The sequence below is a fragment of the Uloborus diversus genome, chromosome 1 (assembly GCF_026930045.1).
Source record: "Uloborus diversus isolate 005 chromosome 1, Udiv.v.3.1, whole genome shotgun sequence".
NCBI lineage: Eukaryota > Metazoa > Arthropoda > Arachnida > Araneae > Uloboridae > Uloborus > Uloborus diversus.
Window position 1 is genome coordinate 245,479,298 of NC_072731.1, and position 72,089 is coordinate 245,551,386.

The window sequence follows — 72,089 nt, forward strand, 5'->3', positions numbered from 1 at the left end:
TGCTGTATGTAAATCAGCGAAAGATAATAATTTTCGAAAAGTGAATATAATTAATCAGGATCAACCTCCAGAACTCTACATTGATAGCGTGTCCAGAAAAGAATCGCCAAAGCCAGGTGTACTAAAAGTAAATGCGTTAGATAATGTATGGTTAAAAAAAATCAATGTATCAGGTAATGTTATTGAATTTAAATTAGATACTGGGGGGGGGGGGGTGCAGAAACCAATATTTTGCCTTTATCTGTGTATAAAATGATGAAATTATCACCAGCTGAAACATTAGTTAAAACTGATGTGACTTTGGTCTCGTATGGTAATTTTCAATTAAAACCGGAAGGAGAAGTATCTTTAAAATGTAATGTAAATAATTATTTTAATGCATGTTTAAATTTTATGGTTGTAAATGTGTCTTCAAAGCCTATATTGGGGTTAAAAGCTTGCCAAAAGCTAGATTTAGTAAGGAAAATTGACAATGTCAATTCAAATTGTAAAGAAGACATCATAAATGCCAACAAAGAAATTTTCACAGGGTTAGGTAAATTTCCAGGTCAGCCCTATCATATCGAAGTTGATCCCACAGTAAAGCCAGTCATAGATTCTCCTAGGCGAGTACCTCTTTCATTGAATAGAAACTTAAAATCAACATTAACTAAATTAGAAGTTGAAAAGGCATTATAAGACGAGTAAACAAGCCAACAGATTGGGTTAATAGTCTTGTGGTAGTAGAAAAACCTAATGGGGAGCTGAGAATTTGTTTAGATCCCAGAAATTTAAACAAAGCTATAAAGCGTGAACATCATATCATACCCATGAGTGAAGAATTAATTAGCCGGTTAGAGGGGAAACAAATATTTTCTGTTCTTGACCTAAAGGATGGGTTTTGGCAAGTGCCAATAGATGACCATAGTCTGACTTGTGCACTTTTAATACGCCCTTTGGCAGATATCAGTTTCTGAGGATGCCCTTTGGGATAGCTTCTGCCCCAGAAGTTTTTCAGAAAAGAAATTTAAATATTTTTGATGATATAGAAAATGTAGAAGCATATTTTGATGATGTCATTGTTGCAGGTTGCACAGACCAAGAACATGATGAAGCTCTTTCAAAAGTTTTTAACAGAGCTCGTGAATGTAACATTAAATTTAATCCTCAGAAATTTCAGTATAAAGTCCCAGAAGTCAAATATGTTGGGCAAATCATCTCAAAAGATGGGATTAAGGCTGACCCCTCACATATCAAAGCGATAACTGAAATGACTACCCCCAGTGATAAGGCAGGTGTTAGAAGACTCTTGGGAATGGTAAATTATGTTTCCAAATTCATACCAAATGTTTCAATTATAACTTCCCCCTTGAGGAGCCTCTTAAAAGATAATGTAGAATTTGGGTGGAATGAGGAACACCAGAAGGCATTTAGGGAAATAAAATGTCATATAAGTTCTCAAACTGTCTTAAAGGTTTATAATACTTCAAAGCAAGCTGTGATACAGTGTGACAGCTCTAAAGATGGCATTGGAGCTTGTCTTATTCAAGAAGGTCACCCCTGTATCACATGCTTCTAGAAGTCTGACTGCCACCGAGCAAAACTATGCTCAAATAGAAAAGGAAATGTTAGCAATCGTGTTTGCTCTACAAAAGTTCCATAACTTTGTGTATGGAAGTAAGATAATTATAGAAAGTGATCATAAACCTCTGACAAGTATTGTTCATAAACCTATGGGTAATATATCTTCTCGGTTGCAAAGAATGTTATTGAAAGTAATAAAATATCAATTTGAAATTAAGTATGTAAAAGGGTGTGAAATGTACCTTGCGGATACACTTTCTAGAGCATATCTTAAGGATCCAGTATATGATGATCCTGACATGCTGAGTGTTGTGCATGCAGTACGCAAACTACCTATTAGTGACAGAAGGATAACTCAGTTTAAAGAGGCAATTCAATTGGACCCTGAATTAAAATTAGTGTATGAATACTGTGACAAGGGGTGGCCAGAGCAAGTTAAAAATGTTCCTAATAACATGAAACAGTATTTCAAAATTAAAACTGAATTATATATTGAATTTGGTTTAATTTTTAAAGATTCTGAAATTGTCGTACCCTCTGCACTCAGAAATGAAATGTTATGTTTAATACATGAGGAGCATTTTGGGATGGAAAAATGCAAAAATAGGGCAAGAGAAATAATGTTTTGGCCAGGGATGGGTAAAAGCATCGAATCCATGGTATTAAAATGTGAAGTGTGTCAAAAATTTCAAAAATCAAATGTCAAAGAACAGCTAGAATCTCATCCAACACCATCTAGGCCTTTCGAAAGAATAGGTGTAGATATTATGGAGTTTGGGAACGTAAGTTATTTAGTAATTGTGTGTTATTATTTTAAATGGATAGAGATTGAGAGAATAAGTAACAAAACCATGGGAGAGATAAATAAAAAGTTAAAGATGTGCTTTTCAAGGTATGGAGTTCCTTCAATGGTCATTTCAGATAATGTACCATTTAACAGCCAAGAATATAGGACATTTGCAAAAGAATGGGATTTTGACTATAGCTTTTCTAGTCCTTTATCCGAAAAGTAATGGGATGGCAGAGAGAGCTGTAGGGATCGCTAAAGCTATACTCAGGAAAGCATTGGAAGAGGGAAAAGATTGGGTAAGTGGTATCATGGAGTATAGAAATACTCCCATCTCGGGATTCAATCTATCTCCAGCTCAGTTAATGTTTAGTCGTAGACTAAAAACAAAAATCCCAATTCATGGCAAATTATTGAACTCTGAAATATTTAAAAATCTTGAAGGTAGGATTTCAAAACGAAAAGAAAAACAAAAATACTACTATGACAGAGGGGCCAAAAATTTAAAACCTTTTGAGGCAGGTGCCCAAGTAACACTGAAACGTTACGTCATCGTTACATCACGTTGCAATTAGTTGAAACATCGTTACCGTTTCCCACACAACGTGATATCACGTTGCTTTATCGATTCGTTACAAAAAGCGTGACTTTGAAACGTTACATCACGTTGCAAATTTCTTAAATTTGTAACGTTGACAAACAGTTGCAAAAGAAACGTTACTTATCGTTACTTTTTCGTTGCACCTTGCCTCGTCTTCGGCAACCTCCGAATCCTAGTGGCCATTTTCAGTAAACAACTTCTGGCTTGCTATGCCGCCATTGTTTGCAGCTTCGCAATCGCGATCTCTCATCACTTTTGGCGGTAAGTACTTTGTATTATTGTTAGTGTATTATTGTTGATATACTTATTTAATTAAAAAAAAGTGTTATTACATATTTTTATGATGTTAATGAACTGCCGTTGGTCGGAGTTTGAGTATTTTTCCCACCGTACTTTTATTTATAATATTGTTTGAAAGAATAATGTTAGATGTTTTTATTTGAGTATTTATTCATTGATTTCTTAAAAAGGCTGAAGCTTGGGGATATGTTCCATTAATAAGCTATAAAAGCGATAAATGATACCATTTTTTACTCATTTAATCGACTTTTTGCAGAATGATTTTGACGAAATAATTGTAGCAATTTTTGGAAAAATTTTTGTCATGTAACTGAAATTATCTTTAATACTTCAAATTTTAGTTAAAGCACTGATATAAGAGGATTTTTTCAAAACTTTCATGCCTTTAGAAAAATATTTCTGGAGTTCTTTAATAATAATTATAATTATTTTTTCAAGGATTTATTTATGAAAAAAGTTTTTATTTAATTTGCAGTAATATCGTTAATTTTGATTATTAATAGAACTCTTATTGATGTAAATTCGGCTATGCTATGTTATGCTCTGTTTATTTTTAAATGTCAGGAGTGCTCTTACAAAATATTGTGAATGAACCAACAGTGTGAGAATACTCGAACGCCTTTAAACGGAATGAGACATTTTATAAATTAAAAAAAAAAGAAAAGAAAACAAAGTTTTTATAAAAGTATATTAACACTAATTGCATTAACAAAAAATACAGAATACTTACTGTATCAAAAATTAAGGGTTCAATGAACCCACCTCCATTCTTACCAAGAAAAAAAAAACTTTATTCAAGCTTTGAAAAAAAAAAATCTTAATACAACGCTTAAAAGCAACGTGATAAATAAAGGTTGATGTAACGCTTCAAAAATCGTTGATGTAACTTTATTGAAACCGTTGATGTAACGTTACTAAAACCGTTGCTTTTGCGTTTTGCAACGAGACATATTTTCGCTCTATCAACGTTACCAGTAACGTGATGTCAACGATTCAGAGCAACGTGATGTAACGTGATTTATGTTACTTGGGAAGTACTTGGAAAACCAGGAAGTTTACCTTTGTAACAGTGTGGTTCCTGCACAAGTGCAATATCAATATTATCATTTTCAAGATACAAAATAAGCTGCTGCGTAGCCTTTTTAGATTTATGCAAATTCAATTGAACAAAAACAAGACGATTAGAAGAAAACTTAGCCATAGTCAATTCGACTAGCTATTTGACCTCTTATAAAATTATGGCAGGAGCAGCTTTGCGAAAAAGGTTTGTGCATGACATCCACTTTTTTAGCTTCACTATTGAGTTTTTTGTTGTATCCAATGCAGTTAACACATACCTGAACTTCACGATTCGGGCAGACATCGCTTTTGTGTTCCCCGGCGCAGCAATAGCAAGACAGTTTATTGGTACAATCACCAGACTTGTGATTATAGCCGAGACAAGAGAAGCACCGATTTATCACAACAAAATCTTCAGTACGGCACATGTTCCACATTATTTTCAAGGATCCAACAGCAATAATTTCTTTCCGTATCGGATGTAGCTCAACCATTACACTTCTCACATGCTGAAATTTCTTAAAAACAAAACGAAATCTAGACTCCTTCCAACACTCATCCGAGACAACGATTTCAGGATTTTGCTCCCGAATGATATCTAGAATTTCCAAATCTGTAACGTCTTTTGGCACATTTTTAATTAACATCGCTTATTTTAAGCTTAGGAACCATTGGCTTCAGGAACTTCGGATTTTCATCAATAATTGACATCAATTTATTTCTATCTTTTTCAAAAGCACAATTGACTATTATCCGATTTTCACTAATTCCTTTTACAAATCGAATCCCTATTTTTTCTCTTCTAGGATCGACTTGAGTCTTAAATAGTTTTCTGACATCGTCAGAATTACAGTTTTCAGCCGAAATCAGAACAGAACAACATTATAAGATAAATAAATACCTTTGTGCTGAATAGTAAAGTCAGACCAAACAACGTAAGTAGAAGTACAAATTTGTAAATTACAGCAGACACGTGTTTCGGCGTTACAGGGAACGCCTTTTTCAATGCAAAAAATAATGAGCTTATGGATGAAAAGACATCCTGTAACGCCGAAACACGTGTCTGCTGTAATTTACAAATTTGTGCTTCTACTTACGTTGTTTGGTCTGACTTTACAGAACAACATTGTTTATTACTTGGCAGTTCGTTTTGATTATTGCTAACAGGTGGCGCCACAACGTTGCTGTACGAATTCTTCGGAAATGAAATAGCTTCTTTCAGACTTTCTTTACAAGCTTCGACAAATTTATCACACTTAATTTTAGCAAAATTGCTATAAATGGAAGATTTTAACTCACTTAGAGCCTGGCCCATACGCATCGTTCGGGGTGATGTCGCTTTCGTTACTTTGATTTAATGCTCGCAGTTGGTTAAGTTGTGGGCTGCCGTTAAAATGGCCTAAAGAATTATTCTTAAAGCGCTGTCGCTATTTCATAGAAAAGGAACACTTTTTTCTTATACAGTGAAAGCTGCGTAAGTTGACCACTCGCGGTGCAGTACTTTGGTGGTCAACTTAGACAGGTGGTCAACTTATAAAGGGCGGTAATGATTTTTTTTTATTTTTTGTCATTTTTGCACCATATATTCATTTTTTGAGTAATTCACCCTTACTCTTTCTGTTCAACTCACTTTGATTATTTAACATTATTGAAACTGAAACAATAATTAAAAATACTATTCAAATAATTTTGTTATTTTTTCCTTGTTTTTAATTATATTGGACACTGTAGTTTTAGAAATTCCATATGAGCCGGCTAATTTTCTCTGGCTTTCTTCATTTTCAATTAATTTTAATATAATATTTCATACTTTTTATTAATCCTAAGTTCAACTAACGTTCTTTTTCATTTCTTTTTTGTACAACTTATAGCACAAAAAGCAATAAGCGTAACTCTCCCAGTTCATAAAGGCAAAATTAAAATGTCATATCTCTTAATCCCTTGCACCAGAAACATGTAACTTTACTCATTAGCAGGCCCAGATCTGCGTACCCGCAGTGCGAGGGTTCTGCGTCCTTAAAGGGGCTAACGGCCCTAGAAATTGAAGAAAAAATAGAAAAAAACTAGCACTAAGACTTATTCACTTTACAAATAGACACTGCTGGCCACATAGATCCGGGCCTGCTCTTTTTAGCTCAATTCCTGTGTTGCCACAACATATTGCAACTGAAAGAAAAGACTTTGAACTTTTCTACTGACACCTATTTTCATTGAACAGAGTACAAAAAGCTATCTCAAATAGAACAACAAATGAAAAACAAGTTTGAAGAATTAAGAGCATCATAAGCTGCTTTATGCTGCTGTTTAGTTAGTAAAATGCCAGTCTGTCATCAAAGCATTAAAGACATTTTTGGAAATTTATCAAAAAAAAAAAAAAAAAAAAAAAAAAGAAAAAGAAAGAAATAATAATTATTATTATAATAATTAAATAAATAATAAAGTAAAATAATTTGATGATGAAAGTTTTAAAAAATAAACCAAGTGGTCAACTTACAAAGGGTTTTTTGCAATACTCCAAACCAAATTTAGCGTACATTAATGGTCAAGATAGACAGGTGGTCAAGATAGAGAGGTGGTCAAGTTACAGAGGTTTTCCTTCATTATATGAGATAGGACTAATTCCGTTCCTGACAAAAGCGGTCAACATAGACAGGTGGTCAACTTACAAGGGTGGTCAACTTTACAGGTTTTACCAGTGAAACCTGTGTAAGTTGACCACTCGCGGTGCAGTACTTTGGTGGTCAACTTAGACAGGTAGTCAACTTATAAAGGGTGGTAGTACTGATTTTTTTTTTTTTTTTTTTTTTGTCATTTCTTGCATCATGTATTCATTTTTTGACTAATTCACACTTACTCTTTCTGTTCAACTCATTTTCATTGTTTAACCTTATTTTGAAACAATAATTAAAAATGTTATTCAAATATTTTTGTTTTTTCCTATGCAATGTAGCTTTAGAAATTTCATATGTGTCACCTAATTTTCTCTTGCTTTCCCCCCTTTCAGTTAATTTTAATATTTCATGGTTTTTTATCAACCTTTAGTTCAACTAGTTTTCTTTTTGAAGACATTTTACGTAATACTTATAATACAAAGAGCAACAAATTCCTAGTTTATAAAGGCAGTTGAAAATGAAAATGTTCTATCTCTTAATTCCTTGCACCAGAAATAAATAACTTTACTCTTAAGTACAATTCCAGTGTTGCCACAAAATATTGTAACTGAAAGAAAAGACTTAGCTCTTTTCTACTGACACCTGTTTTCATTGAACAAAGTATAAAAGGCTATATCTCAAATAGAATAACAAAAGAAAAACAGCTTTAATCACTATGTCCTGCTTGAAAATATTCGACTGAGAAACGCGGAGCAAGATGACTTTTTTGCGAAGCTGCGGAGTTTAGCTATTTTTGCGGAGCAGTTGGCAACCCTACATCAAAGCATTAAAGTTATTCATTTAAAGCTATGAAAAATAATAAAACAAAATAATTTGCTTGATTAAGTTTTTAAAAAATACCAAGTGATCAACTTACAAAGGGTTTTTCACAATACTCCAAACCAAATTTGGTGTACATTAGTGGTCAAGATAGACAGGTGGTCAATATAGAGAGGTGGTCAAGTAACAGAGGTTTTCCTTCATTATATAAGATAGGACTAATTCCGTTCTTGACAATAGTGGTCAACATAGGCAGGTGGTCAACTTACAAGGGAGGTCAACTTTACAGGTTTTACTGTATCTGCAATCTCATTATTCTCTATTTCCACATGGGAAGGGATCCACTGCATGTGAATTTGATGAGAGACGAAAAGTTGTTTTAGTTTGTTGAGTATTGAAACTCCTACACTATCTCTCACACTTTGCCATCTGGTCAGGTGCTAAAATTTGCCAATTACTATGGCAAACCCTCAGCTATTACAGATTTCACTGAAAGATCAGATTCAGGTTGCTCATGCACGCCCTTGCACTGCAGGTCACCCCCCCCCCCCCCAGAATTCTTGATTTTAACACATATTGCCAATTCCAATGTGGTGTTTTGTTTACATATAAGGTTGGTTATGACCTAAACTCCCACCTTGAAGCTGATTTTTGGCTGCTCTACTGACTGCTTACCTTTTTAATGTTTACAAACAAACTGCTTAGTGTTGATGCCTGTTCAAATTTATTTTGTGGGATTACCTCCAATGCTTACTGTTATATTTTTATTAGTAATGCCATCAAAATAACATCCTTTCAACTTAATTTTGTTTTCAAAAAAAAAAAGTCTGGTGGGGCTAGGTCACCTGAAACGATTTGAGACATGTTTTTTTTTCTTTTTTTTTTTAAAGAAGTTGTAACTGGGTGCATTTGCATACCACTTTTTTTCATCCTGATGGTCTGGACAACGAGACATGCAAACTGTTTTAAATAATATATCCCTACTAGCAAAATTTCTTGCATCAATCTTGACAGATCTTGATATTATACTGACGGCGTCAATATTGACGTGTTTCATACTGCATAAAGCTTGTATAAAGATTAAAAAGCAATATTACAATAACAACACGTATGCAACATTGCATTCATCTTAAAATATCAATATTGATATTACCTTACAATAACAACATTGCATACATGTTGACGCCGTCAAGATGTATTGATTTCATGCTGTCGCCGTCAAGGTAATTAGTACACAATAGAACAGGTAAACCTTCGTTGATATTTGCGCATGCGCACAGTTCTTTTTACCCAGCGTCCCTCGCATTGCTGGCACATCTTCCTGCTTCGACCTTCGATTCAGTCGGTTCGTTCAGAAGCGAGTTGCACGTGGCGTTGCATTCTTTAGGCTTCGTTAAGTTGGTTGCTTAGTTATTAGTGTGGAATAGTATTGTTTTAGGAAAAACTTATGAATGACTGATAACTGCATTTGTTTATCAATATAGTATTAAACAAGTCATATCGCAGACGATGTGCGATCAATGTTAGAAATGGCCGAAAATAACTTTTTTCGTCCCTAGACTTTGAAACAAAGGACACGAAGCCCAGAATTTCGTATTATCACTTCAATCTCACGTAAGATTAATTTTATTCAATGGTTATTTATGTTATTCTTTAAGATAAATTCATGTGTTTTGTTCATGGGATATTTTCAGTGCTGACCTCCATTTGGAAATGTACTTTATTGTATTTATTTACTTATTTATTATTTTGCTTTCTTTACTCTTAAATGTGTTATAAAAACTTCCGCAATTATTCCTAACTAGGCATTTTATGTCTTTATAATACAATTAGAAGCATGAATTTAAAAAATAAGTCAAGTATTACGCAAAACGAAGAAACTTTCATTTTTTAAATTAAATTGCAAGTACTATTAATACCTTTTTATGAATTTCCGATCAGATGTCAGCTTTAAGGAAATATTCTTAGGCTAGAAAACTATCTTGAAGAATAACAGAAATAATTAAAGAATGAAATTTAATTCTCGAGTTTAAAGTGAAAATAATACAAATAAATAAGTAGATAAAACACCTTGCAAACGTGCTGATTTCATACTGTCCTGTCAATGTATCCTGACATTTTCCTGTCATATCAATACGTATGCAATATTACAAAAGCAAGATCATCTTGCCTAGACCTTGATTTCATGCTGTCATGACAACATCTTGATATTATCCTGTCATATCAATACGTATGCAAGATTACAAAAGCAAGATCATCTTGCCTAGATCTTGATTTCATGCTGTCATGACAACATCTTGATATTATCCTGTCATATCAATACGTATGCAATATTACAAAAGCAGCCTACCTTGATATTTTCCTGATATTATGCCACATACACCTTGTCAGTCAATATTGTGGCAGCCTGCTGACAGCATAAATGGAGTAACATAACAACATTGAGGCAGCATTAATGCAAGATGATTTTTCTTGCATGTCAACCTTTATGCAATACTGAGGCAAGATATTTTGCTTACTGGGATAACACCTATTAACTCTTTCCTCCAAATTCAATGTGAAAAATTACTTCTCTACTGAACGTGTACCATTTAGGATAACGAACAAATGCCTTGAGATTTTGCTATGATCCTCCACCCGTAGCTAGGTAGGGATGAGGGGGGGGGGGGGTCATTACACCCTTTATGAAGCAACAAAATTATATGTATAAACACTCATGCAAAGACCAAAAATTGCAATTTTTGACCTTTAATTTCGAAAAATTTCATATCCCCCCTCCCCCGAAAAAATTCTTGCTCTGCCACTGCAGCTGCCTGTTATGATCATTCACTGGAATCGCAGATGGCCTACTGTGGGATGAAATATAGCGGTAGTCTCTAAAAAGTTCTTTGACATGCTGTGTATATTGTAAATTGCCAGTGTTCAAGCAAAAGCCCCTTGCTCATTATGTTTTGAGATGCATAGACTTTGGTGCAATGCTTCTGCAAGATTTTTCTGTGCCCTACGCCCCTCCCAAAAGAACAATAATAATAAAAAATAGTGTTATTTTCCTGAATATGCCCCTTGAGACTTCTAGCGCCTCCCCCTTGCGCCATGGATATGATGCACACCACTGGATGCAGCTCTTTAAAATGGTTTTAAAAAGACCGTGTCAGACCGTTTATATGTGTGTGCATTTGATGCCTACTGCACTTTTGCATTTACAGTGATAAATTTTGTAATTTGCTGAGTGGCTTAATGAACCTGAACAACAGAATTTTATAGACTAATGCAGATCATTTAAGAATTATTTTTGCTTTTTTGATTGCATTTAAGCATAGCTTCTAGTGGCTTTTGGGGAAAAAAAAAAAAAAAAAACTTTGGGATTGCTTAAATAAAACATCACAAAGGAATTTTTATTCTTCAAAAAAAAAAAAAAAGTTACTATTATTTTTTTTAGGTTTTAATGTAAGTTATCAAATATAAAGAAATTTTCGAACAAAAATAACTTTTCTCTAAAATTTTTAAAAATTTAGTTAAAATTTCTGCCTGCAAGGTTTTCTCAATTTTTTTTTGTGAAAACTTTTGAGGTTATGATTTAAACTTTTCCCATCTTATTTTAACCAAGAATGATTTTCGGATTCTTTGATTCGAGCAATTTTTGAGCAATTCCACGGCGACAGACGTATCAATAGTTACACCAAACACCTTACAAAAGACTCCAAATGTGATATCTTCTTGTTCTATTGCATGAACATTATGACGAACATGGACTCTACTACTTCTATATAATGCAGTTAAAGAATGAATATATATAAAGAATGATATATATATATATATATATATATATATATATATATATATATATATATATATATATATATATATATATATATATATATATATATATATATATATATATATATATATATATATATATATATATAAATTGTAGTAAAGGGCTCGTCATGTGCAGAATGTAGTTTTTGGATACCCATCTGCTGACTGGCAGTCAAATTATTATTTTTTTTCCATTAAATAGGTTGGCGCACGAAAAAATGATTTTCAGAGAAATTGCTTTTTCTCCATCTCCTCTAATACATAAATATTGGTTAGAAAAAAGATTAGCTGTTTAAAATTGTTCTAGAGAAATATATTTGCATTTTTTTCAAAGGTTTTTATGATTGTGTATATTCATAGAACATGAAGAATGTTAGTTTAAAGTTAGTCCTGAACCACTTACAATTAATTACATTTACAATTGTAAAAGTAGAAACTTTTTTTTTACAATAGAAATCAACAGTTAGTAAAAACATGTTTTATTATACACTTCACATAAATCAGCATGGTTTATTCATTTAAAAAGAATTGCATCAATAAACAAAAAGAATAAAAATAGTGAAGAATGCATTTGAACATGCTTCTCGTTTTACGCTTTTTAGCACCAATACGATGTTGTTCTGAAGTTGTATATTTAGTCGTCAATTCGGTTTAACAAATGGTTTCAGTTTCATCAACTGGTAGAAGACAGGATCCTAAAAAGGTGACAAAAGTTCCATGTTATGAACGTATTGAAATTATTAAGAACAAAACTAAAGAAACAAAACATTTACATTTGCGCGGAAATATTACATGGTAAAACCATCGTTTAAAGCACAGATTACCAAAACTTTTGCATATTTATGTTTCTTATCCACAAGGAACCCCCTTTTTACTTCCTTTTACAAAAAAGGAAGTATTGTATTAGCGAAAAAAAATTCACTCAAAAAATCGACCTTAATTTCCATTTTGCTCACCCCCGAACGAATGTTGTTTTTTTTAAGACTCGACCACACGTGGATAAGTGCCTAAAAACGTGTAGACACGCGAAATATCCATAATGACGATTCCAGAGTTAATTACACGAATTTTCTCGTGACGTCTGTATGTCCCTTTTGGTTGCATTCGGGTGTTTCTAAGGGGGTCTTTTGCCCCTTTTTTGGGGGGGGGGGAATCATTGTTAATTTCAATACAAACTCAAGTGGTGTTACAATTTGGCGGACACTTGGCGATATATCGCCAATCTTTTGGTCGCCAAGTTTTGTCACCAACTTGGCGACAAATTTGGCGTTTTTTTTGTTTTGTTTTTAAATCTGGTTTTAATTTGGCCACTGTTGGTGATATTTAGAGAGTAACCTATTGAATTACATTAAAATTGGCAATAATGAGAAAATGACATTAAATTGGAGTAAAAGGAAGTCATGTGATGCACACATCAGCTCGTTTCATTGAGAAGCAAAGGGATGTAAGTGTTAAGTCTTAAATTTTGAGTGAAGCGCGTTTAAAATTCATATTCTATTTAGGCTTTCATTTAAATCTTTTTCTAAATCATACTGCTTGCCCCAAAACAGAGACGTTTTCTTACCATTTATACTGGTTTGCTTCAATTTTTTTAACTATGGCACTAACATTCCTTTGACGCTCACTGCCTTCATTAGTAGTTGAAATTTATTGCTACCAACTTCAGAAAATGAATTTGAAATCTGTCAGCTTTTCTTTAAGTGTTAACTTTCTTTTTGATAAAGGAGATGTATTTTGATCCCCCCCCCCCCCTTTTCAACGAAAAGATTATTTGGAATAATTTGAAGCCTAAACAAAGTGATAAGCTAATTTTCGAGAATCGAGGTGATAAACTCCTCGTCATAAAAAAAAGCTGTAATTTTTCAATTTCTAATAGTCAAAACTTTCCGCTTGTTTCTGGCTGACAAAGTAGGTAAAAACGAATGTGGTTCAAATGGGCAATGAAGTCAAGCCATTAAAATTAAAATAAGTTTATTAATGAAGTCTAAAGCTAATTACTATCGAAACATATAAAAACAAAAGGGGTTAGGCATACGCCACAACGAATACAGACGATGCTTTCACTTCCAAAGCAAATATACAACTGACTCCAAAGGGGAGTGGCTTAAAAGGACGTAATACAAAAAATAAAAGGAACGGGAATCAAATAATTCAATAAAAAGAAACCACAAGTTTCGCTTCACAGGATTTATCATATCGCAATTCTGAGGCACCTCACGACAAGGGGCCCCGAAGAGGATCCAAAAATGCAGGTGATACTTTGTTACGTTGTTTTTATTTTATCTGTTAGTCATATTATTTTTTTGTTTTTTATTTGTACAAGTTGTGCGGGACGTTTTTGCTCAGGGCAACCTTACTTTAATAAAGTTCTCTGGGTTAGCATATTTTAGGGACCCCACAAAAAGTATAAATTACTTATTGGTAGTTTAAATGGTAATGTAAGCAATTTTATTTATGACGATGGGCATTTTATTAAACTAAGTTTTATTAATAAAACATAAAACTAAAAAAGTCTCTGAAAATAAATAGTAGGAGCGCTATGCTTGCTTTTGTTTGCAATGTTCGTTAATGTTTGGAGTTGAAAAAGCTTTTCCAAACAGAAAAACTATCCTGAAGGTCACATGGCTTCCCTGCAACGTCTGCTAGTTATTTGCGTGTCTTCCATTTCAATACCAATCCAGAAATTAATTATAAACAAAACATTGCAATATTTTTGCTTCATCGTTGGATCACACGACGTTGCTCAAACTTTGGCACAATTAAATTCCAGCATTATCAATGTAAGTTAGTATATTTTTTTTGCAGTTAACTACATACCATCGGTTGATAACCATTGTGTTAATAAACTGAGATTGGTTATGAGACAATATGTATAACCTGGAGCAAAGGAGAACCAGAGGAGACATGATTCAGGTGTTTAAATTTATCAAAATGAAAGATGTTAACGGGTTAAATTTTCTCACAGAAAGCAAGACAAGGGGACATTGTTTTAAGCTATTCAAATCTCAGGCTAACCTGGAAATGAGGAAACATTACTTCTTTAGTAGGGTCGCGGGTACTTGGAACAGCTTACCGGAAGAGATGGTAATGAGCAGGGGTGGGTAGCTTTAAGAGGGCCATTGGTCTTCAGTGGAGACTTATAAACTGACTAGGACCAGCCTAGCTGGGCCCATAGCCTGTTGCTGGTCGTCACATTTGCATTTGTATAATTATTAGTAAGAAATATTTGTTTCTCAATCTCTTGTTTTAAGAGTAATAGATAAACGAGCCCCTAAAATTGCATCGCGACGGGGTCCAAAACGTCATTGGCTGCAGATAGTAATTCTATATCAATTTTTATCAGTGACTAAAGGCATTCTCATATTTGTGCCTTGGGAATTGTTGCACAACTTGATTGTAGGAAATGCTTCTACTCTTCTACACTAGAAACAACATCAGAATAACGAATTGTTTTTAAGATTTTTTTGTAATTCTAAATTTTGTTCACTTACGGTGTTGAAAGATCCGGATGCTGTGGGAAACAGGAAAACAAAAAAGCGTGAACCTTAACTTTAAAGAAACCTGAAAGTCCACCGAATAGACGAAATTTGGAAATTTCTTGAAATTTAAGATTATTTTGCATCATAGAAAAGGTGCCGGTTAGATACAATAGTGAAAAGGAAGTTTTGATAAAGAGTATATATATATATATATATATATATATATATATATATATTGCATTTCCCTGAAATCTACTGTATTAGGAAAGCGCTGTAATAATAATCTAAAAAAGTTAACATTAAATGCTTAATGTACATAAAAATTTTAAGCATTCATTTAGAAAATGAAAACGAATGAAGTTGATGCATTTAGAAATAAAATAATTTTTAAATAATAATGATGAGTGAAAACCAGACAGAGAAAAATACGAATAAATATCAACATTAAAATTTCTGGCGCCGTTTTCCATTCATTAGTAGCTACATAACTTTTCCGACATGCAATAAGCATATCCGAAAGTCACATTTATTGTGAGTTCTTTCAATAAAGTTAATAATTATAAGATAATTCAAGTTTTCAGATGGTTAGTGTAGTTTTTCGGTTAGTGTTTATACAACTTATTTCTCATTTTGCATTGACTACTAACTGAATAAAATTAATTTTGTGCGGGACGTTTTAAAAAAATGTTGCATGTTCTGTTGTCTCAGAAGAATTCTATTTCTAAAGCATTTTTGCTTACTCAAATATTCATTAAAAAAATGTTCCTGTGATAAATTTTCTGTGTTTTTTCTATTCGCAACTCCAGAGCTGGAATACGCTACCTTGCGGTGATTAATAGTACTTAAGAAAAAGGTAAAACATTCCATTCCACGTGTTTTCTTTGGGATAAATTACAGGCTTCAGACAGTTTGTGGTGTAATGTAATTTCAGAAGAATCCAAAAGAAAGCTTCCCACAAATACGATGAAAAATTACTGCAATTCCCTAAGCGTCAAAGCAAGCTATAAGTTACGACATTTGTTTGTTTTACCTTTTTCATCCACCATTAGACAGTGGCTGCAGCGTCCCCTATAGTTTATTGGAATTGCGAATAGCGTTTACTGATTTAATAAATTAGTTATTTTTCTCATAAAATATTTAGCGAGTTTCACAAGTTTCAATACAGTAATTAACGGTGCTTATTAAGAAATAAGAATAAATAAAAACTGATTAATTCAGTAAAGAATAAGAACTAAAAGTTTCGATTTGGAAGCTCTTACAATCAATTTTTTGACTGAAAATAAAAATGTGATATCTTATAGTTTAAACATACTTACCGTTTCAAACTTCATTTTTTGTAGTAGTAGTAGTCGTGGGGATGTTCGTAATGTCCTCCTAGGTGGCCATAATCGTATCCATATCTTCCATATGAACCGTAGCTGATTGGGTAGGAACCATAGGAAACTGGGGAGACATATTTCTTTGCGTATGGCAGAGAATAAGAGACAGGATAACCGTAGTCTCCATAGTGACGACTGTAGGGGTACCGATAATTCTGGTAGGATGAGGGATAATAGTAACTGCCGTAAGTGGCCAGAGCACATGCAACCAGGCCCAACAAAGTCAGAGCAACCTAAAACAGACAAAAAAAAAAAAATAATTTGAATTCTGAAATTTTGAATTCAAATGATGTTTTTCGCAATCACGAGTTGCGACAGGGCCCTACTCATTGGGGGCTATTGTTTCTAGAAACAGCTCCTGTCCCCCCAACCCCTCCTCCTAGGCGGTTACGTGTGTATAGTTGTGTGTGTGCGTTCAGGCGTGTGTGTATATGTAGGCACGCGTGCGTGCATGTGTAGGCTTGTTTGTGTGCGTAGACCTATGTGTCTGCACGTAGGCGTGTGTGTATGTGTGCGTGTGTGTGTGTATGAGCGCGCATGTGTGTAGGACATGGACGCCTCCGACCAGGAAAAGCGTATAGCTCAGGACCGGAGCAGCCGCGCCGCCTGCAGAGGCCGGTGGGCGGTGGTGCTGGTGTCCCTGGTCCAAGCTGAAAAAGGAACCAGACACCAAGGACGGTCAAATGAAAGCAATAAGCAATCGTGATTGCTCAAAAAAAAAAAAAAAAAAAAAAAAAAAAAAACGAAAGAATAAAATTTATTTGAATTCTAAAATTTTGTATTCAAATTATGTTTTTCGCAATCACGACAGGGCCCTACTCATTGGAGTTATTGTTTCTAGAAACGGCTCCTGTCCCCCCAAGCCTGCCTCTCCTCCTGGGCGGTTATGTGCGTATAGTTGTGTGTGAAGGCGCACATGCGTGCATGTATAGGCTTGTGTGTGTGCGTAGACCTGTGTGAATGCACTTAGGCATGTGTGTGTATGTGTGTAACGGCGTGTGTGTGGGAGTGCGTATGTGCGTAATGATACCTGTGTTTGAGCGTATATGTTTGTGAGCTTGTGTGTAGGATATGGACGCCACGAACAGGAGAAGCGGCTAAAGGGGGACAGTGCTCAGGACCGGAGGCCAGTGGGGCTGCAGAGGCCCCTGGGTAAGATTTTTTTTTTTTCAGTTGGTCAGACTTGTTAGAGTACAGTAAAACGTCAGAAATCTGGAACCATATAACTGGAACCACAGGTAGTTCGGATTTTCAGATTGTTCGGATTTTCAAAAATGTTCAAGAAAATACTGTTTAGGAATATAGCTTGCCAATTTAAACAATGTGGTGAAACAATATGTGTGTGCATAACATTCAATACAGCACTTCACGCCACAATTAGATTTTTTATCAAAAATTTAACTCTCATTGCTCACTGAACATAAAGGGAAAAGATTTACAGTATTGGTTGTACTCTGAAATGAACATTACAGAAATTAATCGACTTCATGGAACCAAAGTTATATTATTTGAAAATATTGTGCTCTCTACATATTCCTTATTGATAGACTGATGTCAGGGGCGGTAAATAGGGGGTGCGAGAGGGGGCGGTTGCACCCCCAAATTTTTCACTAAGAATAATATAAAATGGTAAAATTCAATTTAGATAACTTAGAAAATCATTTGCCTGAATTTTCAGAACAGAAAAAACTGATGGAGGATAAGTGTTTGCCTTAACTAAAGAAGTAGGGTAGGGCGGGGCTAGTTGAGCATAGGGGTAAGTTGGGCAATCGAAATATCTCCGAAACTATACACCGGACGCTAACACGTCAAATGAAGGAAAGGCGAGGGCACGGGAGGGGAACACATTACGCGACCGCTATTTGCGAATTTACGATCGAGTAAGGCACGCGTGCGCTTTGTTTATTTTGCGAAAGAAAAGTAAAAAAATCTTGTCTGTCTATATTTCTTCTGTACAGGTTAAATGTTATTCATTTTCAATCAAGTAAGTGTTAAAGTTTCATTAATTTTATGTATTTTCTATATCTATTATGGATTTTGTTTAAACTAATACAGTTTTTTTATAACCTCATTTTAAATTCAAATACTCGGGTCGGGGTATGTTGAGCAACTGTTGCTCAACTTACACGGTGATTTAAAATGATAGTGACTTTTATTCTTCTCTCGAGAAAAGCTGCAATTCTCACAGATACACCCGAGAAGAACGCGTTGCAAGAAGAACAGAGTAAATCTAGTAAAAAAGTTAAGAAGCAAAAGAAGAAAATTGAAAACAAAAAAAGAAGAGTGTTAGTAAAAAAATACTTCAGTCTAGTGATGAAAGTGACAAAGATGAATGTATCTGCCTGGTTTGTAGCGAATTCCGGTCTGACAGCAAACCAGGAGAGAAGTGGATCCAATGCAAAGATTGTAAAGAGTGGGCACATAAAAAATGTGTCCAAGTTACTGGCCTTCATTTCATTTGCATCAATTGCAATTCCGATGACGATGATGATTAGTTTTAGTCATTATGGATATTTTTTCTTAATTTAATCTTTATTGAAATTGAAAAAATCTGATTTTAAGTGGAAAGGCTGAATTTATTCCAAAAAAATAATCTTGAAATATGTTGCGTTTTTGTTGGTTCTATTTTTATGTTTAATATCTAGAAGAATATTATGTTTTGTTTTATTTTTTAACTTAGAATTAATAAAGTAACGGTTGATTATCAAATACAATTTTTATTTCATGTCTAGAAACCTTAGTTAGACTAGAATCTCTAACTGCTCAATTTGCCCCATACCCTTGCTCAACTTACCTCACCTATGGGGTAAGTTGAGCCTACTTGACTTTCTTCGTTTATACAGCTGTAACTTTTGAACTTGATCAGTCAGAAATAAATTACTATGGGCTTTTTTGTAGAAGAATAAATAAGGAATCCATCGGTATGCCACACAAGCTGTTGAGGCTTATTGTGGAGGAGCTATAATCACTTGAAGAAAAAATTGCTCAACTAGCCCCGCCCTACCCTAATCTCTTCATATGGGTTAAATATTTCAAAATTGAGTAATCTATGTTATGATGGAGCATCTTGTATGAGATACCCGTACAGTGTAGAGTCTGCAATTTTTACGCGTAAATTCTATGTCAGTTTACATAAATTTTTATGCTCATATTGTAACTTAATGTTCAGCTAGTAAGTGTTCATTGACGCCATGTACTAGAAACACATTTTAGCAACTCGGTGTATCATATGCTTTCATGGGAACTTTTTGTAATGATATGCTATTTTTGAAAAACATCTCACATCAAAAAATACTTTCACATCAACAAATGTATCTTAAGGCTCTTTACTTGACAATCTCTGAGTGACACAAGATGGTCTTCAAGAGTTATAAAAGCCCCATGGAAGAATTACTGGAAAGCGACCTTTTCATTGATAAAAAATTTGATGTCATTTTAATATGTATGCCTTTGTCTGAATTTTTTGTCTACTTTATTTATACTGCGGAGCGTTTTTTTGATAAATGCTACACTCTATCATAAAAATTTTAATTCGCTAATCTTTATGCTTGGATTGACAATCGAAACTCTTAGTAATTTTCGCATTAATGCATACTTGAACCAGGTGTGGAATTTTGTGACAGAACTTTTCGTAACAGTTTTTAATGTATGCCAATGTGGAAGAGGTGACAACCCCCCCCCCCCAGATGAAGTTAAGTTTTAGTCAAAATATTAAATCAATATTTTGAATAAACTGATCAATTCAGTTTCTCAAGAAATTGAGACAGGATTTAATGAGATATATTTATTATTGGTCTTAACTTCAATATTATGTAGGTCGGTTATAGAAAGCAAAAAAGAAAATATTACACTTATAAGTAATAGCATAAGGGAAGAAGAATTGTTTTGTGAATTGTGATTATACTTTTTAATGACACAAAATAAATACTAGCCTATTTAAAAAGCTTTCTTGGTTATTTTAAAGAGACGAATCTAAAGGAAATGTGCTTTTTTGACATAACTTTCTTGCTTCCATTGTTTTTTGACTGTTTCAATCAGGTCAGTCATTTGAAAGATGACTTCCGTGATTAAATTGAAAAACCGATGTAAATAAAGCACAAATTTACACGAAAATACAGCATATAGCTATTTTAAGGCTACAATAATGGAGCCTCTTCATCGGTGTAAAAAACTACGCACACAACCAGAAAGTTGTAGGTTGTAGGAGAACTGAACGTCAACCAATTTTGACTTTCGTGTCTCAGGAGGTTAGAGAATTGCCTTCGAAGCGCAATGAGACAAAGCAAGACCTTCCTCTTTAGCTATACTGGCAATAAATTAAGTCATTGGATATTGATTAACTATAGTTACAAAATTTTCTGTTCTTCCTGACTCCAAAAATAGCAGATTAAAACTTTACTAAAAAATAAAAACTAGTACCGAGATATTTTGTGAGATAACTTATAACAAAATAAATTTAAAGCTTCGGTTGAAAAAATTTTAATTGTTCTTTACAAACCTGATTATTCTTAACATTAAAACCATTTAATTATCAGTTCTTGTTAAACAATATGTATTTTATACCGTTCTGAGGAAATTCATGTTCAAGAAACTCGACCCCCCAAACGAAATGCTGAAATGCCGCCCCTGACTGATGTCTCACATCGCTTCATCTGTGAAAAACTTTTTTTTTTTTTGTTTGAGACTAAAAAGTTTCACTGACGAACTTGGTTTATTTTTTGCTTTTACCGATTTTCCGTGTGTTGAAACCCGCACTATTTGGATGGTAAATGTAATACTAAACCTCTGTTACAAACATATTTAGTTTCATTTCGTTGATGATTGCAGACAATTATTTATTTCACGAAATGTTTCTGCTATTTAGCCATTGTCGAGCAGTTTATTAAAACATCATGAGTGTGCTTTCGGATTTTTGACGTGTTGGATTTTTGACGTTCGGATTTTTGGACGTTCTGCTGTATTTTGTACTGTTTAATATTCTGTTCGTTTTTATGAAATTCATTGAATTATGATGTGGTGTTCTCCGGGTATCTATCACTACCACATTTCTTTTTATTTAGGCAGTTGAAAAAGTAACATATCTTGCATAGCAAGAAAATAATTGCATCATCCTGCCTTCTAAGTTTTAATAGGATTAAATGTTTAAGAATTTTTACTTTTATACTTGTGTGATCGTGTTCTTTCGTTGTGGGGTAATTTGAGTTAAACCTTTCATATTTCATTTAGTTAAAAATAATCATTTCAAAAATGTTCGAATTATTTTACGGACTTTAAAAAAACTTTACCTGGTGTTTTTTTTTTTTTTTTTTCCGAGCTGCAACATGGCATAAAATTCGAAAAGATATGTAAATTCGTTCGTGTAGCAAAAATAAATTCTGTGCAATTTTATTTGGAACATTTTAAAATTCTCTAAAAACTTGACCTTAAAGTACCTTGGTAAATTTTGCGAAGATCCGACATTTGTGCGAGAAACATACAAGCATACAAACTCAGAGCATCAGAGTCAGAATCGGTCATTTTCCTTCTGAGTCCGCAAGTCTGCCAGGGTTGTGGAGACTGAATCGGAACCGCTTTTGTAAAGGAATCGCAGTGGGTCACTTCCCCCCAGACTCCGCAGCCCTGCTTTTTAGACGCAGGGCCCGATTACGAAATTGTAGTACAGCAGGCCTTACACATCTGTTAGGCTTCCTTAAATATTCCAATGAAGGAATGAATTGAAGAGGCCTGTAAGACAAAAATCCAGGGAAATCCCGTTACACTTCAAGGGACCGAAAATTTTGTTCGTTGTAACGAGAATTTCGTTGTAACAGAATTCCAGCAATGTAATGGAAATTGAAATGGGATTGAAAATTTACTTCGTCGAAACGGATATTTCGTTGTATTGGCATTCGTTGTAACGGGATTTCACTGTACTTTTCTTGTCATTGCATGTGCTAAAGGTTGGAATGCCCTCTACTGAGAATATAAACTGGTCTGTGTGGGACTAGATGATAGTGTTGTACACAAGGAGAAAGAAATTTACACAAACTGTATTAGGATGCAAGAGACAAGGAGTCATGATTTAAGGATACCTACTTTCTCCTTCCCTCAGAGGGCTGCAAATCAGTGTTGCTTGATCATTTTTTACCCTTATAAATGCAGAGCGATGTCATTATTTAGATGTGGATTATTTAATTCCTTAAACATGAAATTTATTGCGTAGGTTTAAGTACAGTCGAGCCCGCTTAATGGAATATCGGATAATAGAATATCCCACTTAATGTAATAAAATTTCAATGTACTACACCGTTGATGTGTGTTATTTTTATCCCGTATAATGGAATATCCCGCTTATTAGAATAATTTTTCATGGCAAATTGCCTATTCCAATCGGGCTCAACTGTATAGTAGTATGCAAACAAGTTCGTTCAACATGCAGTGGACCTATCCTAAGAAGCTTGACTGTTAAACATGTTTTCTTTCACAAATTCAGGCGAGAATTTAGAGAAGAAGCTAAATATATTCGTTTTCTGTTCTAATTAATATATACTACAGTTTAATGACATTACATTAAATATTTAATTTTAGGCATAGTTATAAATACAGTATTCATTATCTGTTGATATTATTTTCTTAAATTTGTTTTTGAAGTGAAAATCAAAGGCAACTAAACTAAAGAACAAACAGCATCCGTATTTTGCCCATTGCTGTGTTAACGGGGGGAGGGGTGGCCCGAATGCTTTTTCAAAATTCTATGAAAAATGCACGTTATGTACAATGGTGGTGATTAGTTATTGATTTTGAACATATACCTTTAAAATTTTTCTGAAAAAAAAAACTATTAAATAGAATTTTGAAAAAACCCATTATGGTTAGCTTGCAGTGAGTTAGAAAGAGAAAAGTTTATTTAAAAGATAATACTGCATTCAAAAACAAAGAAATAGTACACGATTTTATAATACACCAGTTTGAAGTTTCAAAATATACATTACTAATTAAGTTTATTATCTTCAGAGAATCAATCGCTCCTACTCGAATTTTCAAAGTACTCACCAAGACCTTCATGATGAAGTACTGGTCAAAATGGAAAGTGAAGACAAGAACTGTTCTGCAGACGGGTGTGTTCTACAATTATCAGCTCGGCCATTAACTTTATATAGGGCTTCACCAAGGACTTGGAAATCCCGGTGAAATTTCGCCATATCAGCAGATAGGGATGCTTTTCCAACGCTCCTTCGACCTTGGGGCTTAATAATGTCATCTGGACCTTGCATTCTTGCACCAGTTAAAATCTGAAGCAGTCGCCGATGACTTTGATGTGTGAAAAACGTTGAAAAAATAAAGCAAAAAAGGTGAAAGGAGGGGGGGGGGGAAAGAAAAAAAAAAGTGATTAGAGAATAGAAAAAACTTGTCTTTAAAAGGTGTTCATCTCCTTTCGAATTCTGGCGCAGTAGCTGCCCTAAACCTGTTTCATAGTATCTGAGTGATAATATATGTCAGAAAAGATCAGAGGAGATTTTTCAAGTGCCTCAACAAAGGAAATTTATTTTCCAACTCGTGAACTCTATATCGAAAGAGTGGACATGAAATAATATATTGGTCACGTGGAAAATAATCTTTCCTTCAGGTCTTATCGTGAGCCTTAATTTTGCATTCGTGAGAGAAATAGATGATGGACGTTCACAATGCGAACATTAAGTATGTCATTTTGTGGGAAGGGCGCGGGATTGCATTATGTATGAAGAATTAGCCTTTCATTGCTGAATGATTTTGACAAAGGTATTTGGAAAGTTGACATGGATTGGACAAGAACGAATTTGTAGAATGAGTGATGTTTTTGAAAAGTGCTTGGAATAAAATGTTACTGTCACCAAATATGTTCACAACAACTTTACCAATTTGCGTTATGTTCTCATAATCTTCTTCCATCGACGTTCTTCCTAATGTCGTGCAACCTGATGCTAACTGTTTTAACAAATCTTTAGTTTTCCGTTGCTTACTGAATGTTCTGCTGATTTCACCAGGGCTGAATTTCTAATGAAAAAAGTACGGGAGCCCTATAGTTTTCAGAGCTTACTTTTATTCTTAAATACTCTGAATTACATTCGAAGTGTAAAAATTGACATAAAACTGAAAAGAAGTGCAAGAGGTGAGCTCCCGTGAGCTTCCATGCTTACGGGATCCCGGAGCAACTAAAGCTCCGAGACCAGATAATATTTATCCAAAAAATTTTAGTTGAATGTGCAGAGGAATTAGTGGATGTTATTTTAAATATTTTCAATGCTTCTTTTGACTCAGGGACAGTGCCAGAGGACTGGAAACTGGCTAACATAACGCCGCTCTTCAAGAAAGGGTCTAAAGGTAATGCTGGGAATTATAGACCTGTAAGTCTGACTTCAGGTGGTTTGTAAGATTTTCGAAACTTGAATCAAAATTAACATTATGAAATTCTTAGAGACTAATATTCTGTTGACTAGTTTGCAGTATGGGTTGAGGAAAGGTAAATAGTGTGCTCCAAATTTATTGTATTTCTACGACAAATTTAACTTGGCTTTAGATAACAAAAAGTGTGTGGGTGTTGTTTATATTGATTTTCAAAAAGCTTTTGATAAGGTACCGCATGTTGCTCTTCTCAGCAAATTAGCTGATATAGGAATAGGAGGAAAAACTTTATTTTGTGTTAGAAATTAACTGACTGAAAGGAAACGAAGAGTAGTTGTGAGGGGAAATCATTCTAAATGGAGTGATGTTTTAAGCGGGGTTCCTCAGGGTTCAGTTTTAGGGTCTCTCTTGTTTATTTTTTTTATGAATAACATCAATGAGAATATTTCTGGAAGCATGAATTGTTTTGCTGATGATGCAAAAGTTATGGAGATTATAGAAAATGAAGAACAGGTAAAACAGCTTCATGAGGATTTAGATTATATTACTAAGTGGGCGAATAAGTGGGGTATGACAGTTAATGTAGGGAAATGTCAAGTGTTACACTTACGTCATGGCAATAAGCGTACGCGTTATCGTTTACAGGGTTCAATCATTAGTCAGGCAGAAAATGTTATTGATCTGGGTATCTTAATAAATCAAGATTTCAAGTTTAGTCAGCCGTGCAGCATTGCAAGTAACAAAGTCAACAGAATGCTTGAGTTTATCAATAGATCTATTTCAAAAAAAAATCTAAGGTTCTTCTGCCTTTATATAGGAGTTTAGTAAGACCCCATTTGGAGTATGCAGTGCAGTTTTGGTCGCCTTATCTGAGGAAAGGTATTTCTGTATTGGAAAGGGTTCAAAGAAGGGTAACTAAACTAGTAGGCGAACTTTCAGATTTAGATTATGAAACCAGACTTAATAGGTTTAATATGTATATCCTGTAGCAAAGAAGGATCAGAGGGTACATGATTCAGTTGTTTAAATTTATCAAAATGAATGTTGTTAATGGATTAAATTTTTGCACCGAAAGCAGGACGAGAGGTCATTGTTTTAAGCTATTCAAATTTCAGGCTAACCTGGAAATAAGTAAAAACTACTACTTTAGTAGGGTTGTGGGCACTTGGAACAGCTTACCGGTAGAGGTGGTAATGAGCAAAGGGGTGGAAAGCTTTAAGAGAGCCATTGATATTCATTGAGGACTAATAAATTGACTAGGACCAGCCTAGCTGGGCCAAGAGCCTGTTGCTGGTCGTCACATTTGTATTTGCATTTGTAATCAAGTCTTGGTCTTCACACACAGGCCCAGTAACCTACGATGAAAATATTGCCTTTTCAGTTTAAATGTTTTTAGGGTATCGTCAGCCTGCTGCAATTCAATTCGAAGCCGGAAAGTCCCTATTATGTTCCACTTATTTTTTTTAATGGGGGAGTCAAATTGATTCAAAACAAAATAAAAAATCATATTTTCGATTTTCGTTTTCAGGTAATATTTTTATATTTATAATAACAATTTGCTAAAACAATAATGTAAAATTATTCTGTGAAATTTTCATTCAAGTCATTTGAAGAAATTCTGAAAGTGTCTAAAGGGGGAACAAAAAAATCACTGCATTGCCCGTCATAGCTCACACTGGATTACCTAAAAGCTAAAAATCAAAATGAAGTAACTAGTCAATAATTTTCTGCAGGTAACAACGTCAAGTTCATTTCCTTTAATTTATTTTTAATTTTTTATCAGCACATAGAAGTCAAATACAAGTTTCTCATAAAAAATTCGAAAATTTTACTCTTTTGTAATTACGTTAAAGTTACAAAACAATGATAATGAACTTTGGGGCCTGCAGGAACCCATTTACTAATAAAATCATTTTGGTTTTTTGATTTGAGATGATCCAGCGGTTAGTTATGAGTTACACCTCCCCCCCCCCTACGCAATGAAATTCTTTTTTATCTTGACACGTCCACGGAAAACCGCTGCCAGTGGCTCATTTCCTTATAAGAATCAATGAAAACTTTACAGATTATCCTTCAAATGTTACTTTATCTTGAAGTAATTACAGAAATAAATTAATTGTGTCGTCAAAAGAAATGATTGAAAATATGCTTTTTCTTTTGTACCTGCTCGAATGTTTAACATTCGGAAAAATTCGGAGCTTCATTTGTCAAAATGAGAATCTTCCCCTCCTAAAAATTTAAGATCGGAGATCCCATTACTTTGCAAGAAGGTAGTTAGTTAGAGTAATCTGGGGATATTTCGAACGTACTTCCACAGTTCATTAACTGTAATGGCTGACGGAAACATCTATTCCTGATATAATATATTAAAAGGACTAAAGTCTATCTTCCTGAGTCTGGAATCTACTTTAAGGGTTTCTTCAAAACAATAGACGTCAATAACCATAACGTTAAAAATCCGAAGGCACGACTATTAAGTTTTAATAAACTGCTCGACAATTACTTTGGAATAGATACATTTCGAGAAATACATAATTGTATGGAATAATTGAGGATATGAAATTGAGTGCATAATGTAATATAGGTGCAGTATTATGTTTACTGTATACAAGCAACGATAAAATTAAAAATTAAAAAAAAACCCCGACTGAGCCACAACTGTAGAATTAAGAGGGAAAATTGAAAATCCTTTTAAAAACCTTATAATATTAAAAATCAATACCAAGTATTTTATTTTCTATTCAATGGAAACTGACACCAGATAAAAAAATTTAAATCATTGAAATTTTTCCTTGTCGGCCAACAGTGAATTTGGTTATCGATCGCGTGAACGCTTAGCCATTATTAAAATCTGTTTAAGAAAACGTTATAATTCGAATTCTATGAAACATGAAAGTTCTAAACACATTCTATCAGACGCGGGGAAAATGCTCTGTATTTTGCTATTAAAGTTTAAAATTTTTAACTGTGGTTTCACTGCAAAAATCGCGAAAAAACGTTTTAGAGGTTTTTAATTAATATCTTTGTTAATTAATGTCATCCAAAGATGCAACTTAGTTAAGAAAACTCTCGATCAACTCTCCTTTCGAACATTTTTTTTCAAAATCAGTCCATCCGTTTAGGAGCTAGAGTGCCATAGACACACACACAGATACGGCAAACTTATAACCCCCTTCCTTTTTGTGTCGGTAATTAAAAAGTACTGTACAGTATATTTATTGTATAACTACTGTGAAGGGCGGGGCGGATTAAACAATATCAGTGATCTTTTCAATTCGTAAATTATTTTTGAAAGTAAAAATTTAAAATTCTACTTATTTTTATTGGTTATGAAATTATTTTTTAGCGTTTATGCCCAAAAAGAGGCTTTATTCCTGGTCGATTTGGTACTTTTTATTGACATGTAGGCAATTCCAGAAATTCTTCGTACCTAAAATCGTTGGTTCGTTCATGCGGATGAAAGGGGGGGGGGGAGGTCTCATTCTTCAGGCATGATCAAAATGGTAGTCTGCATCCGCCACTGATTCCTGAAAAAAGGTGCCTCACTGAATTCCTTAAGCACTGAAATTTCTTCAATTTTCTATCATGTTCAGTATACTGCAAAAAATAGTTGTTGATTATAGAGTAACGTGCTGTTGTTTCCTACGGTTTAATACTGCCAGTAGAAAAAAGTTTTTGTTTTTGGCTGTGCAAATCGATGCGCAAAAGGTGTCTCTTTCCGTATGTGACGTTTCGAAGAGAAACTGACGAATTCAACATGGTCGAGAGTCATGTTTTCGTTTTTATCGTTACTGTGTGAGGACAGCTAAGTTGTAATTCAAATTAAAGGTAAGTACGAACAATATTCATTCTATTTTCTTTTAAATTTAGTTTTCTTTTACATCGGTAATGAGTGTGAAGGAACGGTGTTTATTTTAACATCACAATTCGTTTCCCATTATTCGTTGCAAGATGTTGGCTTTGAAATTTATTTTTGGTGTTAAGTTGTAGCTGTTGTTTTATAACAAAATTCCATGCATTTGTTGTGATTTTAAGTGAACTATTGAGCGTATGATAGTTTTGAAACGTTTTCTGAAACTTTTATTAAATTTAAAAAGTAGTTGATTCCTTTTTGATTGTATTTAAAGTTATTACCCTAGTAGAATTTGTTTCCAGATTACATTAAGTACTTAGAAAGTCGATACTTAACTTACATAAATCCTTATGTCGTCTAGTAGATTTTTTAACGCAGTTCGATTAATTTTTTCTTTCGTCTTTTTCCCTTAGGTTCAGCTTAATTTCAGTGAAAAACTTTATTTGATCATTTTAGTGATAAATGTTACAACGTGAACATGCGTCAGATAGCGTTTGCAACTTTTGTATACCGTCCATAATTCAATGAATCAAAACGTTCAAGTGTTTACTGATACATTGCACATTGTACGTATGTCTCTCAGAGTGTTGAATAATTTGAATTCACTTATTGGTATTGAAACAGTTCAGTGAAATGGAATTAACTGAACTGTAGAGCCTCGATACTAACATATCAAAAAAAAAAAAAAAAACTAAATCACCCTTTGATCTTAGCTGAAAGGCCGAGCAGCGTTTTTTTCTTCTTTTTGTTTTGGAATTACAATAGAACCTCGATTATTCGAAACTCTTTTGAACTTGACCTTGTAAATTGAAGTCGGTTTCTTTGAATTTTAATTTTTTTAACTGCTAACGCAAAAGGAGGGCTAATAAGTTCAATGTGTGTAGGTATTTATTTCCCAACCATTGTAGTTGTTATTGTTTGAAAGTTGACTTGAAATTTGATTATTTTTAGCTACTGGTGCTCAACCTATAGCCCGCGGGTCATATAAAGGCCGCGAGGATGATGTTTGTCGTTCGTTGTCATGTTCAATGTGGCGAACTAAAAACAAATTAACTGATCTTGAAATGTTTTTGATTGAACTTGATCGTGAGTGTTAGCCGGTTTAACCCAACCTATGACCCATTCAAGGGCGCCCATACAGGGGGGAAAAGGGGGACTCAAGCTCCCCCCCCCTTTGAAAGGAGAAATTCCTTGCTTTTAGTGCTTTTTTCTTTGCAAAAATGGTTAAAAATCTCGTTTCCAGCCATTAATGAGTAAGTTATTTAAAATATCAAATTTTAATATGTCTAATCTGTACTGAAATCGGTTTCCATGGATAAAATGTTCTGCTAGACCATGAGGAAAATTTTAGAGCCCCCCCCCCCCTTTAAAATTTTGCATATGAACGCCCTTGGACCCAGGGAACCAATCGGGGAGGCTAATTGTTATTGTTTAAAAAGCAGCATAAATGGGGGTTCTTCGCCATTGATACCCTTCATGCGGGCCATACGGAGTTTGCGAAGTTGAGGCTAGTGTCCCACTATTTACATCCAATATTACGAATCGAAAACTATGCACCAATGATCTTGATAATGCTATTTGATTGAAGCATGACCACTTTATCAAGAGTGTTAGTGGGCTTTACTCAGCCTACGGCCCACTGGTCATATGTTGACCCCCAAAACTGGTCCATTTTACTCGTTGTTATTGTTTGAAAGATGACTTCATCAAAAATGTTTTAGCCACAAGTGCCTAACCTACAGCCTGCGAGTTATGTGAGGCCCTTGAAGTTGATCCTTGTGGTCTGTTGTCATGTTCAATGTCATTAAGCGAAAGTTCAATGCATCGTTTTTGATTTTTTTTTTTGAAAAATGAATTGAACGAGAATGTTTGCTAGTTTTACCCGAACTGCGGGTCATATGGGACTAGTGAAGCTGGTCCATGTGGCGCGTTATTATATGTTCAATGTTATGAAATTATGCAAAGAAGAATAAAGTTCTTAACGTATAAGTGTATATAAAGTTATATTATACTTAAAGGTATAATGGATTGCATACTACAAAGCATTTACCCATGTTATGATACACATTTTAGCAGCATAAGGGGAAAAAATATTTGTAAGGAAAATACGATGTAGTATTTTCTGTCATATAAGATAAAACTTTCTCATATTTACAACCTTTATTGATCGAAAAGTTTTGTTTCATGACAAAATCTACAACTATTTTTAAAATAAAGCTTCAGACTATAGTTAGAAATTTCCTTCTGTTTGTAAATTTTAAAGTTTGCAATAGAGGAAAAAGTTTCTTGTATAAATGATGAAGCGCCATTTTTTCTCCTCAAACAGGTTTAATAAAGTATAGAGATGGCATTCATTTATTTTGTGTTCCATGAAATTAATATCAATGTAACATATATTTAGCAGTAGTTTAATTGCCGCTTTTCAAAGGCTAAGACACTATCTTTGTTGTTGAAAAACTTTGGAAAATGAACAGATTTTGCTTGTAGGCCGATTTCTACTACGTACATATTAGGGTGGTTCGAAAAAACCGATTTCTTTATTTCGAAATCGCGTTACTTCTCAAAAGTTGTAGTGTAATATCCTCAATTGGGGTAAAATAATAAAAACATTATGAGTTGACATCTTCAGTTTGCGCATAAGGATGAAAGTTTGAAAAGATATACTAAAATTTGAGTTTTTCAAAAAATAATAAAATTAGTTTCTTTTTTATTTTTATATCGCAAGAGCTATAAATTGTCAGTAAAAAGCGTAGTTTGAACCTAAAAAAATATTTTATAGCTTTTACATAACAAGTTCGTCCTTTCGTTTGCGCATACGCCTTAAATTGGACTAAAATCTCCTGCCCAATCTAAGGCGTATGATGCGCGAACTAAAGATCTTATGTAAAAGCTATGAAATATTTTTAAAATTCAAACTACCATACATACTGAAAATTTATGGCTGTCGCAGTATGAAAAAATACAAAAAACTAATATTATTATTTTTTGAAAAATTCATTTTTTTTTTTTTTTGCTTATTTTTTTCAAATTTTCAGCCTTACGCGCGAACTGAAGATGTCTCTCAACTTAGCATTATTTTTACTATTTTTCTCTTATTGAGGATACCAAACTATAACTTTTGAGAGATAACGCGATTTCGAAATAAAGAAATCGATTTTTTCGAACCATCCTAACGTACGTACAGAATTTTGAATGCCTTACTTTTCTATATTGTTTTTCAGCTTTTAAAAGCAGTGATTTCGGCTATGAAAAGAGACAATGATTGGAAAAACCATTTTGCGTAAAAATGATTGACTACTAATAAATTTAATGGTTTACTGCTGTTAATTTTTCCTGTATAAATCGTTTTTAGACCATCAGGGGCGGATCCAGACAGAATTCTCGGAGGGGGCCATTTGAAAAATATGGTGCTTTGGAAATTTTTGAACATTACAAATATCAACATAGTCCACCTATAACCAGAGCATTTTTTAAGGAATTTTCACTAGAGGACATAAGTTTAATATAAAGGCTGTTAACCGTCCCAAAAATTTCCCTTTTTCTTAAGAAACGTGTAGCATATATCGTCGCCTCAATGTAGTATTCCTGTAATCAGTACTTTTTTTTTTCTTGAGGCGACTGTATAGGACTTCTGATTTAAGAGGAAGCAGATATGAACCAAAACCGTAAGTACAATATTAACTCCGAAGTAAAGGGTGTTCGGGGGTTTCTCCCCCGTAAAATTTTAGAATTTGTAGTCATAAAAACGCATTTTAGACGATCTTTGGTAATGTTAGGGGATAGGAAATTTGGTGGCGCTCTCCTGTCCATTTTTCGAAATTGTAGCTCCAAGAATGCAGTTTTAGATAATCTTTGATGATGTTAGAGGGAGGAGAGAAGAAAATTTTTCTAATTTGTAATCTTAGAAATTCATTTTAACTGTCTTTTGTAGTATTAAGGACTCGGGTGTGACTCCATCCCCCGGCCCATTTTTCGAAATTGAAGCTTTAAAAACGTAAACTTTATCTTCAATAATGTTTAGAAGAGGTAGGTTTGGGGGTTCTCCGGCAGATTTTTTTTTTCAATTGTAGTGCTAAAAACGCAGTTTAATACTATCGTTTCGTGATGATACGTGGAGGAGAGATTCGAAGTCCCACACCAAGAAATTTTTCTAGATTACAATCACAGTCTTAAAGATGCATTCTAATTATCTTTGGTAATGGTAAGAGAGAAGAGGGTTGGAGCATTCCCGTAGAAATAGTAGCTTTAAAAAGGTCGTTTTGGACGCTTTTTGGTGATGTTAAGGGGAGGAGAGATCAAAAGGCCCATCCCAGGAAATTTTTCTAATTTATAGACTTTAAAACGCATTTTAGACGATCTTTGGTAAGGTTAGGGTTTGAAGAGTTTCGGAGGTCCACTTAGAACGAAAAAAAATTGATTTGGTTTTTTTCAATTTAAGCTAGGAAAGAGGGTTTTAAAAAACTACTTGAAACTTCCGCATTGTGGGTTTATGACTCCTCAGCATTGTTATTCATGTTAGACTTCGAGAAATAATAAGGATTTTTTTTTTAATATTTAGCTCTAAAAGAGGTTTTTATCTGTTTTTGAAACTTTCTCAGGGTGACCATGCCCCCCCCCCCCATTGTTTTCCTTATTGTTATAACATTGTATGCATTATAAGGGATTTTTTTTGCATTTTTGCTCAAAAAAGGGTATTTAGACCATAAAATACTGCTACTTTTAAGATCAAGTGCAATTGATTTCACAGTATGTTACTGTTAATTTTACAGTTTATCATAGTTAAATTGCACAGGACAATTCCTTTATCAGACAACATATTACTGCTAATTGTATAGCGTATTGTTGTTAATTTCAGTAGAGAAATCCTATATAAGACAGTATATTACTGCTAATTTTAGTTTATCCTTGTTGATTTCACAGGGCAATTCCATTAAAAGACAGTACACTACTGCTTATTTTACAGATTATCATTGTTAATTTTACAGGACAATTTCTACATAAAACATTATATTACTGATAACTTTACAGTTTATTACAGTTTATTTTACAGTTTCAATTTGGAACCTTTGCTGACAGTATTATACTGTAAAAACTTTTTTTTCGCAATGTAAACAATCAGAGTTAATTTCGGTTTAAAAAATGCAATTACGATTTGTAGCGTTATGTACAGTTTGTATTTTATGTACGTACATATTGTATAATCACTTTATTTGAATAATGGCATGCTATATTCCTACATGGTATTTTCTTGATTATTTTCGAAAATTCGAGCAATTTGAAAATTTAAACCATTATGCTTCCAGTTAGTTCAGATTTTTGACGTTCTGCTGTACATCCATTTCGATCTACCAGTGGTGAAAGATTATTTTCATCACCAAATGGCCCGTCCACGAAAAAACCACCATTTTGTCCCGCACGTAACAGCTCATATAATTTTTGAAAAGGTGTAGTTATTTCAAAAGGTGATGAGCACATTTTTTTGCTTAAGAAATCACACATACATTGTGATTTCATAAGCAAAAAAAAAAAAAAATTGAATTTTGACATCTTGATTTCAAATTATGTTTTTCGCAATCACGAGTGTGTGTATGTAGGCGTGTGTGTTTGTGTGTGGGGGTATTGTGTTTGTGTGTAGGGGGTATGTGTATGTGTGTGTAGGCATGTGTGTTTGTGTCTGTGTGCTGGCATAACTGTGTGGGTAGTTGTGTGTGGGGGGGGGGTATGTGTATGTGTGTGTAGGCATATGTGTTTGTGTCTGTGTGCAGGCATGAATGTGTGGGTAGTTGTGTGTATATGTGTAGGTGTCTGTATGTATGCGTGTATGTATGTGCGTGTATGTGTTGGTGTGCGTGCGTGTGTGTGTATGTGTGCGCGTGTGTGTGTAATTCTGTATGTATGCGCGTGTGTGTAGGACATGGATGCAACCTGGAGACGGCTTTCGCTATAGGAGCAGCATCGTGAGAAACCGGTCGACGGTGATGGTGCGGAGGGTGGCGGTGGGAAAATAAAATCAAAGGACATCCCAAAACAGTCAAATGAAAGCAATAAGCAATCGTGATTGCTCAAAAATCATTTGTTACTTTTTTAAGTTATTACTTTTCTTTATCTTTACTAATAATAAAGCTGAAAGTCTCTCTGTCTGGATGTCTGGATCTCTGTGACGCGCATAGCGCCTAGACCGTTCGGCCGATTTTCATGAAATTTGGCACAAAGTTAGTTTGTAGCATGGGGGTGTGTACCTCGAAGCGATTTTTCGAAAATTCGATGTAATTCTTTTTCTATTCCAATTTTAAGAACAAAACTATCATAAGATGGACCCTAAAACTTTCAATGGCGCAGTCTGCGCCATGACCCCCCCCCCTTGGTGGGCACCCCTGCGGTTCCTCATGGTCTGCCGCCAAAACAAAAACATACAAACTAAATCAAAACGAAAACAATTTTTGTGTTTGTTGCCACATGATTTTATTATTGCTCATTATTTAATTTTTTGTTTTACTTTATTTTGTTCCATTAAAATCAAGTCTCGTTCTGTAAAATATTGTTATCAGCTAGAATACGGGACTTCAGCCGTCCCGTATGGAAGTTCCCCGGGACGCGGGACAATTTTTCAAAATACTGGACTGTCCCTTGAAATCCGGGACGCCTGGCAACCCTGACTGTAAGTATAAAAATTATCATGCGAGTTAAAAAAAATTATTCGAGCATACACGAGAAAGAAAAATTCCTCAAGAGCTGAAGTTGAATTAAATTTGTTCGCCCAAGAACCGTAGACGAGAATTCATTTCCCTTCGTAAGCATTCAACTCGAAAACTCAATCAGTTGTTGGAAAGGAGAATGAATCTTTTTTTAAGGTCATAGGGTGGAAGAAAGGCTCATGTATCTTTGCATGCAAATGATCATGGATTTCCAAACGTCAACCCTTTTAAATGTTTGCATAATAAATCACCGTGACTAAAACTTAAGCAAACCAAGTTAAATTTATTTTCAGTTTTAGAAAGGATGCTTATTTATTGAAGGGAGTACACACAACGTAACGTAACATTATCATTTTTACTAAATTCCAGTTGAAATACTATCTAAACAGTTAGACCGCTGAAATAATTCAATCTGACGGAATTCAAGACAGTAAGTTGTTAATAGTTTTGTCGTGAATTACTTTGTAATGTACGCTGCGTTAATATATCAACATTGAGATGAACTTTTTACTTTCTTTAAGTTATATGTTATTCTGCTGTTATTTTGATTTATTTGCAGATGACTGGGTTAAAGTGATATCGCTCTGTTCGTGAAAAAAATTTACAATTTGAGTAAAGCATGGCTTTAGGTTCCACTTTGGTTCTTTAATCAATTAGTTTGGACGCGAATGTGCTAAAATACACTGGTGTGCTAAAATTAAAGACGACATTAAAAAATTAAAAAATCAGTGGAACGAAAAGACATAGGAGAAAAATCAATCAGGAGATAGACTAGAGGCAGGTATGGTTAACATATTCAATTACATCAGATGAAACAAGAAAAATCTAAAAGTTTTCTTCTTTATCTTCTTCTTTATTTTTTCTTTACTAATAATAAAGCTGAAAGTCTCTCTGTCCGGAGGATGTCTGGAAGTCTGTAGGATGTTTGTATGATGTCTGGATCTCTGTGACGCGCATAGCGCCTAGACCGTTAGGCCGATTTTCGTGAAATTTGGCACAAAGTTAGTTTGTAGCATGAGGGTGTGCACCTAGAAGCGATTTTTCGAAAATTCGATGTGGTTCTTTTTCTGTTCCAATTTTAAGAACAAAGCTATCATAAGATGGACGAGTAAATTACGAAATTATCATAACGTGGAATCGTAACATGGGTACAAGCCAACTGACGAGGAAATTCACCATACATTATTTGTAAATATACAGGCGAACCAAAAGACATTTTAATTTTTCTATTACGGGCAAAGCCGTGCGGGTACCACTAGTTAATAAATAAATTTAATAACTATTTAAACAATATTAACTGTCACTAGCAGCTCGCGAACCACATAAAATTTACTCGCGAACCACTATTGGACCATTCCACCGTCACGTGTAGGACAAAAAGATGCTTAAATTATCTTAACATTTTGTCATATCTCTTAATATTGTGAATAAACAGGGGTAAGCAATGTTATTAATCTTTACATTTGATACAAAGATACTCCTGACACAGTTATATTTTTATTAAACAATTTTGTTAATTCAAATTTAATTTTTTTGCATGCTTCCTGTGCGGGACATCCAAGTTTACCTCTTGTAACTTGTTTATGAATTAGTTAATACTAGCAGTACCCGCACGGCGATGGCCGTGCTAAGAATTTAAAAGACGTCTGTTGAATAAATGCGTACACACATTTTCAAAAACCTATTAGTCTCTTTGGAATTTAAAACTATTCGCCAAAACACATAAAAAGATTAGCTTTAAACTTCAAAATAATCCTTCAACTGAAAAGTTCATCGCTTAGCGTGCCAAGCAACCATGCTACCGTAACCCTGCCAAATAACGAGTGAAGTGGTTATTTTTCTGCAATTTAAAATGTTTCGCCAAATAAACAATACTGTTACAAATTCTGTAAATAGTAATTATTTTTGTGATTGATTTGTCGTAATCTAGCTAAATTCGGCGTTTATTAAATTATCTTTCATCTAAAATAATTGTAGTAACGTAACCTGTAAATAGTTTCTTGTAATAAATAGACAGTCGCCGTACATTCGGCTGAAGTATACGTCCCCTCATTTCTGAATGATAAAATTTGAATGGAAAAGAAATAAAATAATGGTCTACGATTTTCGGGAATCTTGTGGAATATTTGAGAGTTCTCTTTCGGTGTGTATAAAAAGCCGTTACGCATGATAAAAAGTTAGTTTTGATTGAGAATTTGTACTGAGAGTGTATTAGCTCTGTTTATTGCGAGGCATTTCGCTGTGTTGTTTTTCGTATTTGGAAGTAAATACGTGTGTAACCGTTGAGTTTACGGTGTTGAGTGATATTTGCTTAATTGCTGATGATTAATTTAGCAGTTGTTGACGATCTTTCCTGTACATAGTGTAAATAAATTTCCCGTATTTTTCTCACGAACTGTGTCGTCCTTTCAAGAAAGTTGGATGTCGCACCGGATCCGTTACAATACTATAATAAAAACGTTGCAAAGAACAATCACAACTGAATAATAAGACAAATGAAATTAGATTAGACGCGAAGATTCCTGCCTCAACAACCACTCCCACTCGCTTCATGTATGTCTCAATGATCTAAGTGATATTAGAGAGGGAGGGAGGGAGGTGCGCACTTTCCCTTAAGAGGGGAACTGTTATGCATTGGTATCGGACAGTCACTCCAAATACGCCAGGTTGTTCATTAATTGACTGCAATTTATTGCACGACCTTTGTAAGAGTTGTGTATTCAATCAAAATAAAGAGCAAATATTTAGCATATTTACAGTTCCGTTCTTGATATCATAATTTAAAATTATTATTGGAGTGAGTACAATTTCTTTAAACTCTGCAAATGTGATCCGGATAAACGGGGGTCGGATAAACGAGATTCTACTGTACTAATTTGAAAAAAATCCACAGAACTTCTGCAAAAATGCTTCCTTGCTGCAGTCTCTTGCATTTCTGCAAAAAAAAATTGTCATCTTTGACTGCCCACGTTTTATGCCCTTTGCTCGCCCTGGCAGACCGATTGCTTAACGAGATCGACCATATCGTAGTCTCAGAACAACAGTAAGATATCTATTCCCAGGAATAACAGTAAACTATCCTACTGTTGTGGGCACACATTTTGTACCTCATGATAAAATTTTTGTGTAGTCAGCTCTTGGTCCTTTATTATCACTCCATAAGGAAAAAATTCCAAGATACATTATTTTTCGCAGCACATTTTTTTCTCGTTAGACTTCCGAACAAAATATTCAGTCTTTTTTAGTGCTAATTATGTGCATTGTGTTAAATACTTGCTGCACATTAAGATTTCAGCGTAGGCTTTCGAAAAAGTCATTTTTTCGGGATTAAGATAATTTATTGTTCGCAGAAAAAGTATATGGAAACACGTGTCTGCAATTTTTATTGCAGTTTGTGCTAGAGGCCGTTCTTTATTATTATTCAGGTTGTATGTAAGTTGGATTTGATAGAGACTTAATTTACGAACTCAGCAAATCGGAAAAATAATCGAGAACAACGAAATATGAGGCAGATAATAGACGGCGCAGGCCGATAGGCTAACCCTTTAAGGACCATACACTTTGTGATAGAGACTGGAAATTTTTATATGTACAGTAGAACCTGGTTCATCCGGCCTCCGTTTAACCGGCTGTTTGGTTTATCCGGATCAAATTTGTAGAGTTAAAAATATGTACAGGGTGTTCCGTTTTAACCTTCAAGACCTCTATTTTCGCATCCGTTAGTCCTAGGTGCATACTTCCAATTGCAAAAATGTTCAAAATCAGATGCAGAGTTGAGATATTAAAAGTTTGAAGCGAAAATAAAAATGAATCAAAAAATACAAAATTTAACTTCTTATATGGGCCCTAGGTTCCCTAACTAATATTTAGATAAATAATCTCCATTGAAAACTATTACTGACGCAAAAAACGTGACATTTGTGCGACCAAAATTCAAGGAGATATTCCAGTTTATAGTTTTAACGGACCATACAGATGATAAGATTGGAACTTATCGGCCTTTCAGATGAGTGACAGGTTGTCAAAGTAAAAATAACAAAGTATTTTTTTTTCATCGCTATTCAAAAATAAATACAAATGTTATGCCATAATACCCCAAAATACACTGCAAAATCTCGAGCAATTTGAAAAACCACACTCTATGCGCACATATAATTTTAAACACTTGTTAACTGCTATATCCCCCCCCCCCAAAAAAAAAGGTGTTATTGATGGCGAGTGCAAAGTGGTGTAAGTTACAAAATGCTGCGTTTCATAGCTCGGTGAATATTGGTCGTACTAATTTCAAACTTTTTGTATTGGATTTATTTTTCAATGGAGAATATTTTCCTAAATATAAGTTAGGGAATCTCGGGCCCGTATAAGAAGTTAAATTTTGTATTTTTTGACTCAATTTTATATTTGCTTCAAACTTTCAATATCTTAACTCCGCATCTGATTTTGAACATTTTTGCAATTGGAAGTATCCATCTAGGACTAACGGTTGCGAAAATAGAGGTTTGATAGTTAAAACGTAACACCCTGTATATAACATCATAGGTTTTAATTATAATTGAATAATGGAACTATAAATATTCCAAACATTCGGTTTTCTTTTGATTCAACGTACAACTTTTGTATTGAACGTACACTAAGATAAAGTGCTAATCTAACAAACAGCATGGCGTACAATGAAACGTCAGTCTGACACCAATGCAGCTGAACTATAAGTGATAAAGTATTTGCGAGAAACGATACTATTTAGTTTTGTTTCAATGAGAAACTTTTTTAGGATATAAATCTGCTTATTTAAGAATGTTTTGGCTTTGAATGCCCTCGGCAAAATAAAATCCCTAGTGCAATTTAACATCGAAGAGAGCCCAGGTGCCTCCGTCTGGTGGGAAACTGTGCGTCAAAATTTTCTGTGTTACAGTAGAAAACCAATTATCCGGGAAGTTCGAGACCATCGCTATCCCGGATATCTGAATTTACCGGTTTTCTGAATCACTATAAACCTCTGTTGGCCGATTGTTTATAAAACTTAAATTATTATAATAAATAGTAATACATATTAAAATAAGAAGAAAACAGTTCAGAAATGATTATAAATACTAACGAAATATTAAAAACTACTAGTGAATGAATAATTTAAACACCAAAAAACTTCAAGTTATTTATAAGACCTGAGACCCTAACATTCAATCTGAAAAAGAAAAAAAAACCCACCACTTTTCGGATGTTTTAAAACGAAAAAAAAAATGAAGAGAAGGGCTAGAAACAAGTTTTTGAACGGAAATATGCGAATTTCCTGCTATTCCGTATGAAAAAATTTGTTTTCATGAACGCGTTTTGTTTTTAAATTTTTCATTAAGATTTTGTGTTTGTGATTACGTCGGTTATTGATAACTATTGCTTTTTGCAATATCAATAGGAGTTAGATTTATGAGTTCTTGCAGTATTATTACAGTCATGCGTTTAACGATTTCTAGATTCCACCATTAACTATCCGGAAAATTCGCGAATCAGTTTTTCGGCGTTTCCCGCAATTTTGCTACATCACTGACGCTCTAAACGGCTTTAATTTTAAAGGCCATTCAATAAAATATTGCATTAGAATTCGACAATATTCATTTCTTCATTTCTTTAGTTTTCAGTTAGAATAAAACACGAAAATTTCCGACTTAAGAGTGTACTTCTTAATTCAAGAAAATATTTCGGAAATTTTGCCCCGCGTAAAGGTCAACCCTTTGAGGTTCGTTTTTGTAAACATTTTCCCCAGTTTTGCGTAAGTAATATGGTATTTTTTAAGAAACAGTTCATATTCTTTTAGGTATTTAAAAAAAAAAAAAAAAAACTTCCAAAAATTGTCAAAAATGCGTATTTTAAAAAAATGGCGTTAAAATCTGCAAACAGTTGTCGGTTTTCTGGTTTCCCGGTTTTTTTCTTCCCGGATAAAAGGTTCTGCACTGTGTTAACATCCACGCCTTAATGGTGGCACATGAAATGGATGCCGTATCGGGGCATAGCGCTAGGTCTGCGAAAGTCTAAAACAGCCGAACGCATTCCCATTAGAAAGAAAGAAAGAAAAAATTTAAGAATGTAATTCGCTTATTCCCCGGATTTTCGTTTATCCTGATTGTCTTTAGTTCCAGTTAGTTCGAATAAGAGAGGTTGTACTGGAAAACTATAAAAACATAAAATGCTAGCAAAAAGAAAAATCTTTACATAAGGTTGGAAATTAAAAACCTGAAATGTAAACTTCTTTTCATGACATCACTTGGCATGTTCACTAGTGATTTGGCCGAATACCAAACATTCGGCTTAGATCGTTTCCGAATATTCAATGGGACGTTTCCGAAATTTTAAAAGTTTTTTTTTTTTGAAAGAAAATGCTTCAAAATGTAGGATCTGACCATTTTAAAAATAATTTGACAAAGCTTAATATTAAAAAAAAAAAATTTTAATCAGTGCGCAGGTTCGATTTAATTTTTTACGCTTCTGTACATGACATAACAAGTGATGAAATGTCATTCACTGATGCCATTAGAGCAGAGCGCAATACTTTATTCGCTTCTTTACTCACCTGAATTATCAAAACCTGGAAACACGATAGACAGCAAGCATAAACATTCAGCGCGCCAGTGGAGTAGCGCCAAAGTTTATCACTTGTGACGTCATAAAGGCCACGCCTTATTTGAAAAATCGGACATTCAAAAAAATTAATTAAAAATTACGTTTTGAAAAAAAAATAACGTTTTGAAAAAAAAAACATTTTTTTCACTCTATGATATTTTTTTTTTTTTTGCTCTTTCTATCAACTTTAGTGACTAAAAGTAGTACTTTTGACAGATGGAAACAATTCCATTGCCAACCACATGTAAAGATTTTTTTTTGCCGGCACTGTATACAGAGTGCTTAAAGCTAAAATATAGAGCATGCAGTGAAAGATGGTGCATTTCAATGAAAACATTGTCTCTCTTATAGTAAAATATGACATTGATTGACGGAGAATTGATGCATACATATGTATGCTACCGGAAAAGGTCAAAACCGGAGAATGTCGACTTTTACAGGTGATTCACTGTAAATATTCAGATTCGGGAGCTCTAAACCGAAAAGTTTTTCAGAGTTGAAGTCCTAAAGACGAAATATTTAGACGATTTTTAATAATGGGGAGAGGGCGTTTCACGATTGTTGGAGTGGGTACGTTCTTTTGGCGGCTTTTTGAAATTTTCACTTCCAACTACATTGTTGTAGGCTATCTTTGATCACAATAGGTGTTTGTGTATTCTCCTTCGGAATTTGTTCAAAATTAAAGTTTCAAAAATGCACTTCTAGGCTACTTTTGGTGACTTAAAATAAAGGCCTAAGGTTCAGGGATCTTCCTCCATTCTCCCTTTTTGGCTATACCGCTGTCTTCTATATTAATAAAAATGTTATGAAAAACCTTTCCCAGCTCTTTTCTATTTTGAGTGCTTTAGTTTTCCATACAGAAATTTTCAATTTCCAGCCTGATATTCATATTTGTCTGAAATACGAACACTCGCGACCCCAGTAAAAAAAAAAAAAAAACGTTTTTTCAATGATATGTAAGGTATTTTTACACTTCATTTTATTTTAAATATCTTGCAGTCTTGCAGCCTGAATCTGTAAATAAAGTTTTGGTTTAGTTTTTCGTTTTTTTTTCTTTCTTTCTTTTCTTTAACTTTCAAGCACTTAGAATTAATAGTGCAACTATTCATTAGAATAATTTAAATCTCGTTCACTGTATTTTAACTTTTTTTTTTGTATTTGAAACATATTTCGACTGCTTATGTACTTCCTGAAAGTATCAGGATTATTTATCTATTCATTTTATTATTGAACTGAAGTTATCTGGCTATTCGAAATACCTTGTTTCACTTATTTTTTCAGAGATTATTTTTTTTTAAACCTCGCACATCTTAATGTAATATAGTAAAGGAGGGTTTTTGTTTCCAATATTTGCTGAGGGAAGGCAAAAATTCCCCCAGGGCAGACGGCACCTCTTCTGGCCTACCGCTGGATATGACCCTAGACGACCTGGAGTTCGGTTCACTACTTTTTTGCCAAACATATTCAACTTATTGCAGAATTTAAATGTACAATGTAAGCCTTTAAAAAGCTAAAGTGTCCACGTTTTTTCAAAAACAAATATTTTATGTTCCACTAGTGGCACCCGCACGGCTTTGCCCGTAGTAGAAAAATTAAAAGGTTTTTTGGTTTGCTTGTATATTTACAAATAATGGATGATGAATTTCTCGCCAATCGACTTGCCCATGTTACGGTTCCACGTTATGATAACTTAGTATTATTTACTCGTCCATCTTATGATAATTTTGCTCGGGAAAATGTTCTTAAAATTGGAATAGAAAAAGAACCACATCGAATTTTCGAAAAATCGCGTCGAGGTGCACACCCCCATGCTACAAACTAATTCTGTGCCAAATTTCATGAAAATCGGCCGAACGGTCTAGGCGCTATGCGCGTCACAGAGATCCTGACAGACAGATATCCAGACAGAGAGACTTTCAGCTTTAAAGATTAAAATATAATTAATGCGACATTATGGTTAGCTCATAACATTTAAACTTAAAAACTGCAATGATGCTGATAGGTATTTTTACGTCCTTTTGAGAAATGAATACCGTCGCCTCAGAGCAACAGTAAGATATCTAATCCCAGAAATAACACTAAAATATCTTACTGTTGCTCTGAGGCGACGATATGGAAAACGGTAATAATATTTTAGTGCAAAACGTAAGGGCAAAATGTAAGAAAATGGAACAAATAGTCATGTAGGAGAAGAACAGTTTTATTACATTTCATTGGATTATTTTTCAGGTTCTTTTGTTTGAGAGGCATTGAAGAAGTATTGCAAAGTGACAATGAAATTATCGGGAATAAGTACAGAATTGAAATTATCAGAAACACACTGAACAGAAATTGCCGGAAATGTACAGAGTTAAAATTATCGGATAAATGTGCAGATTGAGAAAAATATATCACAAAATATTTTTTAATATTGAGAGATATTTATTATAAATTCCAAAGTACTAATTTAAGAAAAAATCGATATTCAGAAGAATATGTAAGATGTGTAAATCTTCTCTCTGCAAGTTTTTTTTCGTTGCTTCATTGAATACATAGACATATACTATTAAATATATTGGCTGTTAGAGTAGACTTTTTGCTAGTTAGCATTTGAAAGAAAGTTCCACTGCATCATATATAAATGTTAATAAGTATTTCTGAAATTGCAATAACGTTTATGATTTCCCCATGGATGTTGTTGATTTCAGTTTTGGATAGTTTATGCAGCTACAACTGTACTATATTTATTATATTTCGTTTTACATATGTAAGAAATTTCGACAGATCATTTGTAAATGCACTTAAAAATTTGGACGAAAGAAAAAATAAATGAAGTTTTTAAAAGAAATGATAATTGGAAAACACATACTTTTAAAAAAGGTTTTTAAAAAGTGAATTTCATTTTAGGCTTTTTAGTTCAATAGTATTTATTATTTTGAAGACGATCTTCGAAAATTGAGGAAAATAAACTTAAATAATTTTTGAAAGAAGTTTTAGTAATTTTCTGAAAAAAAATTTCGAATTGAAAAAAAGAAAAAGAAGTTGAGTAGTAAAATGCAATTAGTTTGCAAAGCAACGAACTAGGAAGTTCGTTGGCGAAAATACAGAAAGCACATTTAAAAGATCTTTTAATCACAATGTTGAAAAGAAGAATATTTTTAGGGAAAAACAATTAGTAAACAGGAGAAAATACTATAACATGGTTTTATAAGAGCAGGAGCATAAAAAAAGGCTTTTCAACATTTTTTTAAAACAATTTTAAAAGGTAATTAATTAAACGAGAAATTCAGTTATATTTAGCTTGCGAAACATTCTTCATGGACATTCAAAGATGTTGTTTTACATAAGGTAGAACTAAATAATTTGAATAAAAAAGCATACGCAAACAATATTTATGATTTTCTATTTTTGCCCATTATACTTATAATGAAAATATTTCGCACCACATTGTATTGTTTATTTTTAAAAATAAACGTACAATAAGTGTTTTAATGCTGTGTACTTGAACCACCATAGTACTGTTGATTATGTGTTAGAACAAAGTGAATAAATAAATGAAATAAGAATTTGTAAAATGAATTACATATTCTTATATCGCATTAAGGTTAAATTGGACTGAATTTTAAGGGGGAAACTTTGAATATTAAAACTTTCTTTCAATAATATTCGGGTGTATAATTACGCACATAATTAAAGCTGAGATAAGCATATATTTATAAAAATATAGTAAAACTCTTCAAATTTCAATCAAATTTCATGAGTGCTTCACAAAAGTATGTTTGAAACGTGAGTGTCCACAACACAAACACTGCAGTTATATTTTAGGAAGAAGATAGGAAAAAAACTTGGAGATTATATTTCAAAGAAATCAACCCGAAGAAAATGCTCACAGGTGTCCAAATTTTTACTTTCTCAATTTGAAACAGTTTGTAATGTAAGTTTTTTGTAAGTTGGAGTAGCAGTTGTATTAGAAATAATATTTATGGTAAAATCTGATGTATGCTGCGCTAAGAAAGATCCAGGTTCACATATTTTAACTAAAAAATTTTTCAGAAAATGGCCTTGTATTTATTGCCAAACATATTTTAAAAAACTTGTTTCGATTTAAGTTTAAATGTATTTTTAAGTTTACATCTGTAATTTTTTTTAAGGATTTTCATTTAGTTCCTGCACTTCGACGAAAAATGCGAATTCTTCTATTTTATGCTTTTGCCACTGTAGCTTCTAATGGCAGGGAAGGAATAACTTCTGATTCCTCCAATACTACTCAAACCTCCTAGGTTGTATAGTTCGCTTGATCTATAGGCTCCTCCAGCTCCTCCAAGGGTGTAGGAAGTTGCACCGACATTACCAATTCCATAGGATCCTCCAGCTCCTCCAAGGGTGTAAGAAGTTGCGCCACCAATATTACCAACTTCGTAAGAACCTCCAATTCCTCCTAAGGTATAAGATGAAGGTGCTGCAGCAGAAGTCAGGACTGGAGCATATTGAACTCTGGAAACTGCGGGACTGCGGGCAATGATTGGTGCAGGAGCTGCGACACTGGTATACGCAGGAGCAGCGATGCTGCTATACGTTGGAGCACTGTAGAGTGGAGAACCCTTAGTGCTAATAATGGGGGCTGGTGCAGCTACGGTACGGATAACAGGTGCAGGAGCTGCTCGTAAAACAGTTGGGGCAGATACTCTTTGGATAACGGGAGCTGGGGCGCTAATGACTTGAGCTGGAGCTCTGTAAACCTGTGCTGGTGCAGATATTCTTCGTATAATGGGAGCTGGGGCGCTAATGACTTGAGCTGGAGCTCTGTAAACCTGTGCTGGTGCACTAATGACTCGAGCTGGGGCTCTGTAAACTTGTGCTGGTGCACTAATGACTCGAGCTGGAGCTCTGTAAACTTGTGCTGGTGCACTAATGACTTGAGCAGGAGCTCTGTAAACCTGCGCTGGTGCGCTAATGACTCGAGCTGGAGCTCTGTAAACCTGTGCTGGTGCACTGTATAATCTGGGAGAAACTGGAGCAGGTGCAGATATGACTTGAACTGGGGCTGCCACTCTTCGAATGACAGGAGCTGGGGCAGCCACTCTCTGAATGACAGGAGCGGGGACGGCCACCCTTTGGATAACAGGGGCAGGGGCAGTCACTCTTTGAATAACAGGAGTAGCCACTCTTTGAATTACAGGGGCGGGAGCTGATACTACAGTAGGTGCTTCTGAGTAAAAAACTGGAGTTTGTGCTGTAAGAAGTCTTGATGCTCCATAAGCTGGGGCTGAAACTGTTCTGTATGCTGCTCCTCCGTAGCTAGGTGCTGAAATTGTTCTATATGCTGTTCCTCCGTAGCTAGGTGCTGATATTGTTCTATATGCTGCTCCTCCGTAGCTAGGTGCTGAAATTGTTCTATATGCTGCTCCTCCGTAGCTAGGCGCTGAAATAGTTCTATATCCCGCCCCTCCATAGATTGATCCTAAAATAGAATTGTTTTTCTCAATAACCTAGCACAAAACAATGTCAAGAATGGAACTTAGAATAAAATGTACCTCCGACTCCATAGCCAGAAACTGGGTATGCTCCAATTAAACCGGAAGAACTGTATCCTCCCTGGCCATATGAGATGCCTCCAATGCCTCCAAGGGTAGAATAGCTAATTGGACTTTGTGCTCCATAGGAATAGGAGGAAGGATAATATCCGAGGGCAGCCGCACAAGCAATCACAGATAGTAAATACGTGACGTTCTATAATGAGAAGCAATAAAAACTGTTATTATTGGTTTATATGTTCAAGGGGTCTTAAAATCTTTAAGTTACAAAGTTTTAGCTTTTCTGGAAAAATTATATGTTATGCATAATTTAATTCAGAACACTTTAAGTAGGGAAACCAGTTTAGGAGGCCGTTTTAGTGGGTTTTTTTTTTTTTTTTTTAACCGGAAAGAAATAATTAGAATTTCTTTAACTTAGAGGATATTTTATTTATCTTTTGAAGTACACCTTTTAATTTTTTGAAGTTATTTCCGCTAGAATTAGTGGAGTTAGAAGCTGCTGTCCATGGGCGGTCGCCATCAGAGCTTGTTGCTGCACTGTAAAAAAAATTCGGAAACGTTTCTGAGTATATCGTGCAGCTGCGGTTCATGAAATTTTCAAAAACGTTTCTGAGTATTTCGGAATCCTCTTTCTGTAATGTCCAGAAACGTGTCTGAGTATTTCGAAATCCTCTTTCTATAATTTCCAGAAATGTTTCCGAGTATTTTGGAATCCTCTTTCTGTAATTTTCAGAAACGTTTCTGAGTATTTCGGAATCCTCTTTCCGTAATTTCCAGAAATGTTTCTGAGTATTCTGTGCAGCTGTGGTTCATGAAAGTTTCGAAAACGTTTCCGAGTATTTCGGAATTCTCCAAACAAATTTCAAAACGTTTCTGAGAATTTCGGAATCCTTTTTCCGTGATTTTTTTCTAAAAAATAATTCTTTACTATAGTATTGCATGCCATATCAGTTTCAATTCTTTCATATCTAAGAGCAATGAAACAAGCAATTTTAGAATCATACGTGGATTTTTTTTATTTTTTTTTTCTGAATTTCTAATGACAAATAGCATGGTTAACAGCATAAAATATGCACAGTTATAAATTTTTGAAAATTTATGAAATAATATAATAGTTTCATTCATATTCACAAAGTCGTCGGGGGAGGGAAGGGGAGTACTTTCTCAAAATTGGGATTGTTTGTTAAACAATATTAAACTTCAGTTTTTCTCTCAATATTTTCAAGACAAAATTATCAACATATTGTATTTTTAAAGCAGAACTTAAAAACATATCTTGTATCAAACTTGATAGCTTTTATTTTCGGATAAAATTTGACAGAACTTACCTACACTTTGCGTTCCGAAATTCGTTCACGTCAAGTCAATTTCTTTGACGAACAAAGTGTACCGAAAAGTACCAACAGAGAAATTGATGAATTTAAATATGACACCAAAGTCCCCCTGCTGGAACCATTCGGGTTTATTCTTCTGTTCTTGCCCTTTTCCAGTTTATCACAAATATAGATACTTAATCAAAATAGGTTACTGATTTTATTTTTAGAGTGTGCACAAAATGCATTATATATTTTATTTATTAAAACATTGAACTCTATTACATGATTATTCCATTTCATATATACGAGAGTCCCCCCCCCACACCATAAGAGTGATGGTGCATCCATAAAATGATATAAAGCGCCCCCCCCCCCTTAAAAAAAGCAACCCCTTGAAAATGTCAATGGCACAGTCTGCGTGGTGAACGCCCCTCGTCTTCTCCCCATATGTGCATTGCATATTAATAACATAGTATTTAAAAAATGATCACTTTCACAACGATGACATGAAATAATATTACTTTTTATTTCGGCATGTAAATGCAGATGTTCCATTTTTGCCACTGACTCATTCCTCCTGACTGTCCTACATTAAACTAGTATATCCACGAAGGAAATGTTATTTTCGGAACAACTAATGTCAAGGAATTTTTTTATTGTTAACCACATTTAACAAAATGAATAAGCAGATGAATTAATTGCATAACCATGTTCTTACTAATAGATAATATGGTCATTTTCTAATGGTATAAATATTTTTAAATGAATGAATAAATTATAATAAAAAAAGATAATGCTGGCACTTTTTTTGTGAAGTATATTACAATACTAGAAAATATTTGCATTACCATATTTTTAAAGAATTAAACAATTGATTTTTTTTCTTTTTGAACCAAAATGTATTTACATCCAAGTATTTCGAAATAACTTTTCTGTGATTGCTTCTCAAATATAAATCTTATTTCTTTTGCGTAATTAATCAGTTTCAGTTAGTTACAACAAATAGTACACCGCGCACATAGGTATGTAGGATAACTTGAAATTAATTCGATAAACCCAAAAACAGTTACAATTTTAGCCTCATCAAATGCAAATCAACAAAATTATAAATGTATTTAGCAACATGTTTTAAAATATTCATTAATACTTACAAGTGAACATGAGCGGAAGAAAATCTAAGTACCTCCATTACAACTGAATAAGTAATCCCAAGGGTTTCGTTTCATTAAGTATAAACACGGGTGTTGAAACTATTCACGCTTGAACACACAATATATATCTAATTATGGTCGCATTGGAAATTATAAAGAAGCAAATGGTTATTAACTAACTTAATAGCTGCGTACATCGTCTAAAAAATCAAGGGCAGTCCAAAATGCATAGGCGTAAAATTAGTTTCGACATATTTTACTACTCTCTAGACATGAAATAACAAGTAATCCAATGCTAAACAGTTGCTCACTGCAGCAACCATAGATAAAAAAAAAATAAGTTCTCGTTATTTCCGACTCATTGGCGCCCGGGTTGGAAGGATGAAATAGGTTTCGAAGCGTTGCGTCATCACTTCCGCTCTAGATTTCTTGAAATAACAAAAAGCTTTCTGAATATTGAGGTATTCGCTATTGGATGAAGAATTCCTACTATTTCGGAAACGTTTCCGATATATCCAGAAACGTTTCCGAAATTTGTTACAGTGTGGTGTGCATTACCGGAGCCACAGTTTTTGCCTGACTACAGTTTTTCTTTCTCGTAGAAAACATATTTCCCTAGAATATAAACCTAATTGTGATCAAAAAAAAGTTAAAAATTGAACGTTTTGGAGGTGTTTGGTTATTATGTTATTTTTTATACCATTTTTTCACACTTCTTGCATTAAAAATATTTTATTAATAAGATCATCAAAGGGTTAGATTCATATACAGTATAATTGAATAAAGAGTTTTCACACAAATTTTCAGAACGATTGGTCAAAAACTCTTTGAGCTAAAATGCACATCGTTTGAAAAAAAGTTATTTCGAGAAAAACGCGGGTGAGAGAGAGAGAGAGAGAGAGAAATCTGTGAACGTTTTCAAATCTCCACACTCATTTTAAGTGCTCGTAGCATCGGAACTAATCGGAATTTTTTACTCAAATTTTGGCAACATATTTTTTGAATAATTTTACTAACATTTTATGACATAAAAAAAGGGGAATTTTTGAGCAGTCTAAACTGGTTTCTCCTCTTCATACCTTTTTATTACCATAATCAAAAAAATTTTCAAGTTGTTGCGGGGGAAAAAAAAAAAAAAAACATAAATTATCCCATTGAGATTTCTGGTTAACAGCTGCTGTTTATACCTCTTTTTCTCAGAAGTCTATTTTTCGTTTTGAGCGCATGATATTGCAAAAGCATTTTTATTTACATTCATAAAATTTTTCATGTACTATATTAGTCTGGCCTTTCTCTATGACCTAAAACTAAATTTTACTTAAAACTCAAAATTAATTTAAAAAAAATATCTCCTAAAATTTTCGTAAATTTCGATAGTTATTTTTTAAATTTCAGAATAAAAATAAAATAAAATGAATTTTTTTTTTTCATTTCATTTTAGACTTAGATTCTGAGGGAAGTAAGTATATGGCAATAATTAAAAATTAATATTAGAATCATGCATGCATTTTAGAGTAAGAGAGAGCGCACACAAATTTTTCTGGAACTTGGGGGAAAAAAATTAATTATCCTTTTTTTCTGTAATAAAATTGAACTGACTAAATGTATTTAATATATCATGCATTTTTTCTCAGATTTTCAGTTTTCATTCAAAACTAAAATTTCAAGCATAGCTTGTTTAGAAATTTAGCACCAAGTTTTGAAATAATGGGTATTTGTCGTGTCGCGTCAACATTTAGAGAGTCCTGAGATCCTGAACTATTAACATAAATGTAAAACTTGCTTCAGTTTAAGACTTAACTTTCAATTCACAAAAATCTCATTCTTTTTCGAAGTAGTTAAAATCTACCGTGAAAGGGAACACATTACCTTCAAAAATGGGCAAAACGTTAGTTGGTATCACAAAACTATCAATTTTATTTTTAGCCTAAATAATGAATAATTAATAAAAACAAAATTAGAGAAAATAACCGACTGAATTTTATTATGGCAACTTACTGGCTTTAAATTTTAGACTGAAATCATCTAGTAACAGCCCTTGTGCTTATCAAGTCTGTCCCCCCCCCCCCAAAAAAAATACGATAGCACACCACCACAAATGCTAAAGTACCACCCCCCTTCCAAGATTAAGCGATCCCCAAAAGAAAAAATACCTCTCAATTCACCTGCGTAAAATTTAAATGGTACAATTTGGACTATCGGCTCGCCCCTCCTCCCCCCCCCCAGTGGGCATCTCTGCATTTTTAAAACGAGAAATGCACTGGGCAGATCTTGTATGATTCTAAGATGGTGTATTTTATGTACCTTAAGTGCAACGTACGGTACTGCAAAATACATAGTAAAAAGTTAGACTGATTGGCTTACTTTCTTTTACAAAAAAGGAAGCATTGTATTCCCGAAAAATTTTTCACTCAATAATTGACCTTAATTTCCATTTTGCTCACCCCCGAATGAATGATGAGTTTTTTTTTTCGACTCGACCACACGTGGATAAGTGCCTAAGAACGTATAGACTCGCGAAATAACCATTTTGACGATTCCCGAGTTAATTACAACGAGTTTTCTCGTGACGCCTGTATATACGTAAGTATGTATGTGCATATGTATGTCGTATAACACAACAACGGTATATCCTAGAAAGTTGAAGTTTAGTACGTAGACTTCTAGTGGGGTTTAATTGTGCACCTCCCTTTTTGCTACATACGGGTGTTTCTAAAGGGTTCTTTTGCCCCTTTTCAAGGGGGAATTATTCTTAATTTTGATGTAAACTCAAGTAGTGTTATAATTTGGCGGACCTATTAGATTTTGTTTTCCTCATCACGATACAGATCGTTGATTTTGCGTAAGTCTCCACCTTGCTGTTGAAATAACGGCTTAGAGTGATTCGGTAGATTATGTTCTTGTAATTAACATAGTTGTTATTTGTAAAGCCAATTGTGTGTGAGAGAGCATCAAAAAACTAGGAGGTAGCAACAGAAGATGCAGGTAAAAAAATTCGTACTTTGGTTTTGATGTAGTATGTCGAATATTGTAAAACGCAGCAGGTAATTTTTTTTTCTGTCTAATGAATGTAATAATCAAAAAAAAATCATATTGGGGAAAATAGTTATTAAAGATTTTTCTAACTACATGAAAATGCTTAATTGCTGCAAGTTTAACTTATATGAAAGTGATTAAAAATTCAGAGGTATTTTATGCGCTATTATTTTTTAAAAGAAATTTATCATTAGAACAAATAATTCTCGGTATGGTTTTGTTGTCATTTAAAAATTTAGTGTTACTTTTGGTCTTTAACTGTGCTAACCAAAAATTTACTGAATTTCATGTGAAAAAGAGGAAACATTAAAAAAGTTGAAGATATTTTTTCTTCAACTTTCAGAATGAACACAACTTCTTCATTCTGAAAGTTCAGAATTCTTCAACTTCAGATCAACAACAGAAAAATAATGCTGATTCTGTTTTGTTGTTCTCTAAATCCGACACTACAGCTCTTTTCTTTTAAAGCTTTCTGATTTTGAATTTCAACAAGCAATAATTGCTCCAGTTTTAGAGTGTCATTTTAAGAATTGCACGCAAACTTGATATTCATGCACTATTTTCTTACTTGAGATTACAATATTTTTTAAATGATGCTGAAATAATTAAGAAATTTAATTCGTGATTAGAACACACTTGAAATAATATTGCGTTAAGGTAGCTTTGTGAGTACAAACATATTTATATGAAATTAGAAATTTTTGATATTATGAAGTAAAATTTTTTTAGCTGTTTTATTAAATTACCCGAGTGCATATTTTCTCTAGTATGGCATATTACATTCAAAAATGGTATTTACATTTTCTAAAACTTTGCATTTCAACTTTCGTCAAATTCTGCTTTAAAGAATTTAAAGCAGTTTTCAATTTATAGTCTTTCGAAAGAGCAGAAAGAAAAGTATTGAACCTTTGAGAGTGTTTTATTTTAAGCCTTAAAAGAGTATAATAAAGTAAGATGCTATTAATGAAACTTTTGCATTTTTCTCATCGTTAGAACAAGGACGCATCTGAAACTTAAACATACAGCTTTTAATGAAAGAGCTGGTTTAGCTTAAATGTGTCTTAGCAGCTCAAAATTATTATTGTTTTCAATGTCAATTAAAAAAAAAACTTTTTGCATGCTTAGTTTAAGATAACATAAACAATACTTTGTATTTTGATGGATGCTATGCTGCCGTGCTAAGCACAGAAGTCGTATCTGCATTTTCGAACAAAATTGAGTTATTGCTACCAGATGGTTCTGCGTGACGTATTTTGTCCAAATAGAATGCTCTTTTGTCATTTATGAATAGATTTTTTTTTTAATTCTGAAAACGTAGCATCTGAATCAAATATTTGGAGGCATAAAACTTTAAGAAGGAATTTCGCAGTTTGAGCATGACTGTAGATACCATTTTTGCACCAAGCACGGCATTATGATTCATTTGCTACACTTAAGGAAAAGTTAATGAATTTTTCCACTTATTGAGTTTTCAACTCAAAAGAGTGTTTGAGGAGTAAATTTTGGAAAGATTCCTAAATAAGCGTGAAATTACTTCTTGTAAGTTTTCCAAGAGAAAATGTTTTTAATGATTGATCAGGAGAACTCACCGTTAGCTTCATGTCTAGAGAAGTGTTGAGAATGGATTCTATTGAGGATTCAGTAAACCACAACTGCAACGGACGCCTTTTTTCGACACCTTTATATAGATCCCCATTTGTATTCGAGCCTTGGATGAGATGATGTACCGCCCTTGACCAAAACAAAAGTTTTCGAAAAAAAAAAAAAAAACACATCATCTGCAAAGTAACTTCTCTAACTAAATTCATTTCACTCGCGTTCTAGTTCTTGTTTTGTGTCCATTGCGCATCTGCATATGTCAACACCATAAACACTTTCCAGTGCTGGAAACGAGTTTTGAGAAAGAATTAAAAACAATTTTGTGTCAATCGTGAGGTTTCTTCTCAATGTGTCGGAACTGTTTTAGCTACATTAAAGCTCTACATTGTGCAATTCAATCAACTATTGCTCGACTTCATAGACCAATCCATTGCAGAAGTCAAAACAGACAGGGAAATGAAGTTTATGAGAGAAAGTGACGAATTATCTCGTTAAAGATCTCCAGCTTTACTTTCTCCTCACCATTGTTCTGTTCTTTTTAATTTCGTTCGAAAAAGCCCACTGGTTACAAACTTATGCTAAAGAACACTGTTAATACCCTATCAGTCGTGGTTAGGAATCTTTGCTTGAAAGATGAGTCGGTGTTGGCACGATCCCGCGAGTTAAGGTTGACTTAATGAGAAAGAACGAATTTATGGCTCCGCAAAGAACTCTGAAGATGACAAAGATAAGGATCTTTTAAGATTCGTTTTGTCGTGACAACTCATAACTAACCGCTTTAAAATTTATCCTTCACTTTGAGAACATATGATTGCCTGATAAATAATCCTTCCAGTTTAACAGATTAAGAAAAGTATTCATTGTAATAATTGTAATCACGATTTCAATTACGAACTGAAAAAGCATTCATTTGGAAAACAAAAAAGTTCTATTCCCATTTTTCTTCTATTCAAGATTAAACAGTAGTCTGGTTCAGGGATGGGGCTATGACATTCAATTTAATATCTTGAACTAATTAAAACAATCGGTTATAACTACTACGCATGTTTTTGCTGTGAACGTTTTAGAAACTTCCATTTTCCTTTTTCCAGGGTTGTTCATCCAGTGAATGAACACACCCCTGTGAATAATTTGCTCGCAATCCTCATATAAATAATAGCCGATGATCGAGTAACTCGCGTGCTTTAACAATGAAATCCATTTTTTGCAGATATTTGGATTCATGGGGGTTGTTTAGCATTGCTAAACATGCCCGAGATAAGTCAAAAAAAAAAAAAAAAAACAATGAAATCCGCGCCACAGCATGAACATTTGATAATGTGTGTTGGTAATGTTTAACGTGCGGGGAAATTCTTTATTGTGACAAGGCTGAACTCGATCCGGTAACTTAAGTGTTTTACTGCTAAGACTGTGTCATTTCAGGGGAATGAAGGAACGAAAAAGTGGTCAACAATGAACGCTATCTACTGGAGTTTAGGGTTAATCCTCAGGAGTTAGGGTTTACATTTCAACTATCAAAATATCACCAAACAGGCAATTGCTTGTTATAATCTAGAAGAAGTGAAGCAATTTTCACCCGTTATACCTTGACGGGCGACTTTCTAGTAATAATAATAATAATGGGAATAATAATAAAACGTCCAAAATTTTTTACTTTGAATGAATTGACGCCTCTAACTTCTATATACAGGGTGTCCTGAAAAAGACTGACTGATTTCAAAAGTTTATAACAGGAGAACGGTAAATGATAAAAAAAGTATTCTTGCAGAAAATTCATTTAGTGGGCCGTAAATTTTGAACCCCCTGAGTTCCAAATTTTAGTTGAAAGGTTTGCCAATAGATGGCGCTGCAGATAGTAAGCCCGTAAATTAAAAAGAAGGATAGAAAATTACATCAGAATTTTTCAAAAATAATAAGCAAAAGAATAAAACAACATTTTCAAACACTCGTCGGCTGTAATCCCATGTCGCAATCGGAGGAAAAATCGGTGAATTTAAATTTTTCTTTTCCGACTTACCGGTTTACTATGTGCAGCGCCATCTATTGAAACATTTTGGATCTAGAATTTGGAACTGTGAGGCAAAAAAATTTAGCTCCTACCACATGAATTTTCTACAAGAATTTGTTTTCTATCAACCGTTCTACTGTTATAAATTTTTGAAAACAGTCAGTCTTTTTCAGGACACCCTGTAACTCAAAAAAAAAAAAAAAAAAAAAAAGACAAGATTGGTTAGAAGTATTTATTTACAAGGTTGCTGTACCATTTTTCATTTACTTTTTCTCATCCCCCCTCCTCTCCCCCAAAAACCCCATGCAAACCCATCAACGTTCAACCAGTTTTTTTTTTCCTTGCAATTGCTCATACTTGAGACAACACCCCTAATTTGGGACATTTTGACGAATTTTGTTCTGATTGCTGGTACATGTCAGCTGGATGGCGGGTTGGTAAAACACTGATCTCATACGTCTCTGGTCCTGGGTTCTGACCTGCAGTCCTAGTGGCCAGCCGTTGGATTTTTGAGAAGTAGAAAATGATCAGCTCCCATGTCGTATGATTATGCAGCATGTAAAAGATCCCTTGGGTAATCGTTTTGCTTTGAATACTGCAGCAAAATTTAAATCCCTGGTGCAGTTTTGAATCAAAGATAGTCGAAGTGCCCCCATCTGTTGGGAAACTGTGCGTCAAAATTCTCTCTGCCATTGACAGCTGGGCCTTGGTGGTGCACTTGAAAGTCTGCATGCCATAACGGGAAATCGCAGTTGGTTTACAAAAGGTTAAAGTCTCTGATAAAGCAGCCCCATGGGGGGGGGGATTAAAATAAAAGGCATCCAGCACCCACCCCCTGGCATTTATTTGAATTTTGACGTCTTGAGTTCATATTATGTTCTTAGCAATCTCGTATTTGATAGTACCCTACTCGTTGAATTTCCTGTGTCTACAAATGAAATGAAATGCAAATGGAGAAGAAATTTGCACCCTTCATATTATGACTATTGATTTTCTACTCTATAAAAAAAGGAAATGATATTTGGGATGCAGTTATATTAAAGATATAGTCATTATATGGGCAATTTGCACTCGCACACTTGTCATAAAAATGATATTTACAGCGTATATCCTCATTGTATTTTTATTTCTTACCAATCTTAAATGATGCGGATTAGTAATCTTGAAATTTCGTATCCAGATGAAGTTTCGCTATTTTAGTTCATCTATGTCGGTGTTTTTCCTGAAAATACGTAATTTTATACAAAAAAGCCCGTTTTTAAGGCAAAATTTTGCCTTCAATGAAATTAAACCTCAGACAATTTGTCACCATAACGACGAAAATAAGTCTGTATAAATGAATATTAGAAACAACGAGCTAAATGTATTCTTGTCGTCAAGTATAAGAAAAATCAAAGTATCATCAAAAACGGTCATGTGAGGACAAATAGCAATCGCCATCGCTCCAAAAAAAAAAAAAAAAAAAAAACACCAGTCATTTTGAAAATTTTGGCTAAGTATGAGATTTTTACTTTCTTCTATATCTAATATATAGAAGAAAGTATTGGATTCGTGCAAATTTTCGAATTTCGAATTTTGACGGATTCGAACGTTTTGAGGTGTGCTGAGTTCATTTCGACTATTTTTGGAAAATGTCTGTCTGTCTGTGTGTGTGTGTGTATGTATGTATGTGTGTGTGTGTGTGTGTGTGTGTGTGTGTGTGTATGTGTGTCACGTCTGTGTGTGACCAGTTTTTTGTGGCCGCTCTACAGCAAAAACTACCGCATGAAATCGAACGAAATTTGGTACACATATGTGCCCGTATGTGAACTTGTGCCCATTGGTTTTTGGCGCGAAATCCTCCAAGGGGGGTGGAGCAATAGGACGTTTTTTGAGTTACGCGTGCTTGCTATTCCTCAGGAAGTAACGGGCGGAATCAAACAAAATTCGGTCCATATGTTGCCATTAACAGGAGCAGGTGCTGATTCAATTTTGGTGTCAATAACTCAAAGGGGGGTTGAGCTATAGAACGTTTTTTGTCGTCAATTGTGACTGCTGTATCTCAAGAAATAACGAACGGAATCAAACAAAAATTTTTTGACAAGTAGCCCTTAGTGGGTATAAGAGCTGATTTTATTTTTGTGTCAACAGCTAAAAAGGGGGTAGCGCAATCGCCCGTTCTTTTTTTCCATTGTGAGTGCCCTATCTCAAGAAGTAATGCTGCGTTCTGGTTGAAATTTGGAATATATGTGAATCCATACGTAAACAGGCTTTGGTTCAATTTCGACTCCAATCGCTCCAAGAGGTGTTGATTTTTTTTTTTTTGCGAATAAAAATATTTTTATTAATGCAACAATAAGAAAGATAAATCGTAATAGATTGTCGTCTGCGTATTTCTCGTGATTTTAATTGTATGGAAATGATCGGAAATATTATCTCAATGATTTAAAATTTTTAACTGTTGCCATCTTATGTTTGTTAATAAATAAAATATTTGTAATTAATTCAAGTAAGGCTTTTAAAGTAACTTTCAATTTTCGCTCTTTGTTTTGTTTTTACAATAATTCAGACATTGGGATGGCCGTCAAGTTTTTGCACGTGTAATTTTGTTTCTGTTAGGAATATTGCTTCCTCGTCAAGCATGGGGAGGGATCAGAAAAAGGAAAAATATAGAAGAAAGTTTCGTGATGGCCACAACATACTAGTTAAGAATGGAAGTAACTTTGGCAAACTACTTTAATTGAACAGCATTAGCGCAAATATTTGTAACACTTCTCCTCAGCTATGTATTTTTGCCTTATTAATTTTCATTTACAATGACAGAAAAAAGTTCTACGAGGAATATTGAGTAAATAAATTGTATAGTTGTTTTGAGAAAAAATATAGTTAATATTCTTTTTTCAAATGATGAATATTCTGATGACAATAAATGGGTCATACCGCTACTGGACAAGAAATGTGTCATTGGTAAAAAATCGGAATCCGCCGATGAACAAAGAAAGAATTGAAACGAGCTGATGTGTGCCTCACATGACTTCCTTTTACTCCATTTTAATGTCATTTTCCCATTATTGGTAATTTTAATGTGATTCAATAGTTTAATCTCTAAATATTAAAAACGATGGCCAAATTAAAACCAGATAAAAAAAATCGCCAAATTTTCCGCCAAGTTGGCGACAAAAATTGGCGACCAAAAGACTGGCGATATATCGCCAAGTGTCCGCCAAATTGTAACACCACTTGAGTTTACATCGAAATTAGCAATGATTTCCCTCCAAAAAGGTGCAAAAGACCCCCTTAGGAACATCCGAAAGCAACCAAAAGGGGAGGTGCACAACTAGACCCCACTACGAGTCTATGTACCAAATTTCAACTTTCTAGGACATACCATTTTTGAGTTATGCGAGATACATACGCACATACGCACATACACACATACGCACATACATACAGACGTCACGAGAAAAGTCGTTGTAATTACCTCGGTGATGGTCAAAATGGATATTTCGCGTGTCTATACATTCTTAGGCACTTTTCCGCATGTGGTCGAATCGAAAAAAAAACTCAACATTCATTTGGGGGTGAGCAAAATGGAAATTAAGGGCGATTTTTGAGTGAAAATTTTTTCGCGAATACAATACTTCCTTTTTTGTAAAAGGAAGTAAAAAGGGTTCCTGAATACCCTGAAATACGAGTATCTGTTTAGTAGTGCGGAACAACGTTGGGTATTTCCTATTATTTCTCAGCACAAAAGAAATTTCTTCAAATGTTAGTTATAGTCTCAAAGTGTAGATGAGACCCATTTATTTGCTATAAATTAAACGTATAGTGAAAAACTGAAAATGAATGTGAAATTATGTTAAATGAGGAAATAGAAAGTTAAGAACTAACTGCGTTAAGAGCTATTTTTAACCCCCGACACACAAAGGAAGAGGGTTATAAGTTTGACGCACCTGTGTATCTGTATATCTGTGCTGTTTTCTGTGGCACTCTAGTGCCTACACGGCTGGACCGATTTTGAAAAAAAAAAGTTCAAGAGTGTTCTTAGCTAGGTTGCATCTTTGGATGACATTAATTAACGAAGATATTAATTAAAAACCTCTAAAAGGTTTTCCGCGATTTTTGCAGTGAAAACAGTTAACATTTTTAAAATTTGATACCAAAATAAAGAGATTTTTTCCCGCGTCTGATAGAATGTGTTAAGAACTTCCATGTTTCATAGAATTCGAACTATAACGTTTTTTCAAAGCAGGTTTTAATAACGGCTAAGCCTTTATTCACGCGATTGATAAGAGTTCATTGTTGGCCGACAAGGAAATTAAACGCAATGATTTAAAATTTTTATCTTGTTGCCAGTTTCTTTAGCAAAGAATATTCTTGACATTGATTTTTAATAATATGAGGCTTTTAAAAGTATTTTTAATTTTCCCTCTTGATTCTACAGCTGCGACTCAGTCGGGGTTTTTAAAATTTTTAATTTTATCGTTGCTTGTGGCTTTAGTGCAATACCGGGTCAAAAATGCAATACCAATTTTCGGTATTTTTAAAAACGTGATACCAGAATACCGGTAGTAATACCGGCATTAAAAAGTTTTTTAAAAAAGGGATCCTAAACATATTGTTTTGCTGCAAAATTTCCCAATTTTCAGCCAAAAATGAATAAATTATGAAAATTGATTTCGAACAAATATAAAATGGAGAAACAAATGTGTGACAATGGTCAAATCAATAAATGGTAAGAAACACAATGTTGTTGAATTGTCAGAAAAGCTGGACCTCATTTTAATGCACAAATTTCTTGCGATTGAAAGTATTTTTTCTGAAGTCACTCTGGTCGGTATACTGTAAATAATGCGCGATACCCATCCTCTAATTACTTACTAAGATTTTAAGTCTTTCATCGTCAAACATTTCAATTTCTTCCGTGCTGGTTTTGTATGCATCATTTTGCTTGCGTGGGTTTCTTATGCACTGTGTGTAGCTTTTAAATTTTTCCCCCCGGATAGTTGTAATTTTTCTTCGTTAGAGTTTTCTTTCGATATTTGCAACATATTCAAGATTTCCTTTTGATCCGGATAGGTTTGTGCTTGCTTTTTATTAAACCTTTGATTTCAAGCTTGCGATGAACTTAACTGAATTTGATATTGTTTAATTCTTTTATTAATTTTCTTTTCAAAATTATTTTTATTTATACAAATATTTGACAATATTTCCCAAGAGTCTATGCCTTCCCATTAAAGGCAATGCCTCCCCCTAATTTTTCAAGGAACCATTTAATTAGTGAATATTGTCTTAAGTGTACATAGCGAGAAAGGACCGAGCACCACTACCGGGGACAACAAACTATCTTTTTACTTCCTTTTACAAAATAGGAAGTATTGTATTCGTGAAAAAAATTTCACTCAAAATTCGGCCTTAATTTCCATTTTGCTCACCCCCGAATCAATGTTGAGATTTTTCTTCGACCCGACCACACGTGGATACATGCCGAAGAACGTATAGACGCCCGAAACATCCATTTTGACGTTTCCCGAGTTAATTACAACGACTTTTCTCGTGACGTCCGTATGTACGTATGTATGTGCGTGTATGCGTATGTATGTCACATAACTCAAGAACGGTATGTCCTAGAAAGTTGACATTTGGTACGTAGACTCCTAGTGGGGTCTAGTTGTGCACGTCCCTTTTTGGTTGTATTCGAATGTTCCAAAAGGGGTCTTTTTCACTTTTTTGGGGTTGAAATCAATGCTAATTTCAATGCAAACTCAAGTGGTGTTATAATTTATGCAAACACATCGCAACATATCGGCAAGTTTTTGGTCGCCAACTTTTCTCGCCAACTTGGCGACAAATTTGGCGATTTTTTTTAAATTTTTTTTAAAATCTGGTTTCAATTTGGCCATCGTTGGTGATATTTAGAGAGTTAACTATTAAATCACATTAAAACTGCCAATAATGGGGAAATAACTTTGAATTGGTGTGAAAGGAAGACATGTGATGCACACATCAGCTCGTTTTATACTAATAAGAAAAGGCTTTTCTCGTTTAAGACAAATATTTAAAAATATATATATATCACTAGAAAATCGCCAGTCAGGGCGATAATTGCTTCTACATTTAAACGAAGCCATTGCATTTTTAATGTTATTTTAATAGTTGAAATGGCAACCCTAACTCCAACGGATTAACCCTAAACTCCAGTAGGTAGCGTTCACTGTTGACCTTTTTTTCGTTTTTTCATTCCACTAAAATAAGAGTCTTACCAGCAAAACAGTTAAGTTACCGGATCGAGTTCAGCCTGGTCACAATAAAGACTTTCCCTGCACGTCGAACATTACCATAACATATTATCAAATTATCATGCTGTGGCTCGAGTTTCATTGTTGATGACGTCAGGAGCGTTACGCGATCATTGGCTATTTTATCTATATGAGCATATAGATTATATAAAGCATTGCTGCAATTAATTGTTGGAATACATTTTCCATAGCACAAATACATTCTTTATTTTTTAAAATCATTATTCTCACAAAAGGGCAAGTGAATGATCAAGGAAGTGGAAGAAATGAATGCGAGTCATCACGTCATCTACTAATGATTTTATCATTTCGCATTCGATCCGAGTTCTCTTTTTTATTGATATTGTATTATCGCGTTCTTTTGTGGAGGCAAATATTTACTTCAGCATTTTGATTTTGGTACTGTCTCATCGAAAAAGAAATTCTCCTTTAAAATAACAATAAATATCTATGAGTTAAAATGAAAACTCTTTTCTTAAAAACTACATTTATTTATTTTCAGGGTAAAACCGAAAGTACCGGTATTTTACTTCAGTAAATACCGGAATTGCGAAAGTAAAAAATGGCTCAAAACACGGTATTCGGTAGGCATACCAAACCGAGAAGATCTTGCAATCATTCGGGCCCTGAAGGATGGCGCTTACCGGTATTGTATTCCCTAGGCTTACCAAATACTTTTATGCTCCTAAATGTAGAGGAGAACGAAGAAATATTACTTTCAAAAGAATAAAAAGGCTGGGGAGACAATCAATATTTTCTGGAGGCAAGTATGCAATCCGAAATCTGAAAGTGTATACAAAACTATTATTTCTATTTAATACTATTTTTTCTTTATCTTCTTTACTAATAACAAAGCTGAAAGTCTCTCTGTCTGTCTGTCAGGATCTCTGTGACGCGTATAGCGCCTAGACCGTTCTGCCGATTTTAAGGAAATTTGGCACAGAATTAGTTTGTAGCATGGGGGTGTGCACTTTGAAGCGATTTTTCGAAAATTCGTTTTTGTTCTTTTTCTATTCTAATTTTAGAAACATTTTCACGAGCAAAATTATCCTAAAATGGACGAGTTAATTACCAAGTTATCATAACATGGAACCGTAACATGGGCAAGCCAACTGGCGAGAAATTCATCATACATTAATTGTAAATATACAGGCGAACCAAAAGACCTTTTAATTTTCTACTGCGGGCAAAACCGTGCGGGTGCCACTAGTTTAGTTATAAAGTAATAAACTTTTTAAAAATGGTAAAGGGTGTGCTAAGTTATTATATATTGCTGCGTGCGTAAAAGAAATATCAAAATATTAAGCGTCCCAAGTTAGGGAGGAGGATCACTAATTTGAGGGACAATAAATACTATTATTATTATTATCATTTCATTTTTTTTTTTTTGATGCGACATATATACACAACTAAACCTTCTCCAGAGGGGAAATGCTAAAGCTCTTCCCTAAAATATAATTCTTAGTTCAAATTGAAAATATACACTGTTAAAAATTCAGAAACTTTTATGGCAAATATTATTGTAAAATAGAGTATTAACAGTATAGAAAAAAATTACAGTAAATTTTACCCCCCCCCCCCCCCCCCGCCCTCCAAAAAAAAGATTGCAGTGCCGATTGATATGCCATGTGACTTAAAGTGAGAAACAGAACCGTATTTCCCCTCACACACAATGGTTGCGTTCGACGAGCACGACCGAGAGCGACCGGTTAGTTAATCACGTGACGATTAATGATCACGTGCTCCAATCAACCAATCAACTGCTTAGAATAGTAACCGTTGACAACATGGATGCCAGTAAAGTTTAGCGCAAAATTTCAGGATTTTTTTAAACAGTGTATGATTAATATGCAACTAAAGGTAAAAGTTCAAAACTTCCCCAAGTACGGGCACTTTACTGAATGAAACTCGATTACTAAATTGTTTTTAAACAAAACATTTTTAAATTTTTGAATAATGTTGAGACAAGCATTTCTCTCTCTCTCTTGAATCCCTAAATAAGAATAAAACAAACTAATAAGCATAATTATTTCAAACGATGTTCCAAGTCATTACAACGTTTCAAAGTTGAGCAACAATTGAGCTTCATTTTCCGAGAATATCGTCTGAAATCTCCGGACCATTTCTTTTTACATGTTCTAAATATTTTTTGTTTCTGCCAGTTGCTTGTTTCTTCCCACAAGAAGTTGAGACACATTTTTATTCATACCATCTAGTTCCTAATTTAGGAGTTTTTCCACGTTCCACAGGTCAAGCAAAAGGTAAATCTTAATTAACACTGCCTTCTTATGCGAATGTATAATGAAAAGCTACATGGAATCAACTCAAGCCTCTAAATATAAGCTTAACCCCTTCAGACCTGGTGTCCGGTATACCGGACATACACTTTAAACAGCTGCTAATCATTTAATAATTGATTGAATTACTTGATTTTTTTTTTAGTTGACTCTTTACCTTCTGCTTATTATGATCTGTGAAATATTTTTTCGTTTTGGGATTGACAACACTGACATATAAGGATTAGGAGATAGAGAGTAGCTCATTTTTCCAACCATGGATTCTCGTTAAAAAAGCTAGGTTTTTTTCCTGATTTTTTAAAAACTATATAATTTTTAATTAATCATTTCAAACGCTTATATTATGTTTTATTATTGTTTCAACAACATTTTACAATGAAGTTTGTTTCATATTTTGTCTTTTTTTATATGAAATATTAATTTCAAAAATATAAGTCCGGAAAATTGGCCGTGCCATATCTCTTTTAATTTTTCTCCTACAAACCTGAAAATTTGTTTATAAGATACCCTTTACCATAGTACACTGTGTACCAAATATCAACATTTTTGGTCCAATATTTCATAATTCCGACTGAAGGGGTCCTCTTTTATTAAATCAGTACTGGCAATAATAGAATAAAAAAAATTCCCCAAAATTATGACTTATAGGTTCCGTTATTTTTGAAATCGTGTTGTAGAAGACACTACAAAATACAGGATTCCGTTTCAAATCTGAAAATAAATAGTAAAATAAAAGGAAATTTAAAGAAAATAAGTTAATGAGCAAAAATTAAAAAAAAAAAGTTACATTGTAACGTTAAATTACCATAACGCTCTATAACGCCATGACCACAATGTCACCCATTGTAACGTTAACGTCACCATAATACCAGCTCTTCATTTTGTCAAACAACTGATTTATATGGAAATATATTTTTATCAAAAAATTTATGTCATTTATTTTCTATCAAAATGCGTTATTCTCGAAAATCGTGTGCTTTGAAACAGCGTAAAAATTCAAGACGGTAGACAATTTTCAGTGTAAAATAATGGGATTGTTTCCTTCAGTCAAAAGTAGCACTTTTTGTCACTGAAATTGATAGAATAAGCAAAAAAATAACATTGACCCGGAAAATACTTTCATTTTCTCAACAGTTGTTTTTTAATAATTTTTTAAAAATGTCCGATTTTTGAAACAAGGCGTGGTCTTGATGACATTACAAATGATGCACTTTGCCGCATCTTTCTTCCACGATTCCACGTTATGATAATCAAGAAGCGAATTTATCAACCATATCGTTGCCAATGCACGTGAGTAAAGATGCGAATTAAATATTTTGCTCTGTGAATGGCAACACAGAATGGCATTTCATCATTTGTGATGTCATCGGACAGAAGCATAAACATTGAAAGCACGTCGATTTAAGTAATTTTTTTAAAAATATTAAACTTAAACATATTATTTAAAAAATGGTCAGGTCCTATGTTTTTAAGTATGCTCTTTCAGAAAAAAATACTTTTAAAATTTTGGAAACGACCCCGTTTGCTGTGCTTATAATACAGATTATTGAAACACAAAGTTTACGGGTATAATGCAGAGAAATAAGTTTTAAAAAGTGTTTGCTTTAATTAAAAAAAAAAAATTAGAAGACTCGAATACTAGTAGGAGTGGGGCAAAGTAAAATGATTAAATATTTACTTTAGTTTTAGAGCCAAGCGTCTGGTAACATTTTAACTATACATTAGCACGTGCGGTCTATTCAAGTCAAGAAAAAAATACCTTCGAAGATTAAAGTTAATGATATTACAGGCAATTTTCAAAAAAATTATACTTATATTGTAATATTTTGTGTAAGTCAAAAAGTATTTTTGTTACTTATTATAAAATGATAAACTTCTTGTCATAAACATTTTATATATCAATTGATACCTTCCTAATGTTCAATGCAGTACTTGTTTAGTTAAAATTTGTATTTTGAATAGTCTGCACATTTAGTGCGAGGTAAAGTGGCTGCGGCAAAGTGAAATAGTTTATTTCGTTTACTCATTCAATTATTTACTAAACTACTTACGTATTCATTTACTACCTAATTCATTTACATTCCTTCATTTAATAATTCAATTATTTATTTAATATTTCACTTATTTTCTTATTCATTCACTATTTTATTCCGTCATTTATTTCTCTTGAAGCATTAATTATTTTTTAAATATTTCGTTTATTGTTTCATTAACTTTTCGTTTATTCATTCAGAATTATTTACTCTTTCATTTGACCAAAAATACTTTTTATCATCGAATAGAAAAAGCTTCATTTGAAAATATTTTATTTTTCACTTTGCCCCCTGAAAAAAAAAAGTGAAAATGTTCCAATTTTTTACTTCTTTTAACAAAAAAGGAAGTATTGTATTCGCAAAAAAATTTTCACTCAAAAATCGGCCTTAACCCTTAGTAGCCTGATTTACGAAAGTGATTTATTTTTAATATTACTGTGTTTGCTTGAGGGTCTAGATGAAGGGAAAAATAGCTAAAAAAATCACAATATTTATTTTACAATATTTACAATACACAATATTTTGCATTCAACAAAACTTTTAGTAAAATGTGTTTCCTTGTTCACTTTGCCGCGCGACTAATATGTCATAGATAAAATAAAACAATAATGACATTTGATTTTTTTTTAAATTTCGTTGGACAGAATATTATACAACAGTAAAATACGTACAGCCAACCTATTAAAAAAAACGAATAGTAATGTGAACATTCGGTTTAAAAGATTGGTATCAAAAAAGATTGGTATCAAAATTGAAACTCTAGGTTATTAAGGGTTAATTTCCATTTTTTTCACCCCCGAATGAATGTTGAGTTTTTTTTTTCGACCCGACCACACGTGGATGTATGCCTAGGAACCTACAGATACCCAAAATATCCATTTTGACGACCTCCGAGTTAATTACAACGAATTTTCTCGTGACGTCTGTATGTACGTACGTATGTATGTGCGTATGTGTGTATGTGTCTCGCATAACTCAAAAACGGTATGTCCTAAAAAGTTGAAATTTGGTACGTAGATTTCTAGTGGGACCTAGTTGTGCACCTTCAATTTTGGTTGCATTCGGATGTTTCTAAGGGGGTCTTTTGCCCCTTTTTGGGAGGTAAATCATTGTTAATTTCGGTGTGGTGTTCTCAAGTGGGTTTATAATTTGTTGGACACGTGGCGATGTATCGCCGGTCTTTAGGTCGCCAAGTTTTGTCGCTAACTTGGCGAAAAATTTGACTTTTTTTTTAATTTTAAATTTGATTTTAATTCGGCCACTGTTGGTGATATTTAGAGAGTAAACAATGAATCACATTAAAAATACCAGTAATGGGGAAATGACATTAAATTGGAGTAAAAGGAAGTCATGTGATGCACACATCAGCTCGTTTTTTTTTTTTTTTTTTTTTGAAGGCACCTATTTACTGTCAAAAATAAAAAATATCATTTCAGTGCAAGTTATATTTTTAAACTCCTATATTCTATCTTTATGTACTGTAATTTTCAAAAAAATTTCTAGTTTGTTCATTTTGAAAAAGCGCAGTCATCTCATTCACTTTACCCCACATTTCCCTACATATTATTTTATCAGCTTTTACCATTTCAACGCTGACCTTGTATCCCTGAGATACACGCTGACTTCGTACTCTACAAGCGTGACTGGACATCTACAACTTAATTTGTTTTACAAGATTTTACTTGTCATTTGAAAGTTTTTGCTAATAAAAATGCAGAAGGAGTTTCACTTTAGGTTAAAACGATTTTTCCAAAATCCTAATGTATAATGTTGATATTTTTATGGAATTTTTATCATAAATCTGGCAGATACAAGGTTAGCAATGACGTCAGTTTTTTGAGGTCACCATTGGAGTGTTCATCATGTAAAACTTGCGTTTGGACTGGGGGTTAACTGGATAAATTGTATGGGTCATTCTTCAAAAAGTGTAACTTTTCTGTCACACGTCTTTTACAGTAAAAACTATAAGGAACAATTCATTTAACAATGGTTTTTAATTTCATCATAAACATATCTATTTAAAGCTGACAACAATGTTTTAATAATAATTTTTATTTTAGTATATTTTTGGTCCACAGCATGTAAATTCTCACCTCCGTGGCATGTCACGCACCTTGTGTGGCTGTTTATGTTGCTTAATAAGTTGTTTAATTAAAAGTATATACTTATTTATATATTATTACCTTCACAAGTGTCTCAAATGCTAATTGGTTTAGTATATTTAATTTTTACTCCCTTTTACAAAAAAGGAAGTATTGTATTCGCGAAAAAATTTTCACTCAAAAATCGGCCTTAATTTCCATTTTTCTCATCAATTTCCACGATTTTCAAGCATAACGCATGAATGTTGACCTTTTTTTTCGAACTGACCACACGTGGATATATGCCTAGGAACCTACAAAGACCCGAAACATCCATTTTGACAACCCCCGAGTTAATTACAACGAATTTTCTCGTGACGTATGTATGTGTGTATGTATCTCGCATAACTCAAAAACGGTATGTCCTAGAGTGTTGAAATTTGGTACGAAGACTCCTAGTAGGACCTAGTTGTGCACCTTCCCTTTTGGTTGCATTCGGATGTTCTTAAGGGGGTCTTTTGCCCCTTTTTGGGTTTTGGGGGAAATCATTGTTAATTTCGATTTAAACTCAAGTGGTTTTATAATTTGTCGGACACTAGGCGATATATCGCCAGTCTTTTGGTCGCCAAATTTTGTCTCCAACTTGGCGACAAATTTGGCATTTTTTTTTTTAATTTCTAATTTTGGTTTTAATTTAGCCACTGTTGTTGATATTTAGAGAGTAAACAATTGAATCACACTAAAATTGCCAATAATGGGAAAATGACATTAAATTGGAGAAAAAGGAAGTCATGTGATGCACACATCAGCTCGTTATTATTATGTTTTAGTTCGTTTTAGAAGGACAAGGATTCATGTCACACAATTAATTCTCACCTCCGTTACCTTAACACAAAATGCCATTCCTCTTTAACACGTGGCAGTAATGACATCAAATTTTATTTTATATGATACAATGGAGCTCCCTTGTTTATTTTCAGCCACAGTTTAAATTGTGAGATTTTTGTCAAAAAACAAGAAGATAGATTTTGCTTTAAAAACTTAGTGTGGTAACTCTGACTTCTCACCTCCGTGAACTTGAATTTCAGGGATGTAAATTAATGTAAAAAAAGAAGTGAACATGTTTTCATATTCTTAACATATGCAGATTGTAGCAACAAGGAAAAAAAGAATTTCCCTGAAAAATGTATCTATTAGGCCTATATTAATGGAAAATTCTTCACCTCCGTGCATCTTACCTCCGTGACAGACCTTTCATCATAAATATATCTATTTAAACCTGCCAAAAATTTAATAATATTTATTTCAGTATATTTTTGGTTCACAACATTTGAATTCTTACCTCCGTGGCATGTCACACACCTTTTGTGGCTGTATATGTTGCTTAATAACTTGTTTAATTTAAAGCATGAACTTATTTATTTAGTATTCCTTTCACAAGTGTCTCAAATACTAATTGTTTAAGTATATTTTATTTTTTAATATTGTGTTTTAGTTCGTTTTAGTAAGACAAAGAGTCATGTCACACAATAAATTCTCACCTTTGTTACCTAAACCCAAAATGCCATTCCTCATTAACACGTGGCAGTTATGACATCAAATTTTATTTTCAGTGATATAAGAGAGCCTCCTTGTTTATTTTTAGCCATAGTTGAAGTTGTGAGATTTTTGTAGAAAAACAAGAAGATAGATTTTGCTTTAAAAACTTAGTGTGGTAACTCTGACTTCTCACCTCCGTGAACTTGAATTTCAGGGATGTAAATTAATGTAAAAAAAGAAGTGAACATGTTTTCATATGCTTAACATATGCAGATTGTAGCAACGAAGAAAAAAAATTCCATGAAAAATGTATGTATTAGGTCTAGGGTAAAAATAACTGATGGAGGGGAAATACATCAATAATAGACATTCTACCAAAATTATAAATTGCCAGTATATCCTCAAATTTACTAAATATTATTTTTTAACATACATGTGAAGCTATTAACTATGCCGTACTTTAATTAAGAGAGCTTAATATTATATTCCCACTAATCATTAAAACTGCTGATTGCTTGCACCAATTAACAAAACTACTATGATATTAAATTCGCCTCGATTTTTAAATATTAAAAGTTTTTTTCTTTTTTTAAATTTCCTTGAAAAAGGAATTTTTAATTTTTTAATATTTATGATTAAAATAATTAGAACTTAGCTGGGTCATTGTTTATGGTTACTTCTAGTAGGTAACAGTTTCATGTAAGAATTAAAAAAAAAAGAAAACAAAAGGTTTCGAAATTGAAAAATATTTGCGTCCAAAATTTACGTGTTCTGGAGAATGACCTTTATTTGTTCTAGCTGAGATTGCATCACAACTCAGGCCCGTCATTTCAAAATTTTCCGAGGGGAAAGGGATTTTGTTTGTCTCTTTTTTTTTTTTTTTTTTTGCTTAAGGGGGTCCGGGACACAAAAATCGTTAAATTTTGCAATTCTTTTTTTTATCATTTGAAAAATTACTCCGTTTTCATCTGCTTAAAAGGACGTTCGAACCTTGTTTCTATCTTAAATAGAACGAAGGATATTTTATTTTCGTTATTTTTATATTATTATTATTTTTGTTGCATGCACCTAACTAATGTGTATTTAACTTTAAACCTTTAAACGCGTTTTTCTCCATGATGCAATTTTTCCCGATTTCTTGCATTCGAACTCTCATAAGTCAGGAACCGATAGAGATAGAGTAATGGAATTTAGAGCATATCTTTTTCAAACAGTTTACTTTAATTTTTATTCGGCGAATTTGAAAAAAAAAAAGTTTACTGCAGAAAATATGATTTTAAAAAAAAAAAAGTATCTTCG

The 72,089-nt window shown here is 33.7% G+C and overlaps 1 protein-coding gene and 1 long non-coding RNA gene across 3 annotated transcripts; both read right to left on the reverse strand.

Annotated features, from left to right (window-relative positions):
• Nucleotides 1-12,023: 12,023 nt before the first annotated feature.
• On the reverse strand, nt 12,024-23,574 carry LOC129226393 (uncharacterized). The gene is made up of 3 exons (XR_008580782.1): nt 23,451-23,574; nt 16,356-16,651; nt 12,024-12,255 (listed from the first exon to the last, which is right to left on the reverse strand). It is a non-coding gene; the product is annotated as an uncharacterized LOC129226393 (long non-coding RNA).
• A 20,563-nt stretch (nt 23,575-44,137) lies between these two features.
• On the reverse strand, nt 44,138-54,590 carry LOC129234225 (skin secretory protein xP2-like). Of its 2 annotated transcripts, XM_054868159.1 has the most exons (4): nt 54,545-54,590; nt 47,453-47,648; nt 46,772-47,379; nt 44,138-46,657 (listed from the first exon to the last, which is right to left on the reverse strand). In XM_054868159.1, exons 1-4 carry the CDS (start codon nt 54,554-54,556, stop codon nt 46,115-46,117), a joined length of 1,359 nt encoding a protein of 452 aa, XP_054724134.1. In that variant the 5' UTR covers nt 54,557-54,590; the 3' UTR covers nt 44,138-46,114. The 2 variants fall into 2 exon arrangements, with proteins under 2 accessions (XP_054724134.1, XP_054724133.1); XM_054868158.1 differs by having other exon boundaries at nt 44,138-47,379.
• Between the last annotated feature and the right edge of the window lie 17,499 nt (nt 54,591-72,089).

Coding starts and splice junctions, on each gene's coding strand:
- LOC129234225 (XM_054868158.1), bottom strand. Junction 47,380..47,452: donor TTCTGGCTATGGAGTCGGAG/GTACATTTTATT, acceptor ATTCTATTTTAG/GATCAATCTATGGAGGGGCG.